The 60,948-nt window shown below is 45.1% G+C and overlaps 1 protein-coding gene across 5 annotated transcripts; it reads left to right on the top strand.

Moving 5' to 3' along the window:
• Nucleotides 1–659: 659 nt before the first annotated feature.
• On the top strand, nucleotides 660–59,813 carry LOC135896611 (equilibrative nucleoside transporter 2-like). Of its 5 annotated transcripts, none has more exons than XM_070521165.1 (15): nucleotides 17,377–17,459; nucleotides 30,227–30,331; nucleotides 39,213–39,260; nucleotides 40,998–41,079; nucleotides 44,561–44,709; nucleotides 45,462–45,556; nucleotides 47,024–47,074; nucleotides 47,771–47,856; nucleotides 48,416–48,562; nucleotides 51,085–51,118; nucleotides 51,211–51,287; nucleotides 53,869–53,983; nucleotides 54,103–54,188; nucleotides 57,287–57,486; nucleotides 59,450–59,813. In XM_070521165.1, the coding sequence occupies exons 1-15, from the start codon at nucleotides 17,392–17,394 to the stop codon at nucleotides 59,559–59,561; spliced, it is 1,455 nt and encodes a 484-aa protein (XP_070377266.1). In that variant the 5' UTR covers nucleotides 17,377–17,391; the 3' UTR covers nucleotides 59,562–59,813. The 5 variants fall into 5 exon arrangements, with proteins under 5 accessions (XP_065281152.1, XP_065281150.1, XP_070377266.1 ...); XM_065425077.1 differs by lacking the exon at nucleotides 17,377–17,459 and adding an exon at nucleotides 29,299–29,366; XM_065425080.1 differs by lacking the exons at nucleotides 17,377–17,459; nucleotides 30,227–30,331 and adding an exon at nucleotides 660–723.
• The last annotated feature ends 1,135 nt before the right edge of the window (nucleotides 59,814–60,948 follow it).

The following is a 60,948-nucleotide window of genomic DNA, read 5'->3' as shown; positions in this document are numbered from 1 at the left end:
ACGGGAATCAACTTGCAAACTGTGTCGAACCAGGAGACCGTGTAATCCGTGGTCGCGTGGGTCGAATGCTGGGGGCGTCCGCGTCATGTCGGCCGGGCACGCATTCGTTGTATGCTGTAGCTGCAAAACGCGATGCAATACACAAACAGTTACGAGCACGTTACCGCGGAGCCAAATTATGCAAAACTTCCGTCATGGGACGAAGAACTTACACCACACTAGTGATTAAAATAGAATTGCACGCATCACGTGCATATCTGCACATCATTTCATTGAAAACTTAAAAGGTCAGTTTCGTCCGACGTTGATTGCAACAGTTGCATCGGCTCTGCAGTAACATGCATGTCGTGGAGCCTCGTGAAGAAAAAGAGAGTGAATGAATGGCGCAAAAGGGGCGTGGGGGTATATGGAGCTCGCAACAACAAAGAGACGACCACAAACATCGATCCAACACTCGATTCAGCGCAAACGGAGGGCACGGATTGGGTGTCAGGGGTTGCGCGGCGTAGCGTCAGCCTTGCGACAATATGAGCGGGCCCGTTATCGTGACAACAGTGGGGGTGAAGGATGCGAGCAGTATACACCGCGTGCGCTTAATCAGACGCCGATAAGATAGCTTCAAGGGCAGCTCCGCTCGCACACACGGTCATCAAATGCTGCAGTTGATCACTATCGCGGACTCGGTGCCTCTTCGTCGTAAAAGGCTTCAGGGCGCACACTCAGGTATGTAACAAAGTAAACACCCCGCATTTCGCTATAGGAGTGATTTCCTCGTAACTCGGCTCCAGCGTTTATTGGTTGTTCCGAGGTAGAGCCATAGTGCTCAAGCACTTTGCAGTTATAGAGTGGAACGACTCTTAAATCATGCAAAACAATGCTGCATTGCTATCGGTTCGACTGGGTCACTGTTTAACCTGAAAAACTTGAAGGGCTCATAAAGTTAAACACTTAATTAGCCTAAATTGACGAAATATCCATTCGAAGCTTTATTTCCGGTAATGTCACGGTAATAAGCTCATTATTTGACGGTAAAATGAAGGACAAATTTTCCTTCTTGAGTTTCACGCCAGAACACCAGGATAGGTACGTCAGTGTTGTGTCATGGATTCGAAGCATTTCTCGCACTTGGGCCGTTGTGGCTAAATTAAATTATGGGGTCTTACGTGCCAAAACCCCGATCTGATAATAATGCATGCCGCAGTGGGGTACTGCGTATTAGTTTTGACCCCCTGTGGTTCTTTAACGTGCACCTAAATATAAGCACACGGGTGTTTTTGCATTTCGCCCTTATTGAAATGCGGCCGCCGGGGCCGGGATTTGATCCCGCGACCTCGTGCTTAACAGCGCAATGCCAAAGCCATGAAGCAACCACGGCGGATTGGCCGTTGTGGCTCAATAGATGTTGATATTTGCTAAGTTCTGTCTTTGGATTTCTTACAATACAATGAAGTGCAACTTTTGAAATAAGAAGAATAACTATAGGCCAAACAGACGCCGTCAAAATTTGTGACGTCATAGCAAGCTGACACCGTTTCACATCAATAAAAATTGGAACTAGATCACATTAATAATGGCATTGGAGTGTACCTACGTACAAATAAAGCTATGTAGTGTAAGAGGTTAATTAGTGTAGTAACTAATTAATTATACATTGGTTTTCTGAGCTATCCACACCTCGAGACTTCGTTCTGGCGTGTCAGAAACGCTACTGTGGGTTTTGAGATAAGTCTCTTGAGCTTAAATCAGCGGTATGCGATATCAAGCTCAGCGTACTAAAAATGATGCGCTCAGAAAACTGTCCAGTATTATATCCCGAAATCTCCATGGACACTTAATTGTCGAGCAGCTCACCAAGTTGGGCGAATTGGCTTGACAATTGTGCTATGTGTGTCTCGTCTTTATCTATATCGTCCACGTATTAATAATAATAATAATAATAATAATAATAATAATAATAATAATAATAATAATAATAATAATAATAATAATAATAATAATAATGCCTTTATTTTCCATCCCAAGGATGTGGGAGGCAGAGAAAAATAAAGCTAGGTTTCCAGCTTAACGTGCTCTGGCCTCCCTGATACAAATACGTGACTTTAGAAAAAAAAAGGCAAACAGTACAATCATACGAGCACAGACAAAAAGGAATATCAGAATGCACAAACAAACGCCAATTTTCACACAACCGTTCAAATCAATGACAACAAAGCGATGCGCGCAATATCATGCCGCATATTTCAAACAAAAAGTGGCACCCTTTCGCGTATATCCGAAACAAAATAAACGAACGAACAAAACGCATTTATATCATCGACTTATCGAAGTCAGTCGGCGAGGTTTATTTATTATTCTTTTTTTTGCAAGATGGGACGCTCTACGAGTAGTCACTTTTAACTCCCATCGCTATAAAGCGGAATTCGACTTGCGGAGAGCGCTTGCAGAGCCGGGCAGCAACACGACCGGTATACCGCTATATACTTCGCTGATTTTCGTCTATCGATATCAATATTGCGCTATCCATGGTGCTATCAATAATCGGTTGTTTTAGTATTGCCGATAGTTCGATAATGACTAAACAATCGTTAATATTGATAAAAGTGTTCATGACGTCCATAGAGTATCCCATAGGAGGTATTGAAAATAGAGATAATAATAGAATTATCGATATTCTTGCATGATCGTGAGCACACTATGCAGGTCGCATTACGCATGTAGTAGGTGTCCGGTGATATATTTTGTAGTAACTCAATGAGGGCCATGGGATAAAGAACACAGTGGATGGTGGCGTATGATAAGAGGATAATGAATTAAGAATCTCCGTAAACGTAGGACGAAGTTTGGTCAAGCAAACATATTGGCAACCGGATGTAGCTGAAGACACCTTTCTTCCGCAATGAGATCTGCAGATGATTATAATACAGCCTGCGATGGAGCTGGGAATAGGCATTGGGAATGCAAATCTATGGGTAAATTAACTATCATTTGTGTCAGTGGCACTGTCGATATAGTATTACGCGAGTTTCATAAACGAAGAATTGAATTCTGGGGTCTTACGTGCCAAAACGACGATTTGATTATGAAGCGCGCCGTAGTGGGGGACTCCGTAATAATTTTGACCACCTGGGGATCTTTAACGTGCCCCCAATGAACGGGACCTTTTCGCATTTCGCTCCCATCGGAATGCGGCCGCCGTGGTCGATCTCGTGTTTAGCAGCGCTACACCATATTCATAAACAAAGCGTATCTGGGATATCACGATAGCTTACGGACGTGATAGCTTACTGACAGTGATATCGATAGTCTTGCACTTGCTCGCTGGTGAGATTACGAAACGTTTTGCAATTACTGATAACCAGTAACACTCACTTAATGCACATTTGAACATTTTCCTTGAGTCAGGGGAGGCGAATGAAATAACAAAAGGTTTTCTCCGCTATCAAAATTCCAAATATGGCTATCACTTACTCATACTGAACACTAATCATAGTTACACCAGATTACCAAAGTGAATACATGTTTTCTTGATATTTAAATCTAAAACGCAAATAAAACTTGTTGCAGCGCAGATATACACATATCGGGGTTTCTTTTTAGACCACAGAATTTTAAGAAAGTGCATGTGGCAGATAGCATAATTGTGGTCCTTGAGCTGGATTATCCAAAGAAGCAGAAGTTACTTGCAAGAGATATCGAAATGCATATTCGACTAATTTCCAAAATTTACTAATTAACCGTTTATTGATTACCTAACCTTACTTACACGTATTGTAATTTACGAATTGTAGCCGGTGAGTTCGCAAGGTGTGTACACTTGGAACGAATTTCAACGATGACACCAGTTTCCAGGTATTCATTCTCGAAATGTGCGGCGAAGTACAAGGGCGTTGCAGTTACTTCTGGCTAATCGGTTCAGTGCAAACCCGCAAGGCAGAGGAAGGTTCATGAAAAGGAGACATTGTGATCCACTTGACTGTTGCACGAAGGTACACAGGAAACTCATACGGATTTCTCAGAAAGAAAGCTTCGCGGTTAACCTCTCTCTCTCTCTCTCTCGTCCGGTTACGTTGGCTGCGCCAGTGCGCCGAACCATCGATGGAGCTATGGGCGCTGTTGTTCTCGCCAACGTGACGTAACGTGTGCGCGCGCTCGCGCTACATCGAACTATATTTAGCCCTTATAAGAATACGTGGTACACAGCGGAGATGCTCGAGCGAGCTGCGACGCCTCTCCGCAGCGCATCACGTGACGTGACGTCACACCTTTACACTGGCGCGCCGGCGGCTGAAGGTCAAACGCGCGCTGATATTGACCTTGGGAGTTTCGCTCTAAAAAATGTCAAAGCCAAGTGGGCGCACCGTCACACTTAGCTTAGTTGGTTGTTGCTGTTGTTTACACGTCTTCATTCACATTTATGCCCTTAAAATGCTGCGGTGAATTGGCTTGGGAAGTGGCTATGTAGCGGCGCAGGTCAGCGTTTCGGCCTTCTGCTGCCGGCGTGAGCGTTGCGCGCACAAAACGCTGGCGTTCCTGCTGAGCAGGAGGGGTATTCTGTAAGAGTTCACCTAGTGGACTGTCCATTTCAGCCGCTGCTGTTTGGATGCAGCTGTACAAACGAGGAGGAGCCGGGCAGCCCCAGCCAATCAGCAGCGGCCGAAATGGACAGTCCTAGAGAATACATACCCAGCCGTGCGCCCGCCAAGCTGGAGAGGGGCTGACGTCGCAAAAGTGAAGCCGGAGCACCGCCGTCTTACCGCGAGCACGAAATAAAAAAAAAGAAACATTAGCAAATAGTGGGCAATACATGTATACGAAGCGCTCCCTTCTCGCTATACTTGCCATTTAGGATAGTTAATTTGGCGGTACAGGTATATGTCGTTCGACGTCTTTCTTTCTCTCGCTGGTTTTAGAAGAAAGCCTAAATGTCAAATTTTATGGCGCATCGTCATATCAGCACGTAGCCAAAGGTAACATTTTTGACGAGAAACCACGACCTTTTATTTTGCAGTTAGCCTAGCACTTACAGTAACTGAACAAAAGCAAGCGAGCTGTGAGCAGAATTCACCTGTCGCAGCACTCTCTCGGAGTAGAAGTATACGCAAACTCTGGCTTCAGCTGTGGCGGTAAGAAACTGAGGAAGCTGCCACTCCAGCATTTTTTCTTTCTTTCTTTTTGCAAGCCTCCTTAGCGCATACCGCACCTTTGTGTATGCAGCGGTCGGAGCGATACAGGACAGTGCACTTCGAGCTATACGAACCGCCGAAGAGTGCAACTCCGACGTCACCTCGTGCAACGTCGAGGAGCGCCGCCTGCAACACCGCTGGCGGCACTCGTCATCGCGCTAGCATTGCAAGACGCCTGGTAGTTGCCAGGGCGCTGTTTCTGCTGCGCGGGGGCAGTTAAGTCGCACGCTGCGTCGCGCGTGTTGTTGAACACCGCCCGAGAAGCTTCGTGCTCAACGCCAGACCTTGCTTCAATGCTCCACCTTTCGGGCAAGACTCAATTTGTTTCTTTAAGGCGTTAGCATTAGAAATGTCAGTGGGAAAAAGTGCATGCGAAGTGTGGGATGCCGTTGACGTGGTGGAGGTATATAGTACAACAGGTAGCGGTCACTTCCGGTCACTTTCGCTTCGCTCCTTGAAGATACAGGACGTGTGTCGTTTGAGCTCCTGAACAACACTTCGGAATGTGGCGAACGCGGTTTATATCATGGATCCGGGGCTTCAAAGTGGTGCGGCGTAAATGGTCAACGAATCTTTACAAAAATATTTACGCACTTAATATCGCCGGTTTTGTAAGGATGCTTGTACTTTGCGCACGGCCCTTCTGGAGAGCACGTGACGCGAGACGCGCATTCTCCAAATCGGCCGCGGTTTGAAGCAACTTAGGTCGCGATCGCTGTTCGTTGCGCCCGTTGTCTGTGGTGACAAGGCCGTCGGCGGCGTGTAGGCTGGACAGACGACGGCTGCACGTGTTGCATGCACTTCCCGCCGGCGGCGCCACCGCCTCGGAGCCGGTCGTCTGCTGGTCTCCGCGGCGCGCGCGCGGCGTGTTGACTTGCGTCGCCGACGCGAATCGGTCGCTATGGGAATCCAGCTCGGCAGCAGCTCATGGTGAGCCAGCTTTCACGTAGCGCTTGCATGCGCTGTGGAGCTCAGGGTGAGCCAGGGGCTTTCATGCGCTGTGCATGGAGTGCAACGCCGCGTGCGGTGAATGTTTCTCCGGCTGCCAGTGACGTTTTCCCCAACCTCGGTTTCTGTTGTTGTTACGGCAAGCCCGCAAAATGTTCTATTTGACTACTGTATAATCCCCTTTACAAGTGACGCTTTATAACTCCTGTAGGTGTTTTCCTCTTAGTTGGTTGTACTCCCTTAGCCGCACGCTTCTACGCTTCCCCGTGCGATAGGGGGTCAGGGCTCCTCAATCTGCTTTTACAGCTTTTACATGTCCTCCTCGTAACATTTTCTTGTTGCGGAATAAACTGAATTCAATTCAATTCAATGTTAGTCAATTCGTTGCGGTTTGAACGAGCGTCGTGGGGACACGCGTGTTTAATTGGAGAACAGCTTACCTCACTTTCCCAAATATCAACATCCGGGCACAGCAGTTGCGTGTTCGTCAAGCCGTGTGTACTGCTGGCGAAAAGGGGCCTAACAGCTCATCGAGCTGAGAAGAAAAACCAAATAAAATAAATTAGATTTCTTTAAAGAACAGTTCGACTACCTTAAATGATGCGCCTTTCTATTTTGCTCGAGACTACTCAGAAATGATCAATGTGCAATTGTCTGAAATAGTGTGATGACGTCGTTCTTTAAGTTTTGCATACACGGAATGCAGCGCGTCAGTTAGCTTGAACTAACTGTCGTTAGTTTGTTTTGACACGCGGCGAAATGTATAGAAACCATCTTAGACGCCTTTAGAGAAGAGATGAAGGAAATTGTAGTGACGTCGGAACAAATAGCTAATGATCGGATAAGATGTTTCGATATGAAAATTGTTTTTAAGCCTGGGCCCCTAAAAAGAAACTTGATGGATTATGCGGGGGAGGTGATCAAGAAAAAAAAAACACATAAAACAGCCCTAATCTAAGAAGTTTGCATATTCGTCGTTTCTTTTTCTTTTTTTTTTTCTCGGGCATCGCGCGCAGGTTGTATATGAAATTCCGCTCATATGTGCAATCGCTGTTAAATTGCACAAACGGGAAAATGTATCAGTGACCGCATACGTGAACACGCAGCATCGCCTAAAGGCTCCCAGCACAGCCATCTGTAGAGCTGAAATTCGGGCTGGTTGGTTATTCTTTTTTGTTATATTATTTTAAAATGACGATGCCGTATTTACTCTTGTGCTACGTGTTAGCTATTCGCTGTTGCCAAAGTTTTAACGGAGCAGGAGCCTCTGTCAGGCCTCAGTGCCTTTTGCTTTTGTCATTGTTTCTGTAAAGATACAGAAGAAAATACATCTTTCTTTCTTTCTTTCTTTCTTTCTTTCTTTCTTTCTTTCTTTCTTTCTTTCTTTCTTTCTTTCTTTCGTGATAATAAAATACCAGCGCGTAAAAGAACAAGCGGCAAACTTAGACAAGCACACATACACAGCGCTGCGTATATATGTCTCTTTACGCTCGTACTTTTGTTCTTTTACGCGCTGGTATTTGACGACGGTCATCTAGCTAAACATAGTTAGAGGTGGGGTTGCAGAGCGATCTTCGATAAGTTCAAAAGTAGCGCAAACATCGCACAAATGATATTTTTGAAAAATTTAGCGTTTTGACACGCGGGGACGCATTCCTCAGCTCTCCGTCACTCTCAGGTGTTTGAATCTTTTTTTTTTTTTACGTGCACAACTTCGCTCGTGCGTTTATGTGTCGCCTCTGTAAATAAAGCATTTGGATGATAGACGGGGGCTTTTGTTTGTGCCTTTTTGTTCTGTGTTGCGCTGTTTAAAATTCTGCGGTTGTTTCGAGATGCACCAACCCGCCGAAAATGAACACGCTGTTAACTTTTCCCACCACTTGCAGGATAAGGCTCGATACACCTTGTAAATACATTCGGAGACGCTGTATCCGGTTCCTGATGCATGCTGCTTTCTCATGCTTAATTAAAAAAAGAGAATAACGTAGCGTACCTTAAAGATGATTTCTGGCTCACACAGGAAGAACAAAAAAAAAAAAAACTGAGCGCTAGCGGTAGCGCTAACGTTCGTAGCGCCTAAAAGCTACATTGGCTCGCATTGTTCACATTACGAAAGTGTACCAGCTGCGCTAGGGTCGTCTGCTGGTATACAAGTCTTTAGGGAAAAGAAGATGGCGCGAAGTTAGTGAGGACGTGTTTGACACAGTGAGTGCTTTCGTCCAAGTAACAAGACCCATATGACACTAATACCTAATTTCCTTACTATTCCTGGTATTCTAAATTACTATCGTTCTAAATTTTGCAATCAGCCTTCTTATCTTTTTTTCTCTCTCAAGTTTCACCGGCCATTTATATGGTCTCACTGCTCAGCTACGCAAAACTCTTAATTATTCGCAGACACAGCTTCTTTATCAACTGCTTCATTATTAGTTATTAACTGAGCTTTCAAGTACCCGATTCTACGCCCATCCCCTCATTGTAGGCACGTGCCATGTTTTGAAGGCACAGCAAGAGTTATCTGTTTACTCGAGAAATGTGTTTTCCGTGTGCAGTCGTAACTGCTGACGTTGGCCGCAAGAGTGCTCATTCGACGGCCAAATATGAGTTGTGAGAACACGCTCCGCCTCGAAGGCCATTAAGTTCTGAGGCCCATATAAGTACGCTTTCGTGCGTGATTGGCAATGAAATTTAAGTCGTTGAGCGGTTAATGTCGTTGTTTGTACCCGCGGGACAAGACGGTATAGGCAGGTGGAAAGATACGATGGCACCGAAACTGTTGGAAGCGTACCCCATAACGATGAACGGTTTGCGCTCTTGATATTTCTCTGTGGCATGCCGTGATTTCTTAACACTTTGACACGATGTTTAAAATTAAATTATGGGGTTTTACGTGCCAAAACCACTTTCTGATTATGAGGCACGCCGTACTGGAGGACTCCGGAAATTTCGACCACCTGGAGTTCTTTAACGTGCACCTAAGTCTAAGTACACGGGTATTTTCGCATTTCGCCCCCATCGAAATGCGGCCGCCATGGCCGGGATTCGATCCCGCGACCTCGTGCTCAGCAGCCTAACACCATAGCCACTGAGCAACCGCGGCGGGTTTCGACACAATGTTTATGACCCGTGTGCGCATGTTAAAGTTTCATATACATTTGCGAGGCTCCAGCGAGTAATTAAAGTATATAGTTGTGCCGATTATCAACACATTATACCGCGAAATCAACGAAAATCGAGTTCTGAAAAAATGCTTTATCAGGCTATAAATTGATTTAGTATATCTCTCTTCAGCGTCCCTTTCACGTTTCACACGAAGTAGGAAAAATAAGCCTGTAGCTGTATACGCAGAATGTGCTATAAGAATTAAAAATTTTCGCACGCGCACACGCTGAAAGAGAGCGCCTCCTGCGAAACTCGAGAAGTAGCGCCATGACCGCGGTGTCCCACCGCTCGAACATCTTGAAGAGAAAGGGTGCGACGTTTCGGCTCCGAATTGTGTCCGCGCAGTCCCCTGATAGCGACGAGGCTTCGTCTCCACAATCAGCACGATTTCGGCGGCTACAGGAAACACTCCATTTTGTCAGCGTGCCACTCGACGCGTATATGTTCCCACAGCTGAACTTGAAGCGATGGTTCCTTCTGTCAACAGCACATGGTGCAGGAAGAGGCTACTTTAGGGCTTCACGCACTCTATATGCCAATAGCACTTGGTCAACGGCGCTCCGGATATGTCTGCTCCTTCTTCCGCCACTCGTTCGCGCCTTTTCAAGCGCCAATTGTGTTCATAGAAAATTTTGCTTCACCATATTCTTGCACGTTAGGTATCGTGAAAAAAGTGGGGAAGAAAGCACGCAGCTGCAGCGCAGATTGAGAAATGTTCTATTCTTTCTTGATTTTTGGGTCAAGCTTACAGAATGTGAACCCCAAGCGAGAACCCTCTGCAAGAATGTCGGTCATAAAATCCTGCCGCTTGAAAGATATGCCTTAGGTAAAGCAACGTGAAAAAGAATTGAAGGAGGGAACCGGCTTCATGCATACTGGAACCCAAAGCAAGCACTCGGCCATCTCTATAGATGGCTGAGTGTCGTTGGCTGAGTATCGTTTAGATGGCTTCCCAGTCGTTTTACTAAAACAATTTATGCATATTCTTGCAGCACATATCCAATCAAATCAGGAGGGTTTCCTCGTGCATGGGACACATCTTAAACAGCAGGTTTCTTTATCAGTGCTTTCTCTTTTTATGCACTCAATTGGAAAGTACTCTTTTCTGTAGAGTTGTGAAACGTAGACTGCTTTGTCCGAGAGCCTTTGCTTCCCCGATGATGGCTGTAGGATATCAACGGCTTTACGTGCGCCTTAGCTGCCGCGAGCATGGGACCCCTAGAAACTTCCGGTCACGTGTCCTACCAGCCTTCTAAAGAAAAAGGCGTGTTTCCAAATTGGCTCAACGTACGAAACTGTCTTTTTTCTACGTTTTCACATAAAGGGTATCATGCCTCAAGCACAGATATCTATAATTTTCCGTATAATGTACCGCGAAATTTATTTATAAATTTGTGAACTGCTGTAGAGGAAAACTGTTCAAGATCTGCGTCACTTTTTCATATTTCGCGGGCTTTCTTCAGTGCCGGGTAAAGAGAACTTCGTAAGAGATAACGCAATGAAAGCGACTTCACTTGGTGTTTCTAAGCACACTCTACAACCCTTCGAATACGACCTCGGCTCCAAAACTATTAGTTTATCCTTTTCATAACTGAACTAAATGTGACTAAACTTGTTCAAAAAATGGTAGGCGAATCTAATTTTTAAATTAAGTGTCTCTTAGCGGCACTCGCACCTGGGCGTTGGTGTTCGTTAGGTTGGGCGAGCGAAAGTCTTTCCCCTGGCATGATTTGCCTTCAAAATATTTTTTGTTCAATTTTGCTGCCAAAAAATGCTTCATTTAACGACGGATGCATCCTAAACTGGCATGCTTAAACCACGATTATAAGTGCTTCAAAAGTTGCGCCAAAATTACACCCCACGTATAAAAAATTGACGTGGCTTCATAGCGATTTGACACAGTCCAAGCTTCTTTAAAAGTGCTAGAAACTTGCAAAACGTTGTTGTTCTCACGATTGAGATGTGGGCTTCATATAATTTATTTTAGCTTTTTAGAATTCTCGATATTCGCCGAAAACGACATTGCTGACCGTTGGCGGCAGCACGCTTGTTCTGGCAGTGTTATTAATAAGTTTAAATTCTCAAAAATTAGGTAACTATAACACAATATACATTGCAAACATATGCCGCGGGTAATAAAATGACGCAGAAAATTATGTCCCTGACGTATTTCGGGCTCGATGGTCCACAACTTGACAATTGAGCTATCGCGATTTCTCTGGGAAACACTGTTCTTGCTCACAAAAGGAATATCTCCGCAACTAACGAACTCTTTGCTGCGATATTTTGCTCAATTGTTGTAATGTATCCAATTCAATAAAATATATAGGTTACCTGAATAAGACCTTTTTAAATAAACGTAGCTATTGACGAATTGCACTTCAATATTGCAATTTCAATGTTGATTAACCTATTTTGAAGGAAATTCCAAAGTGAATGTTGTTGTTTAGTTTAGTCAAACGCCCACATTGTGAATAATATTGGCAGAAGTCTGAACTCTCAAAGTGCATTAGTTATTTCTTGAATGTTCTTCGACCGAAGTACAGAAACGGATAGATACAAATACCTAACATTCTAATACTTCTCAATATTTTAAAATAAAACTTAATATGGATGATGAAAAATGTTTTTATAAACGCATGTGAATTTAATACTTTTTTATTCAAAGGATGTTCAGAAAATCACTAAAATATCTTACCTTTCGTGTGTGCCTACCTACAAGAAAAAAAGTCAGCAAACACGAACAAACAAATTGTTGTATGACACGTGTTCTGACTGTTTGCCGTAAACATTTCTTTTTCAAAATATATGTCGTAAGGTTATTACAAAGAAACTGCAAAACACGTGAAAAAGCGTATGCACGTTCTTCTGTTAATGTTTCCTGTCTCGTCCATTAAAACAAATAAAAATATTTGCGGTTTTTATCCGTTTTTGTATCTGAATGCTGGTACAGAACGATATACCAAAACTGGAGCTAACACTAACTGAAGGGTGACACCAGATTATTTGGATTTGTCACTCCCTTTCAAGTCCTCCTTCAGTTCTGATCAAAATGGCGTGACCCTATGAAAATTGCGTTCGGAGCCTCGTCCATCCCGCTTTAGCGTCCCTTCAAAATTCCAAGACACTTATGCTGCGAACGCGGATCTCGCATCGGGCCAAAATATTGTCCAGCTTCCATAGGCGGTGATGGAAGCGTTAACTGCTCAGCGTGCGAGATAAGGAACAGACGTTTAAAAATATTGGTAAAGGAAAGAAAGCAGGATAGAGATGGAGCCGAGGTCGTTACAGGCATGGGTAACTCAATAGTATAAATATGGAAGTTTTGTTGAAGAGAAACATATAGATGCACAAAATGCTTGGTTGCAATAGATGTTATAAAACGAGCTTACGACAAGCAGCCTAAAGGGGGCTCATCGTCGCCGCCCTGTTTCAAAGGGGAATGCCATTAGAAATCATCATCGTTTCGTACCTCATAGGGCTATATGCAATTTTCTCTAGGTTTCTCAATTTTCAAATGGCCTCATGGGGTGACAATATTCTTATTTGAAAATATTGTGGACGACAGTTTCAAGAGAATCTGATGTTTGAGCAAAACGTGTGCGACGAATCTTCACTTGCATGGAATTCACTCCAAGTAAACCTTGCCCCCTTTCGGGCGCTTATCTGGTCCCCATACAATAATCGTCGTGTATCTCACGTGCCTTTTATTTCTTTAACGATGCGCGCCCGGCACTTTCGGGTCACTAACGGCATGCGAGTTATCAGCGTGACATAGTGTTCTTGACATGAAAGTAGTGAGCACAGAGTGTTAAAAGAAATACATGCAAGATAGAGCACGAATATTGTTTGCAGCCAAGATAAGCGCCGAAGGGTGAAAGAAATCACCGCCCAAGCACTCCGTACAGATGGTTAACCAGCGAAGCTAAAACGTGCGGCCCCGGTGTTTATCACTGGGTTAATTCCGGCGGTTCATGTAACGACGGCTTGGTAGGCTGCCAGATCGTCGGGGCACAGTTGCTGTTTGCTCTCGGCTGCATGAGCCTGTTTTTCTTGTGCCAGGGCTGCAGCATCGGCGCGGCGTAGACGAGCTTGTTCCCGGTTCTGCTAGCGGCGTTGCTGATCGAAAGCTGCCTGCTCCTCAGGAGTACATATGACGCGTTGCCAGCCCAGTTTGAAGCCGGAGAGAAACTGCTGCGTGCGCGCTCGGTTGCGACGGAGAGCAACGACGTCGCCACTGGCGCAGCCACTCGCGCACCTCTCTTTCTCTTTTTCTTTCGCGCATGCGCATGGGGTTGCGCCGGAGGAGTGTTCGGCGTACAGGCGACAGACGGACAAATTGGCTAGCCATTTGTCCGGTGCATCAGCACCTGCGTCCTTGAAGCGCGTTCAGCTTATGATCGTTGTGGTATTCGTTTCTCAAGGCGGGAGTGTGGGCAAGACAGCCATAAAATTTCTCATAAATGATAAGGCGTTTATGTAGCACTCGGACAGATAAGGCGGGCTTAGAAGCTACAGTACGTATACTGTATACATATGTTCACTTTTGCAGTCGTAACCTATTAAAGCAGGTATGTTACGTCGAAGCCGTCCGACTCTGCCATGAAAAACGCAAGGCGCTCGCGGTGCCGTTCACAAAGAGACGAAGAGATCGTGAGCGAAGGTGGCAGAAGCACCGTAAAGTGTTTTAAAGGGACGGCGGCAGAGAATGACGTTCCGCTGTTAAGTCAGTCTTCCAATCTCTTGATTTACGCGGGACTTCCCTTGTTGGCAGCTCGGTAGTCGTTTTGAAATAAATAAATTCTGAGTTTTCACGTGCCAAAGCCACGATAGGCACACCGTACGGGAGGGGGAGGAGGGAGCTCCGAAATAATTTCGACCACCTGCCCTTCTTGAAAATGCACCCAATGCACGGGCTTTTTTTTGCATTTCGCCCCCATCGACATGCGGCCGCCGCGGCCGGGATTTGTTCTCGCGACCTCGGGCTTAGCAGCGCAACTTCAAAGCCACTGATGAGCAGCCACGGCGGGTGACAATGGTTCCGCGTGGGCATCTCGTACTATATGCTGGTGTTTCATCGAACGCTTGTGAAATAGCTTTCGTCAGCTAGAACTCCTTTCCTGCTTACTCCCATGGGGCCTTCTGGGAACGTTTTGAGAGCCCGCGTGTGGGAGAGTAGACTGCCAAGTAACGCCTTTCTTTTCCCTACAAAGTGCGGGCGCAACCAGGCTTAGTGTTCGACATCACCAACCTCACCACAGGCACAGGGCGTGGTTGTGAATCGTGCAGTATTAGGAGGGAGCTTTAGCTCGGAGGGCTCTGTATATGAATACATGGGAAAGAAGAAATTGCTTTTGTCGCAAGCACTCCCACGAAACACGGAAGCAGCCTGTTTGATGTCTAAAACACGTCTTGAAAGGATAATTCAAAAGTCTAGCAGCTAGTCTTGATCAAGACATCTTGTAGCCGTGAGTTTCTAGAAGTATTTCAGTGAGCCCCGCCAATGTATATGTACTGTAAAAGTAGGCTAACGGACATCTTGACAAGAACAACCGAATACTTTTATAGACATTCCCTCAAATTTTTTGCGGCAGCCGTTACAGTAACACAAGGTTTCTCTACAGTTACAAATTCTTTTAAATGAGCCACATAAAAAAATAAATTTTATACTGACGGATAGAGTGATATGCACAGGTAGTTTTTTCCAAATGTGAACCAGGGCAATAGTGTATCATTACCTGAAATTTTGTTTGAAACAGTGAGTAGGATTTGACTTTTTCTCTCAAACGCAACAAATTTCATTCAAATTTGTCTAGCGGTCGTTTCATATGAGTGTTTCTGCGTTTTACATGTATTTGAATAGGCGGCATCGGAGTTTGCTCCTACCTAAAACTTCCTCTTAACTCCGCCTGTGTTGTAACCGTGCCTTTGAAAGCCAGTTCTAACTCGACATAGGAGAGTAGCCTCCTGGCGAGAAGATCACTGACTACACATAGTTGATGTAGAGCATTGTGGAGCGCCCGAAAATGATCCCGCATGACGACCTTCGTGTGCTGCAGGTTCTTCGGAGCTCTCAGTTTTGGGGCGCGTAAGCGCATCAGATATCTCATTTTCTTTAATTCCAACCTGAGACGGAATTTCACATTGAAACGCCTGGTCCTGATGTTTTCAACCAGCCCGAGAGATTGCTTTGCCAAACTTGTGATGCATCAGGCCACGATGTAATCAATGCAATGCTGACTTTTTGAGTCCGTGAGCGCATTCGTCCAGTTCACATACGTATGTTAAAGAAGGTGTGTTTTATACTATTTAGGTGTGTTGTAGCGGCATCTTGTATCAAGTGGATAGACGGACAATAAGTAAGTGCGGCAACAGCTTAACTAATCAGCGAAATGGGGAAAAAAAGGTCACAATACAGCAGGAATGGCCTCGACTGACACCATACTTTTCCTACTCAGAAATGTGGACGTTCGTTCTGTTCTGCGATCAGAAAAGCTGTCTTTTTTTTTTACTTTTCATGAAACGCCACGTTAGATTTTTGTCGTGCAAACCTCTATTAACAAATTATTTGTATTTGAACTGCACGCATCCGTGCTTTTTAGCGTGTTGCGTTGAATTGCAGAGCTTATAAGGAACATCAGGTGCTCTAGGGCGAATTCCACAGCTAAATTCTAGGTCAACTGTAGTATACATGAAGCGAGATTTTCTCGAATCGTTTAAAATAACTGCGTTGCGAACATGCACATAACGCGAGCAATTGCATTCTATTGCCAAGTTACGTGAGTGTTTAGACCATCTGTTTAAATGTAAGTCCAATTTCACGTGGCGGCGTGGTCTTTGACGTGGATGCATCGATAGATAGAGCAGGCTAACACGACGTTTTGCGAGTGGAAGAGGAAGCATTGTTGGCAGAGGTATATGTACGGAATAGTATCAAACGTAGCGATGCATGTTTAACGCTGCATCATGCTCTGGCCAACACGTGATCAATCAGTAAACCAGGGGAGAGGGCTGCGCGTTCCTGAGAAAGGCGGAGGGATCGCACGTTGTGTAATTCTTTCGTTAAGCTTCCGCTTTTCATCCCTAAACGAAGAGGCGTCGCTGTTGTCGAGGCGTGGTCAGCATCTCGCAGGATATACTTTATACGTGGACCCGCTCTCTCCCTTTTTTCCTCTTTCCATTCCCCTTTCCCCCACCCCCAGTGCAGGGTAGCAAACCGGGTGCCCTTCTGGTTGACCTCCCTTCCTTTCCTGTCCTTGCTTTCTCTTTATCTCTCTCTAAACATAAACTTTAAATGCGCGCCTGATGGAAACTCCAGCAAACATGTGTGTGTGCACTGTGCCCCAGTTATCACGCGCGAAGCTTTGAAAAAGACGGACAATTCCACGCGAATAAGACAAAGTGCGTATTGTTCGGAGTCTTGTCGAACCGCCAGCAATATTTAAGTCCCTGACGTCGAATTGGTTAGCCGAAAGTAGTAGGAGTGTGCGAATATTGGCAATTTCTAATACGAATACCCGCAAGGTGGAGATAGGTAATTAATTAAGGGGAAATGATACGGTATGAGTATGGGCTTCCTTTGTAGCAATTACTACGATTGGGTGGATGTCTCATTTTCCCTTAATTACTCCTCTCCACCTTGCGGGTTTCCGCAGAACGTTTACGTCAAACTCTTCTTGCCTTTGCTTCGAGTTGTTGACAAATTCGACTTCGCGCTGTCGTCTGTTAGCCGCCTGGTTAGCTCAGATGGTAGAGCGGCTGCCCCGGAAAGGCGATGGTCCCGGGTTCGAGTGCCGGACCAGGAGGAATTTTTCTTCAAGTGCGAGGCTTGTTTTTTCTTTCGAGGAACCCGTATGGGCTTTCTTTGTAGCAATTGCTGCGATCGGGTGGATGTCTCGTGTTCCATTAATTGATCGATCTTCTACCTCTACTGCTATAACCGTCAGGTGCGCCTGGCAGGATCCGTTTACTCTTCTGGTTAGTGACGCAGCAAGCACGCGTGCGCCGAACCTGCCTTCGACGACGACGGGCGCATTGCTTGCCAGGGCGTCTCGCGGCTAATAAAGCGCCCGAAGCGGCGTCTTCCACGTTAGCACGAATGGCGACCGTCGAGTACAGTCAACGCGCAAGCGCGAATGGAGAGACCGTGAGCTTTCTGCCCAAACCGTGTGAGTTTGTGCTTCTTCAACACGAATGTACATTTTTGAATTCGTAGGTCGGCACATCCGTGAGTACGCACACCTCGTTCGTGTATATCTCACTCGCACTCGTTTCACGGTCGTGATTCGTGAGTGTGAGTACAAAGAGAGAGAGAGAGAGAGAGAGAGAGAGAGAGAGCTTTATTGATCAGTTAATCGGAGTTATGGCAGGTCGGGGTGGGGCCCTCAGTCCAGGGCTCCACTGGCTCATGCGGCTCGGTGAGCTTGGTCCAGGAGGGCCAATTGGCTCCCCCGATCCTCGCTTGCGAGTAGTGCCCTCCCACTGCCGTACGAAGTCCGCTACGCTTAGAAAAGGTGAGTTGACGTTGCTTGGCCGAGCCGTACGTGCCCACGTTATGTGGGCCAGCGTGGGTTTTGCACCGCACCACGGGCAGGTGTCCGCGTAATACGTCGGTTGCTTCTTGTGTCAGAGGTTTAGGTCTGGGTACGAATTGGTTTGCATGCGACGTCAGTCTTAGGCTTGTCTTCTATTTAGTTTGGGGCGCGGAGGGCCGTATAGATCCGTCTCGCCCTCCTCTGATTCTCTAATATGTCGCGCACTGCGGACGGTGGTTCCTCCATATAGGGTCCTGGCCGCTGCTCGGTCGTTGATTTCTCGAGCTACGCGATCTGCTCTTTCGTTCCCGTCGAGTCCGTTGTGGTGATGCCGTGGTCCAGGTCCAGTCGTGAGCCGAGTATTCTTTGGGCGCTGCATGGTAGCCTCCCCCGCATGAAGAGTCGACACGATGCCTGCGAATCCGTAAGCCCATGAGCCGACATGGGCGCGACGTGAGTGTACGGACGAGAGTGAGTGCTCGAATGAGTATATGAACACGAGCATGAACATGAGTGACTGTCGGCAACTGCCAGCGACGGCAGTGCGAATGCAAGTGAATGCCAGTGTGCAGGCGTTACCGTGTGAGCGTGAGTGAGTGCCGATGAGTGAGCGGACATGAGAGGTCGAATGAGTGCGTATCTTGAAAAAAAAAAAAACGATATTAGTGAGCGAGTGCCCACTCATCTTGCCGACGTATGGTTCTATTCTGCGACATCGTCGATAATTTTGTTCCTCAAAGAGAGCTCAATGTCGAAAGCCCAAATCGATCGATAAGCATATATGTTATATTTCAACCAAGAGCTGACTAGATTGAGGAAGCAGCATCGAAAAGGGGCCCCTATATAGGTTCGCGCAACTGGTAAATTTCGCACTTCTTAAGTCGAGGAACTAGAACTGGGCTTTTTTTTTCTGAGACAGTTCTCGGGCAGTTTCTAATATCTGGTGAACGGGCGCATATTATTCAAGCCGAGTACAAAAACGACAAGCATCGTAGGTAGCATAATCAACCCATATTATCGATTATTTTCGCATCCCAACAGTGCTTAAGCAATATTTGCAGAACGCCTATTCAAAAACGGATTACTACGGGTCTTACAGTTTGTCTCAGGCTTCCGAATCATAAACTTATGATCAACAGAGAAATTTTTAAAGCAATGTAAATAAACTCAATGATAAATAACCTGTAGGACCCCATAGGGTGACAAAACTGTTTTCTGTTTTGTATTTATATCCGAATTGCCGACAAACTTTAGTTTCTCATGGGCCACTATAGGACGTTACCGGCTGTGCGGATAAAATTACGCCGTGCACACTTGTGCATAAGCGGCAGCCCTAATATCCCCGTCAAATGAGAGCCTTATTTAAATTACCAGCATGTGAAATGCTAGGACACGTACGTTGCTCAAATCTTTAAGCATGTATATCTGTGCCAACGCAATATTTCGGTTCATTATCAGCGTGCACGTTCTAGAGAAGGTCTTCAAGGGTAACCCAACTTGTTTGATGACTTTCTATTATGTTCTTGACTTGTCAGGACAAATTCATGTATTATTGCCGGATTTCCGAAAAGCGTTCTCGCAGACTTCTGCATGACAAGATATTGAATTAGGAGCTGTAGGTGTACCGCATGGAATCATAGAAGGGGTTAAAACGTATCTCATTCAAAAGCGCCAGCACGTAAAGAGTGGCGACAGCTCATGCATAATCAACAATTGCACCTTATGCGTCTTCTCGTGTAACATTGGGGTGCTGGCTGAGGCGACTTTTTTATATTTTATTTACATCAACCGCCGTCCGTTAAATGATGTTCCAAATGGTGTTTCTACCAAGCTGTTCGCGGTTGAGTGCGTGCAGTGTACAAGCAAGTTTTTCGCATAGTGAGCTTTCACTGTCACAAGACACGAGTGCCGCTATTGCCACCCGGTGATCGAATCGGTATATGAAACCAAAATTTAAAAAAATACTGAGGTTATGAGTACAACAAAAGCATATTTTCGCATTGTTATACATTCGCAGCGCCGGTGCGACTTGCTAAACTGAGACATAAATATCTGCGTGTCACGATTTCTTATTGGATCGTGACACCCAGATATTATGTCTTATTGAATCTGATTATGATCCAATAATCCATAATAATAAGATCCATAATAACATTATATCTTATTATGGATCTTATTGGATCGATATTCGATATTTGAACGCAACTCAGGTATTCTTTGCTCTTCGACCGGTGTTCCATTTGGGAACTTAGTGTTCAAAATTGCCGACCATTTGTTTCAGCCCGAACACAAGCGATAAGTACGCTTATTGGAGCAGTAATCTGATGTAGCAATACGTCTCACACTTTTACGCCGTGAAATGTGACGTCATTATTAAGTGAAAGGCGCCGCAGAACGGAGTACGTGCAGCGGCTTGCGTTGAGTTGTCAATTTTCTGCAAGGTGATTGCATTATGTTTCCCTAACCTCCCTGCCTTCCGCATCTAATATCTCTCTCTCTCTCTCTCTCTCTCTCTCTCTCTCTCTCTCTCTCTCTCTCTCTCTCTCTCTCTCTCTCTCTATCTATCTATCTATCTATCTATCTATCTATCTATCTATCTATCTATCTATCTATCTATCTATCTATCTATCTATCTGTCTGTCTGTCTGTCTATCTATCTATCTATCTATCTATCTATCTATCTATCTATCTATCTATCTATCTATCTATCTATCTATCTATCTATCTATCTATCTATCTATCTATCTATCTATCTATCTATCTATCTATCTCTTTCTTTCTTTCTATCTATCTATCTCTTTCTTTCTTTCTTTCTTTCTGTCTCTCTCAATCTCTCTATAGTGTAGTGACTACTAGAGTCACCGTGCGAGCTCAGTTGAAAGACGGCTGAAGGGGATTTAAACCAATCCAGGTTTATACGTTCTTTGATGAGCACCGTGTCGGAATAAGAGGCTAGAGTACGTACACGCGAGTTTCGATATGTCAGGCATCCTGTGGGGACGCATTAAAATAGCAGACGCGTAGATTGTGCAGTAAATCTGTACCGACTCTCAAGGAGAGATGAAAACACTTTAATACCGCGAGAGCGTGCTGAATCTGGTTGGTTGGAGGATTCTTAGAAGGTTATCGAACAGCGCTTCAGACAGGACGAAGTAAAAAGGACAGACGCTGCAAGAGTTTGCTGTTAACTGGGCTGGTTGGTGCGAAAAGGTGCACGGTGCGCCTCCTTTCATACCACACACGTTTATGCCACTCGTCATGTACTTGAAGAATGTTTGCGGCACGAATTGGGCGTTTGAAAACTGAAACGAGAGATCGTGCGTGAACCGCACCAACCGTAGAGCTCTGACCTTAGGTGTCGTTGTTCCTGGTATGGCTTAGGTTATCGGTACCTATCGATCAGCCCTGTCGCCGAGACAATGTAGAGATCGAAGAAGCTCGTGGTAGGAGAAAAGCTGTACGCCGCAGGTGAAACGTGCAGCTCATGACCGGCAGCGAGTTCGGCGCGAACTGCTAATGACGTAAACAATACATGCGTACGAACAAGCTCGCGTTGAGGACGTGCTCTACACGCATGCAAATGTGCGCGGAGTTTTACATCAAAAGGGGGAAGCTTCAGCTCGGGCCCCAACTCCGATGCGGCCTATTCAAATACATGTAAAACGCAGAAACGCTTTTCTGGGATAACGCCTGGAGCGATTTTATTGAAATTTGTTGCATTTGAGATATTGATATTTGAGATTTGTTGATTTGAGAAATTATAGTGACTGTTGAAAGCGTAATTTTGATATAGGGCATGAATTGATCAAAAGAATTTTCAGGAATTCGAAAGTTGGAAAGAAATAGAAGCACGAAGTTTACAAATTAATAGCTCTGCATCAAGGGCAGGTATCGCGGTTCTGTAAACGGTATCCTTTGGATCATTCAATTTGGACAAATTGTATATGTGAATTTATCTCTTACGTTAATTTGTTACGTTGTGTACAAGGGTTCTGCAAAAGTTTAATTTCCATATTACACATATTTTTTTCGGATTCATGCGTAATATATCAGTTTTCTCCGCTTTAGATGTACTATCAGATGCAATTAACAAAATTATGATATTATTTTTTTCATCCCTGAGTTACAGAGCTTTAAACGTGATAGTTTCGTTTTCTGAAAGTTCTCGATTTTCGCCAATTTTTTAATGAAAAATTGACGACCTAAATCAAAAATTCGAAACCAACAGTCACTAGATTTCAAGTTTTTTTTTTTAATGCAACAAACCTCGCCAAGCTTGGTGCAGTGGTTCCCGAGAAAAATGAGTTCTCCTTTACATGCATTCAGATAGAAGCACCCGAGCTAAAGCTTCCTCTTGAGAAGTCCTTATAGTAGCTGTGACAAAGGCGTAGTACGTATTCCACTCTTTAGTCGCCGTGTCGATTCCGATCAAACGAGAGTGCTGCCTAAACGAACTTTCCAGAAAGCACGACAACAATGGAAACGCAACGACGAAAATGTCAATTTGTCGATCCCTGTCACGAATGTCGCCGGCGTCTGTGTGTTCATGCCACACCGTGTCTGCGAGCAGCGCGTAGTTTCGAAAGCCACCAAAATTTAAAAAAAATAAATTATGGGGTTTTACGTGCCAAAACCGCTTTCTGATTATGAGGCACGCCGTATAGTGGAGGACTCCGGAAATTTCGACCACCTGGGGTTCTTCAACGTGCACCTAAATCTAAGCACACGGGTGTTTTCGCATTTCGCCCCCATCGAAATGCGGCCGCCATGGCCGGGATTCGATCCCGCGACCTCGTGCTCAGCAGCCTAACACCATAGCCACTGAGCAACCATGGCGGGTGGCCACCGAAATGAAGGCTGGTGACCCATACTCAGTTGACACCACACGCTCGCAGGAGCACATGCATACACACGCGCAGTCGCGTACATTGTTAACTGAAGACGAGCACGTTTGCCTATAGCCGAACACCAACAAAGAATAAATAGCGCATAGACGATGACAAAAAGAGAAAAGAAGAAGAAACAAGCAGTAAACAAGCCACTTTCAAGTTAATCTCATTTTAAACAACACTTTTGAAGAAACGGGGAGAATGCTCAAATCGTGGTCTCTAATAAGTGTGTGCTTTGTCGGCTCCAAATAGAAATTGGCACTTTGTAGCGAAGAGCCAAGCACGGAAAGCGACGGAAAGGTTTACTGTAGCGCCCAAGCTCGGAGACGCACCATACGAGGCAATTAACTGTTGCCGTGCAGCATAGACAGCGCCCTGCAGGCGTCTCATAACGCGCCTCACTGCTAGGCGACTCACATGCTGGAGTGATGAGGAGCGTAGCCAGGGGGCGCTGGCATCATTTTTCTGTTGGCATCATACGGTCATGACATGCATAGGTGTGTGTGTGTGTGTGTGTGTGTGTGTGTGTGTGTGTGTGTGTGTGTGTGTGTGTGTGTGTGTGTGTGTGTGTGTGTGTGTGTGTGTGTGTGTGTGTGTGTGTGTGTGTGTGTGTGTGTGTGTGTGTGTGTGTGTGTGTGTTTGTGTTTGCCTATGCGTTGGCCACAGGCTGGAGACAGTCGAACCATTTTGCTGCAGAACGATTAATTCTGTTTTATGCCTAATGGTAGCTCTGTCGTGATTATGTCGTCTTCTTTTGTGTTCCCTTGCTTCGTCTTCCGAGGCATGCTTCGGTGGGCGTCCACGTCTCACAGCTGCCGCTGAGGTAGACGCTTCGGAGGGGATCTCTGTAGACACGGCACCGATGAAATCCAAAGAGGAAGTCATGGCGTGGGAGGAAGCGACTTGACGTGTGCAATGACGCACGCGCTAGTCTCACCTTATTTTATACGCTCATTATTTGCCGTCTGGAATGCATCGCAGTAGGCCAACGCCTCCTAGATAACACAAGGCCGGTGCACTTCGATCCGTGACGTCATGCTACCTTGCCCGACTGCCATAGTATCTAATGGGGACGCTCCCGATCGAGCCACGGTGATTTTGACGTCATCACCTTCGTCACGCTGGGCTTGGCAATAGAAATTTCGGTCCAAGTAGCATGATGTCACAAATCGGAGTGCACAGGCCTGCTATTTAGGAAGCACTGAGTAGGCACAGAACCAATGATATCCGAAGAGCAAGTGACACGTGGGCGACAGTGACGGAGGCGGTGACGTGGCGTGTGCAGTTACGTACGCACTACACTCTAAAGAAAAGGTTTACAACCCGTTGAGTTGTATTTTGTCCCCAAACGATAATCGTCATCTGTCTTGCCCGCATTTCCTTTCTTTAATGCTGCGAGCCCGGTGCTTTCCAGTCATGAACGGCATGCGCGTTATCGGCGTGACGTAGCATTCTCAACAGGAAATGCGGGGAAGACAGCTAGAAGACGCTTATTGTTGTGCGTCAAGATACAAGAACTCCAGACTATCGAAATTATTCCAGACCCTTACACTATGGCACCCCGTTACTTCTGTTGTTTCTAGACGTTGAATATCGTAATTTAAGTTGACTTTAAATGATTCAATGCCTACTGGAATGCACTCATATCACTGATAGATCACTCACTGCCAATGCCATTCGCACGTATCTGTATATTCACAGAAGTCAAGGTTCAATAGGGAAGGTCTCATTAGGGGTACTCAGCTGAAAGAAGTGTGCTTGACTCGACCGGGTTCCCTGCTATCTCAGTTCGTACTGTAACCTTATCAGTGTAATGCTAGCTTCCACTGGATGCGATTGCTGTCGGTTGCGTTGAAACAAGTAAGCAATGTAGACTCGCTTCTAGAATAATATAGCGTGCGGGACGTCGGTCTTAAAGATGCAAGGCACACTCGTATTCAGCATGCTACTGCGGGCGCTCTTTGTGCCTGTGCCAGTCAAAGAAGTGCAGAAGTGGAAGAAGCAATCACGTATGAAGTGTGAAGAGGCATGCAGAACTCGCCGAGCTGCCCCACAATGTGCGCGGAGCCATAGAAGCAGCCATACATCCACGAACTCCGAAGGTGCCAAGACGCATGTAGAGAGAAAACGTGCTGTGGTTTGAGCAGTGTTCCTCCATTCGGAGCGGCTCCTAAAACTCGGGCAGGAGCCGGCGTCGCACGGACGCTCGCTGTCCGAGCAGAGCCGAAGGTCAAGTTCATTCAATCGTTTAACCATTGCAGGATGCGCGACCTGCGACACCCAGTATGCGCACGGCCACTACGTCAGTATACGCCCAGCCGTCTTCCCGTCTTTGTAACTCGTTCTTTGGACGTAAGAGTCCTGCGGAAACCCGCAAGGTGGAGAGAAGTAATTAATAAAGGCAAAATCAGATACCCACCCGTTCGTAGCAATTGCTACAAAGGAAACCGATACGGGTTCCTCGAAAGAAAAGCCTCACAGATGAAGAAAAATTCGTCCGGGACCAGGACAAATGTCCCGTCCTGGTTCCGGGCCAGGACCAGGTGGATGTCTGATTTTCCCTTTATTAACTCGTGCTCTGTGAGGCCGGTTTCCATATCTCGCTCGTACTCGGACGACACTTTCTAAATGTTTCGTTATACCTATACGCCATGTTTTGACGTGCTGGACGGACGAGAATAGCCATCGCCATAATCTTATTACACGTAGATTTTACGCACTTTATAGCAATTATTTTTTAGGCCCCTTTACAGCCCCGTCACGTCAACTTCATAGAACGCATCATTCCACTGCGAGGTCACTAACACTGGCATGGCGCTCTTTGGCCATACCTGGCACTTGCACCACTAAACATCACACACACACACACATTCATTCATTCATTCATTCATTCATTCATTCATTCATTCATTCATTCATTCATTCATTCATTCATTCATTCATGCATAGGCCCTTTTACCGCCATGTCGCACCTACCATGATTAATTTACTGTCCACGCTATTCAGAATACATAGTTAAAATTACCATTTGTCATGGCGCTGTTTGGCCATAACTGACCCTTGCGCCACTAAACATCACGCATTCATTCATTCATTCATTCATTCATAGGCCCTTTTACATCCATGTCACACCTTCCATTATGAATTCACTGTCCACGCTATTCAGAATACACAGTTAAAATTACCATTGGTCATGACGCTCTTTGGTCATACCTGACCCTTGCGCCACTAAACATCACACATTCATTATCATTTTGACATGTCGGCCGACTAATCCGTGTTAATCTGGTGCATTCTAGTACGCCATAGGGGCGGCATATACACCCGTTTTGAACGATCGAGTAAGAAAGAAACGCCTCGCATACTGGACTTGTAATGAGTCACGTTTTAGAACGACAGCCGGCCTTTAGTCGATGCTGGCGTTTAGTCCGAGTTCTCGGCAGTCAGCACGGTACCAAGCCTAAGTGAGAGCGCGTGCTCAAAGGAGTGTTTGTCGGCTTCTTTCTCAGTCTGCGCCATGTTACAGCAGGTGGCGTTAAGTGTTGTTCGACGTCTGGCTCTCGTTTCCTTTAGTTACCTTATTTGTATGTGTGCATTCGAACAGTTTATTGCTCGGTTTCACAAACGAAAACTCTGTTTCGACACTTTGCGCACTCACACAAAGCTTCGCTGTATACCGGGTGTCCCAGTTAGCTTGGACCAAGATAAAAAAAAACAAAACAACAAGAGCTCCAGAGAAATCGCACCGACTGCATTGTAGAGACAGTCGTGTTTACTTTCGACCAGTATTCTTTTTTCATCACGAAGTATTAATTAAATAATTGATCTTATTTATTGAACTTTTTAATTACTGCTTAAATCGCAAACATGTCAATGACAAAGTTGTCGGACACCCTGAATAACCTCCGAATTAAACGCTTATTTCGTGCTGAAGCGTGCCTGGTTGCTTTATTCAAAAAAAAAAAAAATCCAGCGAAATATGCGAAATATCTAATAGATGCCGCGCTCGCGCGCCGCTACTCAAGCGACTTCCAAGCAACCTTTGAAAGATAGACGGCTGCATTCGTTTATCGCTGCATCGTACAAGGCTTGATCGTCATGTAGAATGGCTCGAGAGGTTTCGGGACCTAACTAGCGTGGTACGATAAGTGCCAGCATCTGCGAACGCAAGAATGTTGCGCTCGATCATGAGGCATTCGGGATAGCTTCAACCTTAGCGTATCATGAAACAAAGCTATACAAGAGAAATTCAACCAGTGTTTTAAAAAAAAGTGCTCAAAAGAGCACGAAAAAATAAAGAAGCCAGCCCTAGGAAGAACAGGGAAGAGCTACTGAGGAGTCTATTTCAATAAAAAATAAACCAAAAGCACGTAAGGCGTCTCAGCCGCCCACAAAGAAACATCCAAAGGTTCAACTGGTTTAGCTATTTACCCTTTCTGCCTCTTGAACTCCGGACAAAAGTAAAAACAAAGCAGTTTTTCACCTATTTATGTCTTTGTCGCAAACTTTTTTGATGTAAGGATAGGGCGACACCACAAAGTTGCGTTAAACAGTCACGTTTTACACCAGTTTTGAGCAGCTATTTTCCACTGCCACTCATAGCACGTGTTCAAACAGGTTACCGTCTGAAGCAATACAGTACTTGCTTCTTTCCAACGCTTGTGCTGTTGCAGCTTTGACCAATGACGTTGAAATTTCGCGGCAGACTCTGCTTATTTTTGCCTCTAAGGCGTCCGGTGTGGTAGTTTCGCTGCTATACACGCAACCTTTCACGTAGCCCCACAAGAAGTCCAGCGGTGTCATGTCCGGCGACCTTGTAGGCCAGGGTACAGAACCGTGCCGGCCAATCCACCGTCAAATAAAAATCTTGTGGAGCCGCGCTCAAGGTTGACTACTACTACGCGCAGGAGCTTCATCGTGTTGATACCAGATGTTCTGAATGTGCTTTATTAAGCCCAAGCTTGGCGTTAAGTTGGCAGAAGAGAAATTACCGCGTAGAATACGAAGCAAGGAATTAGCATTCTTAGCAATCCACACATGTGTGTTCCAAGAAAAACTGTGGGTAATATGGACACCAAGGTACTATAATTGGGTACAATCGAAAACGCGTCGTTCAGATTATACGTGAAAGGAACAGTGTGGCTCGATAAGAATGTAACTGCCACGCGTCTACATTTGTTAACGTTAGGCTTCACGCTCCATCTATTAGTGATTTCCGTGGCTTTCACTGTGAAATTCATTCAAGTGTCGTATTATATGAATGGAATGTGATTTTTTTTTTTTGACGGACCGTTTCTAACACTTTAGGACAAAAAAGAAAAAGGAAAAGTCGGCTTTGCGGTCTAGCATTCCGGTCGCACAGGCGTGCATACTCTTTCTCACGGCAACTAGCTCGGTTAGAGAAAACGCGCAGCCCAGTTGGCTGCGTGAAACTTTGTTTTTGGATACCCTGTGCTGTCAGCTTGACTGCGAAGAATTTCGTACCGTATATTACGGTCAATATGTGGCGTACAGGCGGAGCAGTTGCCGGGGACGTTTTGCAAGGATCGGTCCGCTTGCAGCAACATCATTCCTCCTCGCCCTTTCCACCTCCTTATTTATTTATTTATTTATTTATTTATTTATTTATTTATTTATTTATTAAGGAACCCACAGCGCCAAAGCATTACAGTGGGGGGAGGGGGGGGGGTAGAAGAAGAAGAACGTCACGTTGTGCAGCAACAATGCGCTTGAAAAAAAAAAATCCGAGGTCGCGTACGTGCGCGCCAGTCGCCGTATTAGACTGCGGACGCGGGAATGGAACGCGGTAATCGCGGACCGATTTTGTTGAAGGGAAATATTTTCGTCCACATGAGATAAACACGAAGCCACGCAGGGAATCCATGCGAATTTATTATAAGATGTGCAGTGGCGATTCAGCCGTGAATGCGAGAGATAGAAATGCGTTAGGCATTACATGCTAGCGTTGTTAGCATGCAATGTTAAATTTAGCATTAACGTGTTGGCATTAGCGAAGTGAGTCAAGCGTTGTTCAGGAGCTCGCTTGACTCACGTCTTGCCCTTCTCAGTGCAACTGACGGGGGTCCCGAGTAGGTTTTAGGTGGTCCGCAGTACAGCTGCAACAGAAATATATATATATATATATATATATATATATATATATATATATATATATATATATATATATATATATATATATATTCATAATTTGTAACTTTGTTAATCACAATTGTGAAGGTACTGTGACAGAGAGTGACGTTTCGCACGTGCTGTATACAGTGCACCCTGTATTATTGTAAGACGTTGGCCCTTGCTGCTCGGGTCATAAGCTGCATAACCTGCTCGCGGCAATAACCTTATTAGCTCACGAGTCCCGCCCCTCTTGAGTTGTCGGCCGGCGAAGACGCCTTGCAATGGGCACTGCAGTCTGGAGTGTGCCGAGCAGCCGAAAATGTCGGCTGCAGGGACTTGCTCCGCTGATAGCGAAGCGATATCTCGGACGGCTGTGAAAATCAGAGGTGCGCCGACATAATCCCCCCTCCCCCCTCATCCGCGACCAAAGGTCGGCAGTTGATGAGCGTCTAAATTACCACCGCAATGAGGGCTTCTCACTGCCCGTCTTCGCACCCCAGGCGTTGCGGCATGAAGAGGTAGGCCGTCTTTCTTTGCAGATTCTCGAGACTTGGAGCTAAACTTTAGTTCACTCTGTGCCGCTTACGTCGACATTAGACGGGCGCGTTTGGTTCGGCGGTGTGCAGAAGCCGTAACGTACTCGCTTTGCTTTGGCTTATTTTTGTCCCTCATGAATGGTTATATAACCGAGAGAAAGAAAGAAAAGATAGTGAAGGTGTGTAAATTTCGTAACGGGCCCTCCAACATAGCGAGACACACCCAATATGTTTTTTTAATCCTAACAGAAATATCCTTAAGCTGATACAGATTCCTTATGCAGATTCCGTAAGAATTATACGGAAGACATTTAGAAAATGTAAGGAATCAGTGGAGGGTATACGGAACATTTCAGTGGGAAATCTTTATTCCTTGCGTGTGTGTGTGTGTGTGTGTGTGTGTGTGTGTGTGTGTGTGTGTGTGTGTGTGTGTGTGCGCGTGCGCGTCTGTGTGTGTGCGTGCGTCTGTGTGCGTGTGTGTGCGTGTGTGTGCGTGTGTGCGTGTGTGTGTGAGTGAGTGAGTGAGTGAGTGAGTGAGTGAGTGAGTGAGTGAGTGAGTGAGTGAGTGAGTGAGTGAGTGAGTGAGTGAGTGAGTGAGTGAGTGAGTGAGTGAGTGAGTGAGTGAGTGAGTGAGTGAGTGAGTGCGATTTACCGCGCTGAATCGAAAGTAACAGTAAAGAAAGTGCCAATTTAACGTTAGTGAAAGCAGCGGCTATATACATGTGATCGTTCTACTTAATTTTGCGGCACTGAAGACGATAGCCATCGCGTGTCCCACACTTGCATTGAGTCCTGCACTTTTGGTATACATAGCTCAGACATGGGAGGACTGTTGGTTCCAGATCTTCGGACGCTCTGAACGGCACGGCCGAGGAACTCCAGGCTCTGAGCGATGGAGGTCTCAACGTGGTCGTCCTACCGGCGACAACTTACCGACGGAAAACACGGTATATACACCTCAAAGCAAAAAAAAAAAGCGTTTCTAGTAGGTCGTGTGGCAGGTTGTGAGACCGGGCTAGCTGGTATTCCATGCTGACGGGGAACAAACGGGAGGGTGCCGAAACGTGAGACTAAAGGAACATAATCAGAAAGTTCAAAAAGGCAGAGAGTGTTTCCTTGGGATCCATTGCTCCCAATGCAAAAGTCATTCCTTCTTTGAAAAAACAGAAATAATAGCAAGCAAGGTGCAAGAAAACACTGGACTCATCATTGAGGCAGCGGCCATCGCAGAAGGCAACTGCGTTAGCAAACCGTCCCTAGCATTGACTGCTAAAGAATTTGCATTTCTGAGGTCTGTATGTGGGAGGCCGCCTTAAGTCTTGGCGTGGCCATGGTGCGCTCTTGTTTATTTATGATGACCATGCTGTCGTGCACGATTGTGACTAATTAGAATCAAGTGCGCAAGAGTATACAGATACATACGTTTTAGTGATAAACACCACTTGTAAGTTTGCGCTTGTCCTTTTCGCCTTTTTAGTGTCCCGTGTCCACTCTTGCGCTAGTCACTTCAGTCTAGAAGGTCATCTGTGAGCGAGAAGTTACGGTAGTAATGACCTGTGCGGTATAAATAGAATGGCTGCCGTTGCTAACGTTTCATAAGCCATTTGTCAACTCAAGTGACAATTATATATGCATGAAAATTAAGTTCTGATAAAGTGAAGACGCTTTCGTGTTTGCTTAACGAACTCTTCGTGCACATAGCGACGTTCGCAAGATTTATACTGGAGAATTCCATGCCAAGTGTCCCAGACGTGGCGCTCGATCATTGCAGATTTAGCTGGTAAAATTTGCGACTGTTCGCTGTACCACATGGAGTATTGTGGCCAGACATTTCTGAAGGGAAAAAAATTTTCCTGTGCCGTGGTGCCCTGTCAAATTTCGCTCGCTTTTATTAAACAGTGCATAATACATATATTTATTTAAAATGTATCTTTGTATCTTAAACCTCGCAACTTTGCCTGCGCCTTCATAAAGGTTCTGTTTAGACGTTAGATTACAAGAATTGCGATATTTTTGTGTTTCACTGCCTGTTACATATTCTCAAAAACAAAACAAAAAATCTTAAGTGTTCACGATTTGTTATTAAAGATACTCCCAATGTACCTCACCAATCTAAGTATTTGTGTGATTTTTCAAGAAAGTATATTTTGGTATAAAAATGGCAATGGGCGAAATATTCTTCAAATCTTCTTGAAAAAGAAATGGGAAACTAGAGAATATATACGATTTATGACATTTTTGACTACTTTTTGTACTAATGCGGTCCAAGTAAAAAATACTGTCCATGTGGAAGTCGATAGAACACTGCATCGGTAAGCACTGAGGACAGCCTCATCAAATCAATTTTACATTTAACGAAGAAAGAAATTCCTCGAGGGAGGAATTCTCAAATACTCGACTAACTATTTAACCGAACTATTCAGACAATTCATACTATTTCGAGAGCTGAAATCCATCGTCTGAAGATTTCATAACGGCTTCTAGAAGCAAGACGCTGCCAATTTCTCTCGGGCAAATAGAAAAAATATCTCAGCGAAGCCTGTTACCCAAACGATTGGTAATTCATTGTACAAGTGGGCGCGCCCGTCTTTTCTTTCAGTCTCCCATCCGCTATTAAGGTGTTTTTATGACACGATAAAGACCGACCAATTAGACCGAGAAAATGGATAGTGATATATTGACACGCGTACTTATCTTTATCGGGCGACCAGGTTTCGCCACCTAACAAATGTTATCGCACAGCGCGGGACGCGCCTGCATGTATCCGGCGTTTCTGGAAAGTTATCGATGCTTCTATCCGCTGTCTGTTGTCGCCGAACCTTGTATTATCTGATTTCATCGCTTGACACGAATGGTGTAGAACTTTGTAGAAGGCATGCGGGTCCCAACGTTTAGTCTGGAACATTCGATGACTGCTGTATAAAAGCCGACGCGCTTGACCCGCTGATCAGATTTTCGACGATCGCCGACTGTGTTCGCCGCTATCGTTGTGCTTTAAGTGTAGCCTGTTTTGTGGGCACAGGTTCGCCCAATAAAAGCTAGTTTTGTCTTTCACAGTAGTGCTAATGTGTTCTTTGACGTCACGACCACGTGACAATACAATGACGATCAGCCCCAACTGTCACGCCGACGCCCTTGACATTTATTTATCTATGCCCTTGACGACAGTTTCCGTTCCTCACTGTCGGGCGGCGAACGTGAAGAGACGCAGACGGTAGTTTAATAAACGAGCTCCTCGTTTGATGAAGTATAGCTTAAAGCGAATGTGCGTGGGCGAACAGTCTGAGCATACTGCTAAAAAAAAGGTGCTGCGAATCCCTTTTCATAATGTTTTATGACGAACAGGAGGGCCGTCAGACGTGCGTTTCCCGATGACGTCATCGGGCTGCAGGTGCTTGTATAGCGGAGGGCAATGCACCGCCGATGCACCTGCGAATTTCACAGTACCTGGGGGACCGTCACTGAAGATCTGCGTCACAATCGAGTCGTCATACATTTAGTAAAGCAATGAAGGGGGCTAGTTGGTGAACGTTCATGGTTATATTGCGCTCAGTTTTACACAGGCGATGTTAAGGAAGGACAGGACGTGGACGGACGTAGCGCAAGTCTACGTCCTTGCGCTACGTCCGTCCACGTCCTGTCCTTCCTTAACATCGTCTGTGTAAAACTGAGCGCAATATAACCATGAACGTCATACATTATTTGCCTTGCTGACAGGGCTCTTCTTACCTTTTTCGCGGCTTTGTGCCCTTAGCAGCTCCAGTACGAGAACAGCTAGGAAGGAAAGAGAAAAGCAGAAGGCAGGGAGGTCAACCAGAATAACGTCCGGTTGGCTACCCTTCACCGGGGGAGTGGGAAAGGGGAGAACAAAGATGACAGGGAGAGAGAGGAGGGAAGGAAAGAAGGAAATTAGCGGTGGGTTCACTGACGCGTGTGCTGATAGTAATTGCACTGATAGTCACAGACGCAAGCCCGTCGCCCTCAAGAAGAACAAAAGTGCCTTCACCGCTTTGTGGGCCGACGAGCGATGACGAAAGCAGCACAGAGGTATTTCGTAAAATCAAGGAGCTCCCGTGTTTACGTTGCGGTTTATATAGTTGCTTGAGCTCCACCGCAAGAGTCAATCGGCAATATACACAAAAAGAAGCGATAGAGCATGTAATCAGCAGATTTTTTTTACATTTATATGTGATGGCATTTTCGTTGAACCATTGTCTGTTGACCCAGGCTGTATTCTAACGGGGCTCTCGGAACGAAAGGCGTTGATTTAGAGCCAACTAGCGTGTATACTTTCTTCTACTCCGTCTGTATAGTTCTCGTCGCATCGGTGCAAATTCAGATCGCACACAATTGTATCGGAGTCCGCATCGCCTTTAGTGATCAGATTCGTTGCGGCGTGACCATGCTTCTCTCGAGCAATTTGTGCCATTTGAAGACTTGTGCATCTCTTTCGCGTTTCATTCCTGGAGCATGTACTGCATACAACAGTAACGAAACTACTGAGGATAAGACAGCAAGTTCGGCATGTTGGTTTCTATTCATAATGAACGTCAGAATTTCATTATGAAATGAGGGATGTTTGCGAAAGCCTATAACCACCATGGATGTGCGCATCAGCTCTCTTAAAGTCACAGCAACGCATGCTCCACGCCGGCGAGCCCTTCTAATAATTAATATATTTACTGTTTTGTCGCTATTGACTTAATGATGCCTTCAGTGGAATCTCTGTTGAGATGCACTTGAATACCGTGCATTATTTCTGTAAGGGAAACACCATGGTAGCTGTAGAAAAATGTATACACTCCGGTGCTTATACCGCAGTGCGTTTGTCAGGGAATTACTGACTTATCTTCAGCGTTGGCGCAATCGACATCCTAATCGCGATATTACTAGCTTCTGCAGGCGCAACGTGCAGAGCTTTTTGTTTTCAATTAAGATTTCCTGGCCAGCTACATTTTGGTCGCAGCCTAAGTCCTGTTCATGACTTATATAGAACAGCGCTGAGAACAGACACGAGTGCCTTTTTCTTTCTTTATTTTTTGTACTGAAGGCTTACTGCAGACACGCGTCAAATACATAGAGATGCTCCAGGCCATGACCTGACACAGATGACTAACTGCCGACCGTTGCCTGCCTCTAATCTGCTGGTTCTGGCAGGCACGTGATTATATTGGTGCTGAGCTTTTTGTGCTCATGCTGGAAAACAAGCTAAGTCGCGGATTATTGCGGACACGCAAATTCAAGTGTTTATTTATTTTATTTTATTTTGTCTATGCGCCTGTGCGCTAGCGACGTCATAAGCTTCTTGTTTATATGTAAGCTATATATATATATAGCTTGTCTATGAAAAGCAAAACTATAACACAAGAAAAGATTACTAAAGTATTTCTTTAGCAGTAGCACTTCAACACAAACCTGTGATAAAGATGCAAATACGAATAATCGAGAAAAATGACCTCGAATGGAATTCAATACTTTAGTCAACTGTGCATCTTCGCAATCAGTAATGGAGGACAAAAACGCAACAACACTTCCCACTTGTGACGACAGTTGTACACATGCTGAAGCAGCAGAACAGAAATGTTGATCTAGTGCATTTAAAGTAAATATACGCAAATGCACCGTCATGAGCAGATAAAACTTGAGGTATACTTAAAGTTCTGTGCACTTTGTATACTTTGCCACATGTGCATGCATATATATAAGCATTTACATGTGTCAACGCATATATATATATATATATACAGATGCATTATATATATTCATCCGTACATTTCTAAAAAGAGCTAAACACTAGAGTTTATTTAATTAAAGAAATATTGTTCTCTAGGGAATTTCAGAGGTGAGAAATTAGGCGAGAAACAATCGACCTAATTCTAGTTTCAGTATTCTTTATTTATGGTTACTAATAGTTTCTACCATGTTTTTTTAAGGAAACTTGTTATCTGACCTTCGAACACCTAATCGAATACTTATCATTCCTAAACAGAGCGAAATATAACTTTGTGTATGGTCTATTTGGAAAAAATAAGCTTGTGGGATCTTATCTTCATTATTTCACACATGCTCTTCTCAAATGGACGTCAGGTGAACTGAGGAGCTTGTAAATGATAACGGCTTTCAGTTATCTGGCGCACGACGATAACGACACGTGACGAAACAGCGAAACAACTCCTCACCTGACGCACGCAGGGCGTTCTGTGTCCGTTTTGGAGGGTAGAACTGTCACACCGCATGCAGCTCCAAGTATCGTTTTAACAGGATGCAAATGTGCTGAAATAATAAGTTGTTTCGCCTAAATCGAGACAAGTTCGTATGTACTAGGAACGACTGAAGGCCGAGCAAGTTGAGAGGAACCCATCTCTTACAGAAAGGCACACGTGACATTAAATTTCACATCAACAGAAAGTCTTCTGAGTAGGTAGAACAGAGAAACTCAGTAGACTCGTCTCACAGAAAGGCACACATGACATTCAATTTCATATCAACAGAAGGTCTTTTGGGCAGGTAGAACAGAGAAACTCAGTGGACTCAGCCCAATCTTTCAAACGGTAACTTTTGTTTTACCGATTAATTGACAGCGCACCCTTTAACAGCTGAAAGCTTTTCAGCTGCGACTCTACTCCGTATCGTCGCAGCTGAAAACAGCCGGGATCTGGGAACAGGTGTTGCCGTCGCGAACGTAAAACTGAACCCACGCGGCTCTCGGAACGGCAGCATGGACAGCTGTGCTACAGAAGCGACGCAAAAGCTCGTGTTTTTCATTCCGAGGCCTCGCACTTGCGACGTGTCAGAGCCCGGCTGTGTAGCAGGCTTCTTGCCAAATGAGCGCTTTCACATGCCTTTCTCATGGCACCGCAGCAAGGGACAGTCGCGTGAGTACAGCTCTTCACTGGACAGGAACACGAATGTGTTTTGCCTCCTCGGTCCATTGGAATAACCAACAAGGTACGTTGCCTTCGATTCAATTTGGAAAATTAAATCGGGACCAGTTACGCGAAACATTCATCTCTAACGTGAGGTCAGATTGCGAAACTGCGTGAAAGTCGTTTGTGCTCGTTATCGGATTTCAATTTTTGTTGAAAATTTGCACCAGATTGATCACGCGCCGGGGCAGCTCAGTCGCCGAGGCGTGGCGCTGCCGAGCTCGAGGTGGTGGGTTCGGTGCAAGAACGATGCAATGCGAAAACGCTCGTGTACTTATATTTAGGTGCACGTTAAAGAACCCGATGGGGTCAAAATTAATCCGGAGTCCTCCTCTACAGGTGGGCCTTGGAATCGTATACGATGAGCAAAACGAGAACAAGGCAAAAGCGGGAGTCAACGTTTCGTCAAGTGGACTTGTCTTTTTCAGAGCCCTGAAAAAAGACAAATCGGGATTCTCCACTCACTACGTCGAAGAAGCTTGCGAGTCATTTCTAATATTAACATCAGTTCAGTGCGCTTTCCAAGGGAATTGATGAAAGCATGGGTGAAGTCTATGCCCATGTAGCAAGAGACATGTTTCCAAGATTGCCGACGTGTTTGGTGCACCAATAAATATTTTCCTTGTCTGTTTTAGGCCTTTATTAACGGTTATATATGGTATATAATATGAAGTATGTTTATTATACTTCACTTTGTCGTATAATGTTTTTCTTTTTTATACACGCATAGACTTTGTGCAAAACGCAGCTTTCCCACAAAAAACAAAAGATACCACCTGTGCGAAGAAGGCAATGGAATGCAGTTCGCGGACCGCAGGGGTTATTGTACGTAGCGGTACAGGTGTCACATTTGCAACCAGGCGGGGGTGGGGTATTGGCCGTCTTTGTGGTCTCAGAAAAGCTGCAGTAGCTTCAAACAAATAACAAGGGAAGTACTCTTCTGGCAGCTGCGACCCCTAGCGTGCTCTGTGCCAACGTGTGACCCTCTCCCTTGCATTCCACTGGTTGGGTCTTTCCATCTTGTATTTCCTCCCTTGTGGACGCCACTGAATGTACACGTGTTGGTAAATTCATAGGCTACCTACGCTTTTTTTTTTACTTGAGTGAATGTACGCGTGTTGGTATTCACACGTCACTCAATGTACGCGCGTGTCTGTATTCACAGGATGCCTAGGATTGTTTTCAAGCATGAAGTGCTTTTAGCTTCCGTTGTCGGCGACCTTCAAGTGACCTTGACCCAGAGCCGTTATCCGGGCAAGCTGCGAGAACAAAAAGAGATCGTCTGGACAGCCAGTCAAGACCTCATTACACACGCTAGTTACTTCCAAAAGAAGTTACAAAAAATATTGCTTTGGTGCTCTTTCAAATGCTTGTTCACAATATCACTCAAGCTGTAACTTCTATTACGCTGAAGTTTTATTTCTCATTTCCAATAGCGATGTTCAAAATGCAGATACAGGGCACTATATACATTTGATTGTCATCTTTTGGCGCTGAGACAGAGTTGCCTGTGCTCTTTTCGACGCCAGCGGTCCGTGAGTTCCGCGGGGCGTCCGGCGCACCGCGGATGGCTGTTCCACCGAGACTATACACTTGCAATGAGGTTATGTCTGTGACAGGAGACGATTGCGTCCATACGGGCCAGTGCACAGTATGGCGTGGTGGGGTGTGCCGTTGCGAACATGCACTACACCCATCTTAAGATTGTGGCTAGTACCATATCCAACCAATCTGCTTTGCCGGTAGCCATTTCATGCTTACGTCTACTCTCGATTACGGGAGAGGTGTTTGCTGGCCGTGGTTGCTGCTGCGTTGCTGCTGCTGGTGTCTTGTCGAATAGCTCGCGTACGGGACAGAACTCCTATGACGATTCTGCATGTACAGCCATGTGTACTACGCCTGCAGATGTGCCGGTGACCGGTTCTGTTCTCTGAGCCCTCTCCCCCTCCCCACCACTTCCCGACTTTCCTTTCGTACCGATGTGCTTATCCACAGCCTCGCGGTTATTGTTTGATGAATCAACTGAACCGCTTAAGAATGACTACATGAGTGCGCAAATTATCGAGTCGTTGAAACAAAGTGGTCAGTGTGTAGCTCAGTGCCACTAACGCCCGAGGTTGCTTGTGCTGTCGTCGTGGTTGCATTTGGGGACGGCCTGAAGTGACATTAAGGTAAAGGGCAATAATCTTACATTCTCTAATGCCCATCTTGTTGGCTACCATTATGTATGTGAGCATGTTTAAACGATTTTCACCAGCGAGTCTACAGGAACAGGCTTCCGGAACCCTAATATGCCGTTCGCGAAACCTCTGCGCCACAGAATTATGCAATGAAGCAGAATGGGTACCCTCGAAATCCTCGCCGCAACAACTATTACATTATTCAAGCGAGAGCTTCCCACGCTTTATCCCCGTGGTTTGGCGCGTCTTCTCGGTTGACTTCTTGCTAAGTGAAGTCCGCTGACCCTGGTGGGAAGGGGGGGGGGGGGGGAGGGGGGGTGCATGTAATAGTAAACTGGGCTAATCTCTGACGCTGTGTAATCCGCGGTCGCCTGGGTCACACTGTCATGTCGTGGGAGTCTCCGCTCCTTGTCGGACCACCGCGTGATCGTCGCTGTGCTGCGAAACAGCGCTCTTCGTAAAGTGTACAGTCTGAAAGCGTTTGACCAATGGCTCTGCGAAAGCTTCGCTTCGCATAGGTTTCAACATATGGGCATTGTATATGCGTGATTTAATTTCTTTTTCCTTTAGCTTCGTGCGTGTCTCGTCCCTTCTATAATATTATGTTGTTATTTTTTGTATATACCCTGGGCACGTACCGCAGACAAATGAATAACTGTGACTGTCTGCAAGCCCGGAATGTCGCGGTTGCGCACTGACCCTCTTCTGTCTTACGATCGCAGCTCAACGGAGGCGGCCAAGATGCCGGCGGCCCCGGGACCCAAGGACCCGTGAGTAGACGCAGCGCGCGTAAGAAAAGCCCGGACAACACAGGGGAAATTACATGTACTTACTAATTTAAATAAATAAATTATAGATTAATAGAATGGAAAGTGGATGAAAGAACAACTTGCCGCAGGTGGGGAACGATCCCACGTCTTCGCATTACGCGTGCGATGCTCTACCAGTTGAGCATCGCAAGCGTAATGCGAAGACGTGGGATCGTTCCCTACCTGCGGCAAGTAGCATTTTTTTCATCCACTTTCAAATCTATTAATCTATAATTTATTTATTTCAATTAGTAAGTACATGTAATTTCCCCTGTGTTGTCCTCAGTGTCTTTGTTTGTTTGCTTCTTATGATATATGATCATTAAAAATAGGGCCGCTCTGTTAACCCCCTTTCTTTTCGCCTATATATATATATATATATATATATATATATATATATATATATAAAGCCAGCAGCAACAATTAACTTGTAGTAACAGATTGTACGGCACAATATTATGTGGTAGAGTTGAAGGGAATCATCATAAATATCTAATTCCGTTTTTCCACATTTGACAGTGGGCATGTAGCCCAAAAGGACTCGCGTAACTGGCGTAACACGAAACTAGAATGAGTTTTCAAGAGGGTAACACGCAAGCAAGCCCGATTACGATTATAGTTTGGAGACAAGATACGTCCCAAAGGGCGTAAAGATTAGAGTGTGTATCATGGTGCATGGAGGAAGGAAAAAGACTACGAAAGAACGTCACGCGACAGTATTGAAGCCCGCAGGTAAATGTATAAAGGAGAGGTTCATGGGAAATAGACACTCACTCCACGTGATAGGCAAGCGGTTATTTCTAGCCGACGAGCGCGCGGGCGGTACGGCAGAGCTAGAGTTACTGCATATGCTACCAAAGGTAGCATATACAATGACTACACCGCTATCCAACACCAAAACAATATGTGCACCATGTGTTGTTATTAGCCTACAGAGAATTGTTCAAAAACTGTCAGTGACAAATAGCAATGTTTTTGTCCTTGAGATGTATTACTCGACGATACGGATATTACTCGAGGTACCTTTGGTATAACATATACAGTAACTCTAGGCAGAGCGAGTGAAGGGGGTCGATCGTGCACTGCGAGGGTTTCACTAATACCTTACCATATCATAATCATCCGCCACCTACCTTTCCCTGTATTTCCCACTTCCCCATTCCCCAGTGAGGAGTAGCAGGCTAGAGACACGCTCTCCAGGCCGACCTCTCCTCCTTTCTCTTCATTAAAATCGACTCCTCCTCCTCCTACCGCGAACCATAGAATGCCTTGAAAGGTGCGGTAACCCAAGGAGGCCACATTTCCCCAGAGTCGGCGCGCAGGTGGGCCGCGAGGAGAACGAGGGACGGCGTCAGAGAAGGTTGGCTTCCCGAAGTTAGCCGCTTCAGCTACAGTTAATTTGCTTAGGCGAATGGTGTCTCACCGCTGCATTACAGCCCACGATTTCGACTGTGACTTTACAGCTGTAAAAAAAGTATATCTCTCTTGTTTGTGCACGTCTGGCTCGTGTAGATGTCGGGGTATATACACGAGCCAGACGTGCACAAACAAGAGGCCAGACGTGCACAAACAAGCAGGCCTACGAAGCGGCGAAGAGGCAAGACCTCGACGTCCCGTCGTGGGAGGCCTAGGCCCAGCCGACTAAACTGCTGGTGCTCAATAAAGTTCACTCTTACTCTCTCTCTCTTGTTTGTGCAGATACCATTTCGTCAATTTCACCATGTTCCTGTTTGGCGTCGGCTCGCTGCTGCCGTGGAACTTCTTCATCACGGCTGATGACGTGAGTCTTCTGGCCTGTTCAAGGTCCGCGAGCTGAACGACAGGGAATTGTGCTGGCGAGGTTGTGTGCACTACACGTTGTCCCGAGAAACAGTAATTTGAACCTTTCTGCAAGCATGACCTGCGCGTGCCTGACGGAGTACGCTAAGTGGCGACTCTGGCGCCCGGCCGAAAGCACTTTTAATATATCATGCTCTTTCATAGTCCTCACTCGCGTACCACCTCCCATCCCCACACACACAACATGGGAATGTAGTCCAACTACACCGCTGTCCAACATCAAAATAATATCTGCACCAGGTTATGTTATTAACCTACACAGAATTGTTAAAAAAACTGTTGGTTACAAGTGGCAAAGTTTTAGTCCTTGAGCTATGTTACTCGAGGATGCGGACATTACTTGCATGGTAAATCGAAACGCATAATCGACTACTTAACAAAATTTATCTTCAAAATTTTTTACCTGATTACATTAGGGCACACTTTTTTGGCTTTAGAGTTAGCAAGGAAACGAGGGCAATTTATGATTAGGAGACATGATTCACTTATGAGTTACAATGTCCATGTTCACATCCCAATTGTCTTGTGAATCTGGAACAGAGTAGCATTCGTGATCCGACCACTGTGAAGTCAAAGGCCACGGTTTGCCTGCGCTATAACACAAAGAAATCTGAAAATTTTCCGAGATTTGTGGATATAGAGCTTGAGCCGAAGAGCCAGATAAATTAGTTTGAAGTTCTTCAAATGCTTTTTCAGTGCTCTTTCCACAGGCATTATTTTTTAACACAGTCTTAATAGTCTGGGAAAACAGTGATGCCATGCTGATCAACTGACGGCTGTTTCGCCAGCATTTCCCTGTGTGCTTTTATGAACTTTGCAAGGGCTTCCCAACGAGAGCTCGGTCTCCTTTCAATTATTTCGGCCACGTTATGGTCCTTCCATTTGGCAGATCAGTTAGGATAGCCGAGGACATGACAGTTACTACACATACACCATGACTCATGATGTGCAATCATTAGCGTTATGGCAATCCCCTCCGATTCTGTGTTGAACAGTTGGCCGACAACCATTAATGCTGTGTCCGAAGCGCCAGCACTTGAGGCACCGCAGTATACTCGTGGTGCTAGCAGCACAACTCTGTGACTTTGAGGCCATGCCTCAATCTCGGATGGGCGAGCCATCCCTACAAACGTCATTATAACTGTTTCTGTGTGGACCTTCTTATTGTCGACTATCTGCGGGTATATTAGTGCTACGCAGCAGCTACTAAACTTGCCGTAAAAAATATCTAGGATTTCCCCTGGGCTTAAACTTACGTCCACACCGCGGACTAGGCTTTTGCAGCTAGGTAAGTAAAGTGCGATGAAGCGGTTCAGCTCTTTCATGGCAAACTTAATTCACTACAGGATATTCTGAACGCAAGTCTGGTGCGGGGAAGAGCAGGAGATCCCCCCTTATATAAAGTGCAGAACCTCGGTGATTTCCTGGATGTTAAAGGAATTCTGCTTGATGTTCAGTTCAAGTTCCTTAGGATTTTTCATACGGACAGCCCCTCAGCTTTTAGATACCAAAGGAAGTTTTCCTGAAATAGCGATATAAAGCCAGTAGATGCCAACTAAGTGTATGAACTAAACAAGTTGTTCAAACGTCACTTGATAATTAGGCGCACTCGCCTATCCGCGCATAGTTCTACATACGGACTCGGTCGTGCCTGCATGCGCATCGATTCGCCGAGTCATCTGCTTCTCGAGAAGTGCTCAGCCAATCTAATTTCAGAGTTACTGCGCACTAATTCTCAGTGCATGAGTGAGTGAGTGAAGGAACTTTATTTGGTCCACTATAGACGTAAGCAAACTCAACGTCACCTGGCTAGGCCCACTCGGGTACCTGCAGGTGAAACCTGACGGCCCTCTCGCGAGCGCTCTGGACTGCCAGAATTTGAGAGGTCTGATCCTGGGCCCTAATTAGCTTCATCAGTTGCTCTTGGGTGAAAGGGGGACCGGCAGAGGCACAGCCCCACAGGACAGAGGAAAATATTTCGCAAATTGAATAAAATCATGCCTGGCATGAAACGTATGTGTCAGTGTCATGCATTATTTCATTCATCATTTCAAGGCATTGCCACGCGTCCATTTCGTATGGCTTTCGTCGGTGTGTCGCACATAATGCAGGATAAATTCTCATTTCGTTTTTATCGCTTTACACAACAAGGGAAACAAGCAGAGAGAGTGCAACATTTCTGCGGGTTTGTTGTTGTCGTTGTTGTAGTTGTTGTTGTTGTTGTTTCTCTTCACGCCCTCTCGCACTTTCATCGGTAGTATAGCGTAGTTCCTCATTGATCACAACGGACGGAAACTTGTGAAGGCGACTGCCCGATCGCAGCGCTTTAGAGTCGGACGCAAATTTTCACTTTTATTTCACTTATTCCAGAATAAAAATACAACAGCACTCGCAACTTAAGCTATCAATGCTCATAGACGACTGCCTGATAGTGTAAAGAAATCGATAACCGTCCGAGCAAAAAAAAAAAAAAAACGTTGTAAGGTTAGCTGAGGTATCTGCACACGCTCATACTTTAGTTCTATGCATACCTCGATTTTGAGTACACGTACTTTTCGAGATGGCAACATTAAAGAAGAGAAGCAATTGTACATGACAGTGGCACTTCAATCTTACATGCCAGAATACTTTACGACTGTCTGCTTCAACTGGCACTCTTAGCTTTTCATATGGCATGTGAACGCGAAAGTTTCTAAATTTTGAACTTCGATTGCCACCAATATTACTTGTTCTTTAACTTTGCTGTGTAACTTTCCATAGCTGTGCGAGACAGATGTCGATAGGAAGGTGGATGCTTGAAGCGATTATCAGTGGTTACGAAACGGCGATTAATTAAAAGAAAAGAATGTGGTTGTCCGATAACTGTTAATCCTTTGAATTCCTTATATTCTCTGACGTTTCCGAGTTTATTTACGATCAGCGTTGCATAATCCTACTTAATACGTGCCGTGTAACGAAGTGTTTATGTGTATGCTTTTTTTAAAGACGATGTCCTGACAGGAATAGCTTGTTTGCTGGTTTCTGGAATTCGAAATGACCCTCCTATCCTCACACCATTGTTATGCTATTTGTTAATAAAGAACGCGACACTGCATTAAAAGTTATAAACAATCATTGTGCAAGAACATGCATATGTAAAATTTGCAAGACGTGCAAATTATCATGTATCAACATATTTAGCTCAAGAAGTGTGGCCATGTTGACTGAACTGCTCAAGTTGACGACGTAGCGGAAAGCGAGCGACATTCGGAACAATACCCTGGAAAAAAAATCTATGACGCACTAAGGAACAGGGTGATAGCGTGTGAAGGTGCGTAAGATTTTCGGTGTTGCTGATTGAAACGTGGCCGTTTCGACGCTACAAGGACAACATACAACTGTGACTTGTTCTTATTTTCTTTACTTTCTTTTTGATGATGCAGTACTGGCGATACAAGTTCCGCAACGTGAATGCGTCAGGAGAAGTGCACACGAAGAGCGACCTGCAGGCGGCCTTTACCAGCTACCTGGCCATGGCCAGCAAGGCGCCCTACATCATCTCGTTGGTCCTGAACACCTACCTGAGCCACCGGTATGGACCAAAAGAGCCCGTAAAAAAATCAGTGGTGATTTAGCGGTAAATGCGAAAGAAATGCTTTGGCATTACGCTTCAATTATTTCAGGACCCGGATCCATGATTTTAACCGCGTTAACCACATTGCAAAGTGTTGTTCAGGAGCACACTCGACACACGTCACACCACATACTTGCCTCTTCGCGAAGCAAGCAGGCAGACCAAAGTGTCAGTTGCATTGTGTGTGTGTGTGTGTGTGTGTGTGTGTGTGTGTGTGTGTGTGTGTGTGTGTGTGTGTATGTGTGTGTGTGTGTGTGTGTTATGGAAAGATAAAAGAAAGAAAGGAAGAAGATCGCGAGACGCTGGCTGCCGCGTGTTGTTGCATGGTCAGCCATCTTGTCTATACTCCCAACAACCGCGTAACAATATATATATATATATATATATATATATATATATATATATATATATATGTGTGTGTGTGTGTGTGTGTGTGTGTGTGTGTGTGTGTACGTAGGTCATAACAAGGCTTAATTTTGTGTAAGACAAACGCGGAGAAATCTTGGAAGGATTCTGGGGCCGAATTCACAAAACTCTTCTATCTCAAGTACTTCCGAGTTATTGAAGGCGATGTCCGTGAAGTGCGTAACGGTTGCGTAATCGCCTCTTGCCGGGTTCTCGTTCGTCTTGGGAACAGGCAGAACCAACGCGCATTTTTTTCGAAACTTGTGCCGCCCTTCTTGTGCTCATTTCGTAACTTTCGTGTCCAGCATTCGACCCGCTGTGCGCATCGGATGGCCCCTGCTGGGCTGCACGCTCTTCTTCGTGGCCACGGCGGCCCTCGTCAAGGTGGACACGGACCACTGTAAGCCTCTCCGCCCCGAGTGGCGCATCCAATGCGACGCCTTAATTCATAATGGTTCTATTCCAATTGTCAGCAGCGCAAAAGAGATGTTGAACCAGACGGTTCTCGACAGCGTTTCTGCATTGCAGTGCTTACGCAAACATTCGTTCATATGTATGTGCTTGTTAGGAAAGAAGCGTGTAAACTGACCACGTTCAAAATAAAATGACATCAGGGTTAACTCTATTGCCAAATGGCCCGAATTAACCGAGACAGTTGCGACTTTTAAGCAAATGTCCCGTGTGCCGACCTGACCCAGTCGGGACGACCTACTGCACAGACTTTTGTTTTTCCCCCTGCTTGGTAAGAATAAACGGACAACGTTTAATAATGCCTCGTTTAAAAAGCTCGTTTGCATATTCGCTTTCTGTGTTCTGTTGCACCAACATAAACATGTTGTACTCCCCTAACCGTTCTCGGCACCTCTATTAGTATTGGTATACCCTGTTAGTCAGGCAAATATACTGCACCTTTCTCGTAGACTGCCCCCGACATGGTAGAACTGAAAAAGTGTTCGGTTTTGATGCACTTTCAGCTTCTGATACTAACACGGTCAGTCATCGCCAGTCGCCTTTTCCCTCCCCATTCTCAACACCTCCCTCTCCCCCCGCGTTCCGAATTCATGCACCCAAAGTTGACAACCCTAATCAAGATTCTGAGCAAGGGACCCGTTAGGATCTTGAAACATCATTTTATTTTTGCTATGGTCAGTGACCTGCCTCTCTTCTAACAACAATTTTACCTCACCAGACGGTATTCCTTCGAACTCCTACTTCATATACCATGCGTTTCACGAAATGCGTCCGAAATTCCTTTAAAATTGGAAAGGTGAGATAAATGAAAGATTTTCTCTTCATTGCTTTTACCCTAGGGTCATACGTTGGCTATGGAATCGATAAAGTAATTCAACAAGAAATTACGCAAATTAGACATTAACTTTTTTTTAAGGAAAAAGAGTCATGCGATTGATCCCAATGGAACACTTAAACATGCCGTCCGAGAAGTTACGAACCGTTTCGGGAAATGCGAAAAGTTAACACTGCTAATTCTTTTACAGCGTAATGAATTCCGGTCAATTTCACTCAGAAAAGCGAAACTGAACAGCGGCAATGCGCAATTTGTACGCATTGGATAGGGGGAGGGGGGGGGGGGAGGGCGCCCATGAGTGACGTAATGGTTTGCGCCTCGCCGTTGCGCGAGCATGAAGCAACCGAGATCACGTGTCGATTAGAATGCTCGCTTGATGCTCGCCCGCATGTGACTGTACATCACGTAGCTAGATAACATAAATTTCGTGGCCACCCTAAATAAAGTTTATCCAATCCAATTTTGCTAAAGTTCACGTTACACATGACTCAGCTTGTCCTTGTTGTATACGTGATACGTTGGTTCCCTGTCTTATGGCGGTTTCACGTCTTCTTCCTGCAGACCAGACTGCTTTCATGGCTGCCACACTGGTCATCGTAGTCCTCATCAACAGTAAGTGATTACACTTTTTAGGCAACAAATTGTGGCCGAAAACACGTGTGTAATCGTAATGAACAGAATGTACGGCATTTGAGCGGGGTTGTTGGTGTTCTGTAATGACTAGAGTTCGATTCAATGTTCCTTTTCAATGAAAGAGGGGAGTCGGAACTAAAAGCTGTGGAATCAGCTTGACAAGATTTCCGACCCCATGCAGAGTGACAGCAGCGGTAAAGGCGTGAAATTTCTCTCCTTCATAGCAATGCAAGTAATATTTCACGTGCTTTATATATATATATATATATATATATATATATATATATATATATATATATATATATATATATATATATATATGCACGCACGTGTAACGTAAGTTATATACACAAAATACACACATGGTACATACATGCATGTTACACATACACATACATTCAAGTTAAAAAAGAACACAATCCAAAATCGCTTTCACTGTACTCCATATTCGTACGCAGAAAGAACACATAGTATAGAAGAAAAACTTATATTGTTGATTTACAATAGGATATTCCTTACTGAATTTGGATGTTCATCACTAGACTTGAAGCACGAGGTCATGACAGAGATGGACGAGCGCTCGTCGCGCCTCAAGTCTACTGAAGATAGCGCATGCATATCTCTGAAGAAGTAATGCGCAGTCACGTATCATGTCATTGATGTTCTTTCTTCTAGTCTTCTGCGGTTTCCTGCAAGGAGGTGGCACTGGCCTGGCTGGTTGCTTCCCTGAAAAATACATGGCTTCTAACCTCAATGGCCAGGTATATTCGTCACGTGAAATATTTAACATTAGCGATAAAATGCAGCCTCACGGGCTCCGTGGCAACCTTTCTCTGACGAACACTATGTTACGGTCGTTTAGCTCAAGCAAGAGCAACAATATTATGTAGAATAACGGTTTGCGAAGAACTTCTTCCTTTGATGTGCATGCTCTGACACGCTTAAAAGCGTTTTCTTTCACTGCACGATCAAGAATGGAATGTGTTGCCCGGTCATGTTTCTGGGAGTTAATCTGAAAGTGGTTTACAATGTGCATTAGAGTCACTTTTGCAGTGACAGTTCTGTCACGATCTAGTCATTCAGTAAGTCATTCATTTTTATGTCATGCATGTCATACCCCGCCGTTTCTTGTATGTCCAGTGCAATAGCTCTAATAATATGAATTTATGAACGTTTTCTGTCAAAGTGTAAATTTTATGTGTCGCTTGCTTGTTTTCTTTTACACTCTCGTCTAACTGTTTGCTCCTTCTTGTAAGCCGCAGTATGTATGTAAATAAATGAAAAAGACATCCATCGAACGACATGTGCTTTTTTTTGCAGGCCGTGGGCGGCGTGTTCGCTACTGTGGCTCAAATCTTCTGCTTGCTGGGCGATGCCTCACCGACCACGAGTGCATTGCTGTACTTCTTGCTTGCCGTTGGGACGTTAATCATCACCCAAATATGCTTCGGTGTATTAGTGAAGACGGTGAGTGAAGCTTGAGTGAAGCTACATTATCTTTGTGGAATCTCGTTGAAGGCCTTATACTCGCGTTATTAAGGTTCCTGCGGTCTACGGGGCTTCACGACAGACTCTAAGAATGCCGCCCCCTAGCGCTCTGTAGTGTACGCGCTTTGTTCGTGCTTGTCTCTCTTTCTTTCTATCTCCCCCTTCCACTCTGTTTCTCTTTTTACCCCTCCTTGACCCTTCCCCCTGGGCAGGGTAGCCAACCGGAACTGCCTCTGGTTAACCTCCCTGCCTTTCTCTGCATCATCTTATCTCTCTCTCTCTCTCTCTCTCTCTCTCTGTGGCAGTCGTAATATACCTCGTCTTCAAAAGTGCGATCAGTGCAAAAGAAAGCTGTTGTCCACATCACTGTTGTTCAACGAAAATTTGTAGAGACTCCACAAACAACGTCTCAAGTTCCAAAACAAAAAATTCCGTTGTCCTGGCGTCAAACGTAGATCAATCTATTGAGGAGGCTAACAATTCTCATGCGCGAAGATGGGTTAATTTCCGACATGACGTTCTGGATTGCTTCCGGTTTGTACCTACTATTAAAACAAAGTTGAAGCGAAAATCAATCGTTTAGTTTTAGCAGAGACTGACAAAAAAAAACAAGTTTTCCAACGGTGCGATAAATCAGCCAAGCACGCGTTGTGTTCACTATACTATGCCGCAAGGCCTCAATGGACAAGGTTAAGCATCAATACCCCGCATCAAGTTTAAAGCGGCCTACAAGAACTGCCGCGAGTGAAAAAAAAATCAATGGAAACACTCGCTAATGCGTCCTCCACAATGCGATTGTGAATGCTGCTCATTTGTCAGACAGTCTTATAAGACCGCACCGTACGCCTACATGCAACGTGACTCGAGCCTTGAGCTGTGGCACAGCCTCCGTGGAAAAGCCTCACCACCGTATTGCGCACTACCAAGCACTGCTGTTCTTTGTAAGGCCCACAGGCCTTTACGAAACTAACTTTGTCAGTAGCTTTATTGTGTATGTGTGTATCTGGGAGTGTATGTGCTGTTCGTGTGTTTTGGGTTCCACTGTGCATACCGTAATTATCAGCCGACTGGAAGCACCATGCCAGGCGATGAGCTAGGCTAGCATCTTCAGGATATTTCATTAAAACATGTATATATCGCTCTCTTTGTTTACAAGCCGGCGTGATCTTTTTTGTTATTGAGGCGTTTTAATGCTGCAATAAACCGCGGGGAATAACATGGTTCGGTTAGTGTTGTGATACAGATATAAGCTTTGATTAAGTAGTTCAGCTTGCACTTAAAAAGACAGCAGTTTATTTAAACACATTTGGTGTGTTCTTTTCGCGGCCTGATTTTGTTGTACTTTTCCTCCATTCGGTCTCTTTTAGTCATCTCACTTGTGCCTCCCTTGAATATCACTTGTCACGCCCAGCACATTCGGCTAACCAACTTTAGCCCAAGCTAGCCAACTAGCCCGATGACATGCCGTCCTGCTAATGAAGTGCGCTGAGAGAGGCATAACGAAAACAGCAAAAAGCAGCAAGTCGAAACTGATAGCGTGAAAAGTGCGAGAGATTGCGGATTGCCAAGTGTGAGCGAGAAAAGAGAGAGAGAAAGTACTTTATTTAGTCGCCTGCAGAACGACACCATGACTAACTGGCCCCGCGACGCGGGCCCTGACGTCTTCTCAGCGGGTGGTCTCTACTCAACTCCAGCGCGTGTTACTCCCGCGGTCGGTCGCCCTGAGGGGCAACGTTCCGTCGGATTTCGCTCGGCCTTTGTCTTTCAAGAGCCGCCGGGAAAGAAAGCGCGGGTAAAGCACGCTGTGCAGTGACGAAAGTGGCGGTTGCTCCACTACAGATGGCACATGTTGGGGTAAACGTTGGTGTCAACAGAGACAGGTGCATGTGTCTTTGAGGTTTTCAATGTGATCTTGTAGAAGTGCATCACGAATGCACTGACTTTGTGTTTGACCAGCGCTGGTCTGAGCCAGGGCGGGTGCATGTCTCAAGTTTCTTGAGCATCGGGCCCAAATCACTGAAAGTAAAGGAACGGAGTCTCCGCTTATCAAGATGTGATTAAAGAGGCCACGTAACTGGCCTCAAGCCGCCCGATTTCTCGATGTGGACCTGACATTTAGCAGTGCTTTGAGCAATGCAATTAGACTCATTTTAGTTCTGTGCGCTGTGTGCGGGGCATGAGTGCGCATAAGATATGTTGCTGAATTTACACTTAAAGTGAATGTACTTAAATTTGTTTGCTGTGTCAATATCGTATTTCTAGGCGCCTAAAACCTGGGTCAAATACATAGATAACCATTATTAACCGTAAAGGACCGTAATTACTTTGTTTAGCGGAAAACAACGAACACAAGAAAGACGACAGGACAAGGCGTCTTTTCCTGTCATCTTTCTTCTGTGCGTTGTTTTGCGCTAAACAAAGTAATTATGGATGCGCACCAACTAGCCCGCCAACGCATTGTGCTGTAAAACACCGTCTTTTCTTTTTCTTTTTTTTTGCAGGAATTCTACCGCTATTACACTTCTATGCAAGCAGGTGAGTCTCGGACATCCCTTGTATGAGTGCTATTAAACGTAACTGTTTCAGCAAGCGCGTTTACATCTAATATATCTATTGGCGTTGTGCAGTCAGTTACAAAGAGTTTGACAAGGTCCCACTGGATAATACCGGGGGCAAGGCGTCTCCATGGCAACTCTTCAAGGGGGTGAGCACCGAAACAACACTCCTTGTATTAGTACGACAGTAGTGCAGTATAGGCTTAAATTGTGTTTCAACTGCAGGGTGGGCATTACTTAGCCTGGCTGCAGCCATTGGTTGCAGATAAAACCATGTTATGGTCGTCGTATTATACCCAAGACAAACATGCATTGTCATGAAGGAACACCATCGAAGCATAAATACATGTTGGCCGCTGAAAGGACACACAGAGAAGAGTAGAATAATTGATGACGGCGCATTTTTCTGTGGGTCATTTTAGGGGCAAATATGTATTTAACTACCGACATAACCAAGAAAGCATTGTTATGAATCATGAGGCGTTTCACACGAATTTTGCCAAAAAGCGTATCATATATGACTACAAATGCGGATACGAGTTTTTGCTGGCAGCGTTTTCAAGTTTATTGAACGGGCGTGATCAAAATGTTCCAGGAGTGGTTCCCTATAGCACGGTGAACAAGGTTAGCTTGGGTTTGATCTGGAGAAGTCGTAGCATGTTAACTTCGTTGATTATTATGCCCAGTGACATTGCGCTACATATATAGATGGCTGTGCAACTCAATATTTGATATACCGCGTCTGTGAGTACGTATATCCGACTTCGGTACTGTATATGAGTCTTGTTTCCCTGGGTTTCACTTCTAGAACTCCGAAAAAAGTACGAAAAGTTATCGTGCCCTTCTCCGGAAGCAAAAGCAAATATAATTTATACTTCAGTATTCGCTACCTACAGGCAACACCACCATGTTTAGGTATCTGAGCACCATGAGCTAAAAGCAATAAATATATTGTATTCGCGAACCCCGCACAAGTGCTCAAGCGTACATAAACGAATTTTGTGATGACCAGTTCATTGTGAACAAGGTATTTGAACACATCATGAAAGGTCGAACTTATGTTGTGTTTTTTTTTTACATTGGTTATCGGGAGCTGTTGTATAGAAAGATGCTCTTACCTGGCCAGACAGTGTTCCGTCGAACTCTTGATTACAATAAATTAGTGCTTTGCCACAATGACACGTGACAAAACAGCACATGTCATAAAAGAATTATCTGAACAAGTCAGAGGTGGCTTGAACCGACGTCATTCTAGCCGCCATGTTGGAGGACTGCAGCACGATCAGAAGCTGCTGGCGTATCGCACACTGGTTCTCTTGAGGTTTTGCTACAGACGCCAGCAGCGTTTCAACCCCGCCTTTATATGACATTGAGGCCGGTTACTTGTAGCAGTGAATATGATGCGCTAACGTCATCTTAGCCTCAATGTTGGAAGAGCAGCAGGGTGAATAGCTGCGTCTGTGACGTGATGTGCAAGCTATTTATAGCAAGGCTCACTTATTATTATTTTTTGTGTGGCTATATCCACCTAGGCCCCAAAGACAGATCAGCGATATAATCGCTTTCCAAACCTATTCTTATTATCGGCTATTGTTACCTACCGCCTACCTACCGAGCCAACTGCGGCTGATTTCAGCCCAAGGAATTAGTAGAGCATCCTCTCGCCAGAGGATGATGCCGCGATAGTAGTGTAGTTCGATAGAACTACACTACTATCGTGTAGTCGTGCGATAGATAGTAGTTCTGCACGTGTTTCCAGCATCTTGGGCTGCAAGGGCTCTGTCAAGGCAGCAGTGCTTCTTACAAGTTTTTAGCGCTGATATATTTAGTATATTTATTACCCTTTTAGAATGTATATTTCGTGTTCAAAGTATATATCATTTGTCATTTCCATAATCTTATTGCGTATGCATTTACGTACTTTACAGCGACTGTATTCAATGCCCATCATATCAACAGTCACATCATATCTACCTCTCGCCATTCAGTATTGCACTGCGAACTCATTAACACTAGCCATGCGCTCTTTGGCCATACTTGGCCGTTATGCCATAGAACCATGTATATCACCATCTCATTCCCGGCTCGGACGTTGTAAATGTGACAGTCATCTTTTTGAATACTAGGATTAGATGTGCTAAAAGCAACATGGCTATGTACATGCACAAAGTGACCATCTTTTCATGCTTGTTATGGTGAAACTGTCATTATTTGCGTGAACACGGGTCTGAAGACGTAAAGTATGGCATGGCGAGTTGGTCATGTTGGAGCTGTGTCTTGGATTTTCACGTCATCTCGCGCTATTCGAAACGCACTTCGCGGGTACGTAGCTTCCCCCGTGTGCGATGACGCAATGGTCTAGATCAAATTAGGGTAATTTTCTCAAGCGCTGACGGCAACATTATGGCTAAACCACCTTCATACAATTTCGCAGGCATCAGGCTTCATAAGCATGATGAATATATTGCGCTATTCTTTCCAATTAATTTTTTTAAAGACTGGAGGCAATGCGCAACGTATGATGTGTTTTTAATGCGCGCTGTAAGTAATAATAATGCAAGCGGCGTCAGCACGACTTGTTTGATTCATTTTCGCATAAAATTAAAAGAAGAAAACAGTGGCTGCTATTTACGCCGACAAGATAGACGAAGAGATGCTGAATTAGACCATGGCTGCAATTTAAAGTCCTTCTGCAACGTTATCGAAAAGTGCAATACACGTTTCTTTCAGGGTTGGATGTACTTCGTGTCTATCGTCCTTATCTTCTGGGTGACGCTGTCAATATTCCCAGCCATAATGGTCTTGGTTGTGTCTACGCGTGCCGACAGTGGAGCAGCCATTGCAAGTAAGAACTTTCACTTAAGTAATGGCAACTTTTTCTGGTAGCCGGTCGCAACGCGTATACAAGTATGATAATCTGCTGCAGCCTCCTGAAAGAGCAATAATTGCTTTATTTTGTGCCAGATAAGTTCTTCCTCCCTATCGCTGGGTTCCTGGTGTTCAACATTGGAGACCTGGTGGGCAGGATCATTTCCAGCTACGTCCCGTTGGTAAGATTCGGTGAAGCGTTACTTCGCAAACTTTTTTATTATTATTTATTTTAGACATTGGCTATTTCTACACACAAACAAACCTAGGAACGGAGGCAAAAGGCGATACACAACCTTACTAATGCCTGCCCTTCCCGCACAATAATAAAGATGGCCGATGGACATTTCGCAGCGATGTCAGCTGCTGAGAATTGAAAATTACAGCTGATTAAACTTCAGCGCACAAACCAGATGCAATGCAAAATAAATCAACTGTATATTTACACAGAAGCAAGAACATATAAAGTAAAGGATGAGCTGAGCAAGAAAAATAATTTAAGCAAATCATCTTAGAAACTATAAGACTCTTAGGTACAGTGTCGACTACGCTTCTTAAAACGATGCGGAGTGGAGTTTATGTGTGCGAGCTCAAGAATTACAATATGAGAATTTAACGTCTCAATAATTTTAAATGTGAGCTTTTACTCTACCATAATCTGTCCACGGTCTGTCAGGTTGATAACTGACATGAAAGTCGAAATTTGTAAGTATTGTGCACGACTATATATCTAGCTAGCTATTCTGATGTACGTCCAAGAACTGGTATTTTTTGAACTATATCTCTTGAACTTTTTACTGGAAGTAAAGTTTCCAGCCTCGCGGTGCGCTCCTGTCTGCAATCTATGAATGAGCAAACGGTTAGCAGTACATGGGGTTCCCCAAACAAGTAGTCAATATGCTCTATGCTAGGTAAACTAGGAAATATAGTTATATTTTCGGTTTCGGCGTTACGATGGAAAGGCAGAGCGCACGGGGTCGAATCCCGGCCGCGGCGGCCTCGTATCGATGGGGACGAAAGGCAAAAACGTCTGTGTAACGTGCATTGGGTACACGTTAAAGAACGTCAGGTGGTGGGAATTAATCCTGGGCCTCTCACTCCGGCGTGCCTCACAAGAAGATCGTGATTTTAGGACGTAAGTTCCTATAGAATTTACTTTCCTTATCTGCACTTTCACTGAAGGTTATTGTAAAGGTCAAATCCTTACAAAGGCAAAAACTGGGCTGTCCACGTCGCACGACCTACAAGCTGTAAGGATTTGGAAGGCGTTTGATGAACGCGGACGACATAGTGCTTTACTAGTGGACCATGCAAGAAATTTACAAAAACTTAAAAACTTGCGAATGCGAGTGGCAATGAGACTACAGATATAGGCTCAAAGTTTAGCACAGAGAAACTAGAAATTATGATGTTTATTGAAGAAACGATTAACGGACGTAGTATCAGTTAAACAGCAAGTCACACCCATAGTCAAGTCATGCCTATCTTGTCCGGGTTGGAAGTTATCCAAAGGTCGACGGGCCAATTGGCACTGGGGGCCCGCGTTGAAACCACAAATGAGGCAGTGCGAGGTGAAATGGGCACGACGTCTCTTGAGGTCGGAAAAGACGACCAAGAGTCATCAAGGAAAGCGAGGAAAACACAGGCGACGAAAATTAGATGCAAGTGCAATTAGATATATATGCAGATGCAATTATATATATATATATATATGAGGCACGTGTCTGCTGCTGCAAGAAGTCAAAAAGTGCGGAAACGACTCAACACATCCTCACAGAATGCGAAGGGAGTCGCCCAGCAAGACTCGTGAAACGCCCACGTGGCGCAAGATGACGCGCGCCACGTACGCCCACTTTTTGTTATTTCATGCTCGTTCTGTAACCCTTCCGTCAGTGTAATATACTAAGCGCAACATAATCACGAACGTCCGCCACTTGCAACTCGACCCGTTCGTGGCTTTACTAAATAAAACTTTGCTTTAACGTAACCTCATCAGTAAACCCAGTAACGCAGAAGCACAACCTCCGCGGTTAACCCAGCACAACGAGCGACCACCGCGTACAAATCCTCCAACGTCACACGGAACACTTTAAAAAAAAGTGACGAGTGTTTCGATCAGACCGGTGACAGGAGTGAGTTTTCTTGACAATGTACCGTGCATCGGTTGGCGTCTGAGCAAGACGACACGTTGAGTGGTCGGGCATCGAAAAAAAAGCGTCTCGTCTTTTTATTTGTTTCTCTTTTATAGCTTCGTGCGAGAGGGTGCCGCACGCGCCGAAGTGGTGAGGGGAAATGAGGATGCGGCTTGTTATTATAGCGCTCCTGCTGCCGTTCTACCCAGCACGATGCATGCAGTAGCAGCGTGTACACACCACCATATATATAGTCTCTCCACAAGATTGGTGATGTGCAGGTACAAGTGGTAGTTGATTCAACCAGCCGGCCTTGTTGACCGAAGCAGTATATAACCTCGACTGCGAGAAATAATTACAGTCAACACCATTCTAACTGGAATGCGACGCACTGCACTCCAATGCATCGCATCCAATGTGCATCGCAACGAGAGTAAATGCAAATGTGTTTACCTGACCGATGTTAAGTCCAGGCTGTTTAGGAAAGCCGCCGCCCCACGCACCCGCCGTGGTGCTGCGCTGCCAAGCACGAGGTCGCGGGTGCGATACCCGGACGCGGCGGCTGCATTTCGATGAGGGTCGAATGCAAGAACGCTCGTTTACCTTGCATTGGGAGCACGTTAGAGTACCCCGCGTGGTCGAAATCAGCCACATTCGCCCACTGTATACAAAGTGCCTCATTATCTGGTTGGGGTTTTGGCACGTACAACCAAGCTCGATGCGCGAACATCACATGCTTAGGAACGCTTAAGCGTATGGTGACAAACACAGAAAAGCAACTGGACACACACAAGCCGAGTGTGTGTGAGCACGCCCTTTTTATGTCGTAGTAAAAAATATATATATCTTCAATGTGGTATAGCGCGCACACGGCATTTTTATTTACTAGAACGGGATTCAGATATCCACGCGGAGAGATAGATGCACCTGTCTGGAATTAGAGCCATTTGTTGAAGCCAACGCTCGGTGCCAGTCCACTTGCTTGTCCGCTCACTATCACTGCGCTTAACTGAACGACCCCGAGGGTGTATTACCAACAAGACTGAACCTAATTGTGGTCGTCAAGAACCACATGCTTGGCGCCGCCCATTCTCGGTCGAGTCGCTTTCTGTCGACTGAACGCGAATCTCTTTGGTGTACACCCACAGCGAGCAGTGTGGAGGAAGACCATGCTCGCCCTCTGCCTGTCCCGGGTGGTGTTCATTCCGCTGTTCCTGGTCTGCAACGCCTACCCCCGTTACAACCTGCCCGTGCTGTTCGAGAGTGACACGGCTTTCATCATCCTCATGGTGCTGTTCTCTGTATCCAACGGCTACCTCGTCACGCCTGCCCTCACGCATGCGTCGAAGTAAGTATTTCACTTCGGGGTCGTAGATGAACATAAAGGAACACTAAAGGAACAAATAGAAAGAGACAGATTATACTAATAAACTATTGGTTGTAAACTTTGTGATCGGTGATACGTTGGTAATCAGTTCGTTATTAGCAAAGTAAATCGAAGTCCCAGTTCCGTTATTTCATTACGCACCGTAGCCCCGTAGAGCCTGAACGTCAGTGCGACGTCCCGGATGTCAAAGTTTCTTTTCGTATTTGAACCGTTGCGGCTCAATAAATGCTCTTGAAGCTCGCTAAGGACGGTCTTTGCCTGCTTTGGTTGACAACATAGTCCATCTTTACCAGTCTAAAGGCCAGCGAGGCCGAAGCAGACGGCGTCGAAATCCATGACGTCATGTCGAACTGTTGCAGGAAATTCACGGCGGCGGCGCCACCCGTCATTTCTTTTTGAGTCTTTTCTGGCTTACGAGGCCTGTTCTAGCAATAAGACTGGCATATATATATACATATATATATATATATATATATATATATATATATATATATATATATATATATATATATATATATATATATATATATATATATATATATATATATATATATATATATATATATATATATATATATATCGGGAAAATCAGGAAATATATATATATGAAGCTTTGTTCGACAAGGAGACGGCCATAGAGTTGAGAGAATTAACTGGTTCAGTGGTGCGACTGTCGAACCAAAGTTATTTCATTGTAGTCCAACATTGGGAAGTTGGAACTGACTCAAATATGAATTGTGGCTCGGACGCGCGAAGTCACAAAGTGACCTCATGTTACAAGTGAGGAATGGTCACAGCGGTAGCAAAGCATAAGAGATAGAACTGGAAGGCCATATAGGGGAGTCAATTGAGAGGTCAGATTGAAATGACTTTCTCTTGTGGTACGAGAAAACTAACCAGGCAGCACACCAAGGAATAAGGAAGTAGTGGATGTCGGACCAAGGGAGGGCAAGGCCCCACGTGCATACACAGAAATGGCAAGAAAAATCATTTCCTTGTTTTATTTATTTATTTATTTATTTATTTTGCAGTAGTGGCAATATTTGTGGTGATTGACACCAGGGGGTGCGTAGCGGTGCTCGCAAAAAAAATTAAGAAAATCGTAATCGTTCTTTTAAATAACGACGCCGACATTGGGCGACGAATACCCTGGAGTTTATTGTTCCGAAAGAAAATTCCAGGCACGATGCCTGTGGCATTTCACTCATCCACTCAGGCGCCGTGTCCACGTTTGTTGACTCGAATCGTTTTCGCCAGTTCCAACTAGTGGTGGCGAAGAAAAAAGCAGCTTACATTGAGCTCCAGGTGAATTGAACGCCGTATACGTACTCGATGTGTGTGCCAATATGTGCTGCGTATTGCTACAGACGACCGCTTTGCTAAAGGTATTCCCAAGTTTCACTGGACGTTCGGCGTGCTGCCTTCTGGCAGTAATACAAAATGAACAGATTTTTCCTTTCTCGTAATGCATGCAGTGTCAATGATTAAGTCGTGCCTGTACTTCAAGCCTGTGATTTAATTTTTTTGTTTGTTTGTGTGCAAACACGCTACATTACTGACTGCACAATAAATATATATTTAATTACTTTCTAATTGTGACGAATCCCGAGAAAACTACACAGTGTACCATCCTAACACATGGTCTTTCTTGCAACGGAGTGTCGAGTGCCCTGGAATGAAGATGTATAAATTTGACTCATCTATATGAAGTCCATCATAACTGGCGCCTGAAGTATATCTAAAATCGGCCCTTAGACTAGCTGATGCCCTCTTAGTCTGCAGAGTTGGGCAAGGGTATTGGAACGAAATTTGGGTATCCAACGACGTGTTCTCACTGTGTAAAAAAACATTTAGAACACGGATTTTTACGTGATTCCAGCATATTACATTGTTCTCATTCTCCTGATCCCTTTTTCTTTTCAAGGTCCACATCGCCAGAAAATCAGGAAATGGCCGGCTCCATGGCCGCCGTCTTTCTAGGACTCGGTCTACTTTTAGGATCCCTATCCTCCTATGGCACCGTGAAGCTTCTTTAGGCTTAGCCCGTAGGAAAGCAAGTGGACAAGTGACGAAGAAGTACGAGTCGAAAGACTTTTCCACAGCAGCTGCTCCAGGCCAGCGGATATGCAGGACAGAGTGAAAGCGAGACTACGATTAATTTAATCACATGAGCATTCAAACACGACCGTATACTCACTTGTACGTAGTTTTATACGCAAGGTGAGATATGTTAATGCGATGCTGAGTGTTGCAGATTTTTATGCAGAATACATTTTAGTGCTTTTAAACATACCTCGTGTTTTCTTCAGCAATGTTGCGCCTTACAATTACAAGGTCGAGTGCTGTTGTTCGCATCACTGGGTGAATTTTTCACGGGCGGTTGCCCTCATCCTACAAGAGACGAGATGTACTTCATCAAACCGCGCATGTTGTATAAACAACTCGTTCAAACCACAATGCGTCTGCGTTCCTTGCCTCACTTATGAACCGGACCACTTGCAGTCACTCGAGTTCTCCCGACGCTTAACACACCTTCATGCTTCATGCTTTTCGTGTATTCCGCGCAACCGCACAGCTACCAACTTAGGCCTCGATGGGCCGCCGGTAATCGATGCGGCTACCGCTTTTACTGATACAGCTGCTGAACAAAAGAAAAAAAAAATGCCGTAAGATAGGGCCGCCATTTTACCGCAAATCTTTTACTACGAACATTTCGTGCAGCTGCAACATCCGTGCAAAAACACCAACAGCGTATCAATAAAAATGATATACCAAGCAATGAAATTTGCAAGGTACGTTGGCCATGTAATGGGTACATGTGGGCAATAAGAATAATTGGAGATGAATTGGGGAATTGATTTCTGCCAATTGCGAGTAGCACACGTTGTTTGGCGAGTTAGTAGCAGTTCGGGTGATAGTAGTAGTAGTAGTAGGTAGTGGTAGCAGTGCTATTTGTAACGGGGATGTTTGCCTATAGACATTTAGCGCAGCATGACAGTTGACTGCCTACACGGGTCAGTCAAGCCCTTCCACTGCTTAAAAACATAGGCCCTGCATGGATGGTACCCGGTTTTGCTCATTGACGTAGCCCGCTAAATTTAGCAAGCAAGAAAGGCATTGACTGCGATATTGACCAGCAAGAGTGCGCTAAAATCTAAGCCCGCAGATTTTCAACATTTTTCATCTCTACATAAGAACAATTTTACAAGTTAATGTTGCCCCAAGTTACACGAAATTTTTTTATGTATTTGTCATGAGGCGTAATGCGCATGTCTTTTATCTGAAAACTTGAAAATATACTTTCCGCCAGTAAAACCACTTAAAGACGCATTTTGTGTTCTGGCGCAGTAGACTGATAAGGCCCGTGACCGGAAGTGTCTTGGGGCCCGGGCGCACTCTCGATGCAGTATATACGACTCTCTA

The sequence above is a fragment of the Dermacentor albipictus genome, chromosome 7 (genome assembly GCF_038994185.2).
Source record: "Dermacentor albipictus isolate Rhodes 1998 colony chromosome 7, USDA_Dalb.pri_finalv2, whole genome shotgun sequence".
NCBI lineage: Eukaryota > Metazoa > Arthropoda > Arachnida > Ixodida > Ixodidae > Dermacentor > Dermacentor albipictus.
Note: the sequence above shows the minus strand (reverse complement) of the source record. Positions and strands in the feature narration are given on the sequence as shown.

Bases quoted from the DNA above. Each gene is read 5' to 3' on its own strand.
- LOC135896611 (XM_070521165.1), top strand. From the start codon at position 17,392: ATGGCGACCGTCGAGTACAGTCAACGCGCAAGCGCGAATGGAGAGACC. The intron at 17,460-30,226 runs GTGTGAGTTTGT...TGTTGGTTCCAG, and splicing joins GTGAGCTTTCTGCCCAAACC to ATCTTCGGACGCTCTGAACG. The intron at 51,119-51,210 runs GTGAGTCTCGGA...GGCGTTGTGCAG, and splicing joins TTACACTTCTATGCAAGCAG to TCAGTTACAAAGAGTTTGAC.